The 72,089-nt window shown below is 32.2% G+C and overlaps 4 protein-coding genes across 9 annotated transcripts; 1 reads left to right on the forward strand and 3 right to left on the reverse strand.

Moving 5' to 3' along the window:
• The first annotated feature begins 18,331 nt into the window (after nt 1–18,331).
• Nucleotides 18,332–21,332, forward strand: LOC102667855 (protein MAIN-LIKE 1-like). Its single transcript, XM_041007215.1, has 6 exons — nt 18,332–18,341; nt 18,743–18,891; nt 19,146–19,192; nt 20,229–20,589; nt 20,703–21,095; nt 21,198–21,332. The coding sequence occupies exons 1-6, from the start codon at nt 18,332–18,334 to the stop codon at nt 21,330–21,332; spliced, it is 1,095 nt and encodes a 364-aa protein (XP_040863149.1).
• A 5,985-nt stretch (nt 21,333–27,317) lies between these two features.
• Nucleotides 27,318–42,123, reverse strand: LOC100785469 (uncharacterized). 6 transcript variants are annotated; one of them, XM_026124613.2, is made up of 9 exons: nt 41,942–42,123; nt 40,076–41,031; nt 38,027–38,162; nt 37,815–37,933; nt 36,169–36,374; nt 29,533–29,676; nt 28,991–29,208; nt 28,074–28,332; nt 27,318–27,831 (listed from the first exon to the last, which is right to left on the reverse strand). In XM_026124613.2, exons 3-9 carry the CDS (start codon nt 38,083–38,085, stop codon nt 27,703–27,705), a joined length of 1,134 nt encoding a protein of 377 aa, XP_025980398.1. In that variant the 5' UTR covers nt 38,086–38,162; nt 40,076–41,031; nt 41,942–42,123; the 3' UTR covers nt 27,318–27,702. The 6 variants fall into 6 exon arrangements, with proteins under 6 accessions (XP_025980398.1, XP_025980396.1, XP_006592489.1 ...); XM_026124611.2 differs by having other exon boundaries at nt 37,815–37,937; XM_006592426.4 differs by lacking the exon at nt 40,076–41,031.
• Nucleotides 39,572–41,012, reverse strand: LOC112997648 (protein WHAT'S THIS FACTOR 9, mitochondrial). The gene is made up of 2 exons (XM_026124670.1): nt 39,980–41,012; nt 39,572–39,654 (listed from the first exon to the last, which is right to left on the reverse strand). Exons 1-2 carry the CDS (start codon nt 41,010–41,012, stop codon nt 39,572–39,574), a joined length of 1,116 nt encoding a protein of 371 aa, XP_025980455.1.
• Nucleotides 42,124–55,318: 13,195 nt separating the features above from the next.
• LOC100779040 (dynein light chain 2, cytoplasmic) lies at nt 55,319–56,930 on the reverse strand. Its single transcript, XM_041007706.1, has 2 exons — nt 56,566–56,930; nt 55,319–55,760 (listed from the first exon to the last, which is right to left on the reverse strand). Exons 1-2 carry the CDS (start codon nt 56,701–56,703, stop codon nt 55,569–55,571), a joined length of 330 nt encoding a protein of 109 aa, XP_040863640.1. The 5' UTR covers nt 56,704–56,930; the 3' UTR covers nt 55,319–55,568.
• Between the last annotated feature and the right edge of the window lie 15,159 nt (nt 56,931–72,089).

Here is a 72,089-nt window from a genome sequence, read left to right on the forward strand (position 1 = left end):
GATTGGTTAAGAGACTGTGAGTCTCTTGTTGTAAAGCATCTGAACACAAGGGATGGGTTGTCCCTGTGTGGTTCAGACTTTGTAAAGGATTTTACAAAGATAGTGGAAATCTCAAGTGGGTTGCTTGAGTACTGGACGTAGGCACGGGTTGTGGCCGAACCAGTATAAAACTGTGTTTGCATTCTCTCTTCCCTTATCTTATTTATTTTGTTGCAATCAATTGTGTCTTGCATGTTTAAAGAACATTGTTAAATTGATTGTTGTTGCTTCTTCTGTATTCTAAGCCTATCCCTCTTAAGATTATTGAGGCCACAAGGTCCAACATAAAGCATCTGGTCTAAGGACAAAATAGAAAATATTTCAGACTGTGAAGGAGCAGTGGAGACAGTTTAAGTTTGATTTAACGTCGAAATGGGCACTTGCAGCCGACAACGACAGTATCGATGACACTATATGCGAAAACTACGACATTAGCAAGGAGAAGTGGGCCATATTATGTCAGAACTGCAAAGACCCTTATTGCCAGGTAACTTTGTGATTTTCATTGTTTAAAACTTTAAATTTACTTATTACTATCAATAATGATAATTTTCAATAATGTTTAATTTTTACAAGATGTGCGAAAAAAAGGCACAGGCCATCCAAAAACAAAACAGTGCCCTTCACGTGTTGTCTCGTGGGGGTTATGAATATCTAGAAAACAAGTTGATTGAGGAGAAAAAAAAGAAACAATTGGAGGAAGCTACTAAATCTAGAAGCATATACACTTTCATTGATCCTCCATCTCCCATCAAACAACACGTGAAGTGGAAGATGGCCCGCACCAAGAAAACCAGGCAAATGACTTCTGAGGTAGTTAAGGAAATTGCTGACAAAATTGTTAAGTCATTTCCAATTGCGAATTGTAATTATTTATGTTTATTGTTTGATTGAGTAAACAAATAAATGTGTTGGTTACTAGATTCCTTGGAGGAGCCGGCCTCACAGGGTTCCTTTGTCGCCTGTAGACGTCAGGATGTACTAATTGTTGCCATTGGGCGACTAGAACACCCTAGTCATGTACGTGCTCCCGAAAATGGTGTCACGATCAAGCAATACTTTGGACCGGCTCTAAGGACCTCCCGCACGTCTTCATCGATGGCTTCGGAAGACCTGGAGCAGTTGACGCAAAAATTCAGGGACATGTTGGAGGAGTCAATCACAGAAAAAGTGACTCGATAACTAATGTTGTCCTTCAACTAGATTTAGTCCTAGTTTCAATTGCAGATGCAATAACAGAGACTCATACTGCCTCCTGAGCCTGACGTTGGTCCTTCAACTGCTCATGTCAGTACAAAGGAGATTTGTGTTGATTCCTTAGGGAATGATCCAAACACGGGTGACTCAGAGAAATGCGGGTTATACGTCAAAGAAAATTCTCCCCACCTGGTTGCCCTAGGAAGACTTTATGAGGGATCCACAACCATTCACAACATCCCTCTACGCCATGATCAAGTCAAGGTTGTTTTTGAGGAAGTTAGAGATGTAGATGCTCTCATTCCTATACCCACTGAAGAGGTTCAGTTAGTGGGGCAGACACTTAACAACTTCATTGCTTGGCCAACACATCTTGTCAAGCATTTATCAGAACAAGTATTTCACTATCATTAAATGTTTATTTTAAATTAAATTGTTCGCTGTAATTAAATCATGTTAATTAGTTGTGTTGGATAAATAGGGAGCTGTGGGACCGGCGAAACCTTCAGATAGGCCGAATCATGATGTCGATGATCCCTTATATCTGATGACATTGATCATCCCACAGCTTTTTCTTAAGCCATTACAGGTTATGTGGGATGCTACCGTGTTTGGGGTGTTTAATGACAACTTCCCCTTGTACATAAAGTATGAAGATCTAACTGAAATAGCACACGGTGGTCAATGTCTTAGCATCTCTGTTATACAGTTGTGGATTCTGTAAGTCAGTTTACATTATTATTTATTACCTAACTTATTGTTTTAAATTCATACATAATTTACTTTATTTTAACAACAATAGGCATATGACTGAGACAAGTATGTGAGCGGGGAATGCCGATGTGTATGGATTTCTCGAGTCACAGTCCATACAAAAATCTGGGCAATCGCAATTTGAATCAGAAAGCTATATTAAGAACTGGATGCAGAATTCAAAGAGGGATATGTACATAGGAGCTTACTTGAATGGGTAAGTTAAACTGAACTAATGAATTTAAATAATGTATAATAGTATAAAAACTTATACTTTTCTCCACTACAGTGCACATTAGCAAATGGTCATCATTTTGTCTAAGGAAAATGTTATCATCTAGTTTTGTTCATTGCATAATAGGCCAAACAATTACCTCAAAGGAATAATTAACATATTAGTTGTATTTTTCAATGCATTTCCATTAGCATTGGTTGAGAACATCAATATTTTAATTGTACAATACGTATCTATGTTTGTATTCAACAGTACTTTGAAAGGACTTGATGATACTTCACAAAGTAAGTTCAAGGCTGCTGCTAGGTGGATTATTGTTAAAGTAAGTTATTTAAGTAAGTTATTTAAATAATGCTTGTAGTTATATTTTAATACTATGTAGACTAATTTGAACTTAACATTCAATATCTAAATTTCATAATGTCTTTAGTGTAATAGACAAAAAGGAAGCACTTAGTGTGGGTATTAGTCATGCACTGATGTCAACTATAATCTTAGGAAGTTTCAAGAATAATTGGGAAACGATAATTATTTAATTCAAACATATTTCATTTTGTTATGATTGGTATCTTATATTATTAACTTATGTTTTATTATATCATGCAGTATTTCAATGATGCTAGATCATTGGAACTAGAGAGATTGAAGGTGTTTCGCATCTAGTGGGCAAACTATTATTTGAAAGTTAACAATGAAACAATTAGTGTTTAAGTAATTTTAGAATTATAGTTTAGCTAATTTATATTTTTTACAATTCAATTAATGTTATATGCGGATTAAATATTCTTTTAATTCATAGTAAATATTTAATTTTTCTATGAAATTTTTGTCAAAATTTGTCTAAAAACAAACTAAAAATTATCTATGTTGTGGTTCTGCTTTTAAATTTACAGGATAATTTAGGATTATTAAAAAAACATACAGCGCATTAAAAAATATTCAAAAAACAACATCGGTTTTCAAAAATCAATGTTGTTTGTATATATTAACATCTATTTTTTCAAAAACTGATGTTAAGTTATACTAACAACATTGATTTTTACCAATAACCAATGTTGTTGGCTGACTACCAAGATGTTGTATGTATATATTAATATCGGTTTTATTAATATGAAGATATATGATTTTTTTAAAATTCTTACTATTTAACATCGGTTTTTATGTTAACATCAGTTTTGTAAAACTGATATTAACAATATTACTTTTAATATCAATTAATAACCGATGTTGAAAATCCTTAATAACTAATGTTAAAATCCTATTTTCTAATAGTATTCAAGGGTGTTTGTAGGTTGCATCCCCATGCTCCTCTTATTCAAGCTATCAAGTCTCTTGCAAGGACTACAAGAAAAATAGTGACATATTTACAACACAAATAATTTTAATCTTAAAAATTAAATATTAATATTATAAAATAAGAACTTAAATATGTATCTAAAAAAGTTTAGTATGAAATAAATATTTATGGACGCAAACAGGCTTGGCTTTGATAGACTTTAGTCCATCTTGGTTTCGAATTATAAAAATTTAATTTGGTTTGTTTCCTTGTTAGAAGTTAATTTTCAAGGTATGATATGTCCCGCTTGAAAACTAAACTTATTCTAAAAGTTAATTTTTAAGGTATGAACATAGGTCGTGACACGTTTTATTGAACCAAAATGTTGAGTCACATTTGTAGTTTGTTTTTAGATTTGGCCTTTCCCAAAAGGCTACTTACATGGTCCGTTCAATTTGAAGGCTCCATGCCGACGGCATAAAGATTTGTTGTTTTTCCAAATTTCCATTGTAGAAATTTTCTATTTAGAAATTGCATGTAAAATCTTGATGCATTAAAAGATTGATAGTAAAAAATTAAAAGAATGAAGAATATTCGATAAGCATGATTTAACTCGTTTAAATGACAAAAAAATGATGATGATCAATTATATTTTACTAATAAATTATATACTACTTAACATTGATAGGAAAAAACATATAAAATAATTTGATAATTAGAAGGATAAAGAATATTTGATAAGCTTGATTTTAATCTTTCAAATGAAATAAAAATGCTCTTGACAATAGATTATATATTTTTCAAAAGCTAGCAATATTTTATAAGGAAAAAAATATAAAAGATTGATAACGAAAAACTTAAGAATTTAAAGAATATTTTATATGCTTGATTTTAACCATGCATACGAGAGAGAAAAAAGATGATGATCAATCATATTTTTCTAATAAATTATATATTATTCCAATGTTAAGAATTGTTCTTTCGTGAGAGGACGATCTGTATTATTTATAAAATGAGTGATAATAAAAAAAACCTCTTGAAAATAACGTCATATTAAATCCTTAGCTTGCTTAAACTGATGCATTTTTTATTTTAAATAATTACTATATTAAAGAAATTATTACCTCATAAAAGTTACATGAATTACAGTTACAAATTTTAATTTTAATTGTAGATTATTTTTTAGAGGTAATTGTAGATAATTAAAAATATCATATTTGCATAATTTCGTAATCGAAAAACGAACATAAACCCGACAAAATAGGGGGAAGGGGGACACTTCTGCTTGTATGGTGCATTTAAAGTATTTTACTACCATAGAACCTTGTTTTATAGGATTATCAAGAGCTTTTACTTAAAAGGGGCAATTTCTTTGAGTAAAAAACAAAGAACTTTCGGTCTATGAAGGTACTAAAATTCAAAAGCTAATTTTATGATCCAAGTTTTTCTTGAGGAAGATGACAGAAAACTAACAATGCAAAACCACATTATATACATAGTGGCAAAACTATTTTTGCCTTTCTAAACACAGAAAATGGTCTAAATTCAAATTAAACTTGTTTATAAACTCCATTTTACACGATTGCATGTCGATTGGCACTATTGTAGAGTATAGAGTCGTATTCAATTTGAACTCTCTAACTCCTAAATTAATTAATTAAATTCCCTGATTGACAAATATTCCTCAAACCCATTTTATTTTCCTATGGAACAAAACCATAGGAGGCAAAAATTGATTCTAAGAAGAGGAGCACAGTCTTGAATTAAATAACAAAATAATAGTAACAAAATAAATTTAGTTGACAGCACATGAATAATGCATTATAACATACAATAAACACAAGGAAAAAATAAATTAGGGAAAGAAAGATATAGTCTGGGTTAAAGTACATAAACATTATCTTTAGAGAGAAAAAGTCTCACTGCACTGGTAGGAAAATTTGATTGCGCTCCTCTCCCAAGATATGACAACCTGTTGGTTTCGATCGTGTACAGCAAAAGGATCCCCGAACCTTCTGAACATCAATGCTCTTGCTCTCACAAAAATAACTTTTTTTATAGGAAAAGAAAGAGACAATTTTGGAGAAAGAAACTAGACGTTGCTCTGTATCTTTCTTAGAAAAGAGGAAAGAGATATACATAGGCATTTTTGCAACAACAACAAAATATGACCGTTGGAAATCAACCTACAGTTGTCACAACAAACGTAACAAACTAGTTGACTCATTACAACAAAATCTTAAGAAAATCTAAAATAAATATTTTATTTTATAAAATAGAATTAATATAATTAATATATATTTATAAATTTTAAATTAAAACACAAATATTTACCAACATTCCCCCACATAATTTAAAATTTTAAAATAAATTTTCTAAAAGATAATTTGTATAAAAACATAAGAGAAAGAGCATGTGATATTGTATTTCGGTATAAGGAACCTTCCGGGTTTGAGCCTTATACCTAGTGTTTATGAACTTCCATCCGAGAAAAATATAGTAACTTGATTGTCTTGAACTACATATTCTTTAACCGGACTTTAGTACACAACCCCTACAATATTGGCGTTCAATTAGGTTCTAATCAGTGGTAGCGCGTTACACGGCCTTGCGCTTGTATCTTGTTTCGTGAGTGTCACTTAGAGATTAGCCCATATCTCACAGTGGTGGCCCCATCACCACACTCACTAGGTGAATCCTCAAAGAGTGGGTTGTGACCCCCACCCCTACAATAATTGTCATCGGATTCATTAAGAAGTATTTTTTTTTCAAAAATACACATATATAAATACCTCAACCTTAATATTGTCACAATTTATAATACACCTTGTCATAGGAATGAGAAATGGAACAGCTCTGCCAAATTTCATTTTGGTGTACTTTAGTCAACAAACAATTTCGTTGTTACCCGTTAAACTCCATTCATGGGATCATCAATCACACGGAAACGAGTGTCCATTGTTGTAACTAAATAATGGGCTTTAGTCCCATTCCCCTAGACGACTCAAGTACTTGTTGACATGTCAACCTTTTTGTAAGCGGATCCGCAATATTATTTTCTGACCTGACAAAGTCAAGAGAAATGATACCATGAGAAATCAAATTTCTAATAGACTTATGTCTCACTCTTAAGTGTCTTCTTTTTTCATTAAAATTTTTGCTAGTAACTTTAGATATAGCAACTTGACTATCACAATGCATTAGAACTGGAGGTATAGGCTTATTCAACAATGAAAAATCACATAATATATATTCTAAGAAATTCAGTCTCATTAGTAGCAGTATTTAAAGCAATAATTTTTGCTTTCATGTGGAATAATAATTTGTCTAGTAAATTTTCATGATATTGCACAACCAATTAAAGCAAAGATATAACCACTCGTCAATTTTATTTCATCAAAATCAGAACTTTAATTTTGTATCACTAAACCCCTCAATTACTTTTCAATCTACCAACTGCATGTGCATTATCAGACAAGCCTAGAGAAGTTTGTCAAATGCAACAAAGAACCGATACTTTGAGAACATTTATGTGAAGAAATTCCTTTACTCAAAATTTTCTTTAACTTGATGGATGAGTCATAAGGAGTAAAAGCATGTTTCGCATCAAAATAATTGAACTTCTTCAATATCTTTTCAACATAATAAGATTGGGTAAAAGTCGTGCCATCATTTTTCTTTATAAGCTTAATTCCCAAAATCACATCTACTTGACCAAGGTCTTTTATGTCAAAGTTTCTAAACAATAAGGACTTCACATCATTTATAAAATGTATATTACTACCAAATACCAATATGTCATCCAGATACAAACATAAAATGACACATCCATTATCATCAAATTGTTTCACATACACACATTTATCACTATCATTAATTTGAAAATCATACAAAAGAATAACTTAATCAAACTTTTGTGTCAATGCTTTGGAGCTTGTTTCAAACCATGCAAAGTTTTAACAATTTATTTTTTAAGGAAAAAGATTTTCAAAGAAAGTGACATCTCTAGATTGCATAATAGTAACATTAGAAATTTCAGTCACTTCTGAATTAACAACTAAGAATTTATAAGTAGTATTATGTAAAAAATATCCAACAAAATACAATTAACATTTTTTTTCAATTTTCCTTTTCTTATTAATAAGGATGTTAACCTTTACTAGACTCCCCCACACTTTAAGATATTTCAGATTTGATTTTCTTTTTCTCCATATCTCATAAAGATTTTTTTAAAATAAAAATATATAAGATACCATATCAAGAAAATGACATACAAAATATAAAGTTTTACTCAAGTGTTCATTTTATTGTTTTGTGTGTTGTATTTTCACATGTTTATTATTATTATAGCAAGAAGCTACATATACAGAGGTAACCAGTCACTAACGTGTAACAACAAAATATTTACAACAATAACGTTAAGAAACAGAAAATAAAAATCGAACAAACTTCCTAACATTAAATATTTGTAACGTTCACAAAGGAAATTGACCAAGTAAAACATTGCTTCCTAACATATAGGAATGAAAATTAGTGGGATGCTTTTAGTTTTTCACATAAACTAATTCTAAAAGCATTTTATCTTTAAAACCATCATTAATAAAGAAAATATATTTTAATAATAAATTTCAAATTATAAGAAAATATTTTTCAACATTCTCACACTAATTTAAAAATTTTAAAAAATGAAATAACATAAAAAAAAGCATTTTTAATGGAGCATAAAGACTCAATGTATCCATTATACACATTTTGATAAAATCGGATGTTACCGCAGAAAAGACTATACAAGAACAAAGTATAAAACTTTTCTCTCTAAGACTATTAGAAAATAAAATAAAAATGAAAGAAAATAAATACGAAGAAGATGCACAATCTTGAATTAAATAACAAAATAACAGCAGCAAAATAAATTTAATTGACAGCACATGAATAATGCATTATAACATACAATAAGCACAAGGAAAAAATAAATTAGGGAAAGAAAGATATAGCTTGGGTTGAAGCGCGTAAACGCTATCCTTAGAAAGAAAACACCCCATTGCCCTGGTAGGAAAATTTGATTGTGCTCCTCTCCCAAGATATGACAACCCGTTGGTTCTAATCGTGTGCAGTGAAAGGATCCCTGAACCTTTTGAACACCAATGTTCTTGCTCTCACAAAAATAAGTTTTTCTATAGGAAAAGAAAGAGACAATTTTTTGGGAGAAAGAAACCAGACATTCCTCTATATCTCTTTTAGAAAAGAGAAAAGAGATATACATAGGCATTTTTGCAACAACAAGATATGACCGTTGGAAATCTACCTACAGTTGTCACAACAAACGTAACAAACTAGTTGACTCATTAAAACAAAATCTTAAGAAAATATAAAATAAATATTTTATTTTATAAAATAGAATTAATATAATTAATATATATTAATAAATTTTAAATTAAAACACAAATATTTACCAACACCAAATGCTTATTCTAGTTCCTTCTACAGGTCCTATGAGGGAGTCTAGCAATAACGGATTTTGGAAATATCCTAACAGAAAGATATATTCCAGCAAATAGAATATTCTAATTGTCCAATGCTAAGGTACCAGCTCAACATCCCTGGTCCAAGTTTGTTATGCAGTCCCTCCAGTATTGAGGATGTGTGCTATGCCTTTTGATCCTCAGGTGAGTGCTTGTCTCCCCTTGATCTGGTAGTAGTGGTTGGTCTGATAGCTTAGGCTGGTTCATAACATTCCGTGGCCCATAAAAAATACCTTGTCCTCAAATTAAGTGTTGGCTATAGGAAGATTGAACTTGGATCCCAAATTAGAATAGGTGTAGGAATGAGTGAATGTATATTAATGGCACGGAGGCAAAACCAGTTAGCAGCATTGCTGTGCAAGATGACGCTGCAGTAAGGGACCGTGTTGCAGTGGTCGTGGCGGTAGTGTTGGTGGACAATGCGAAACACCTCCGGCAAAACTACTTGCGTCACCACGTGTTTCGTCACCAGAGGGGGCAACATGGACGAGAACTCCAACGCCAATACGGGTCGTGATGACAACCAGACCGCTTGTGTCGCACCGTGTGTTATCAGCAGAGGGGCCATCGTTGACGACAACTCCGGCATACTCACATGGACAAGTTCCTCCGCGGCGTCGCTGGGAACTTCCTCGTCGTCGTGGTGTCTGTTGATCGATGAAGAAGATGGGATCGGGATATGCAGTTTCGGAAGAATGCCATCAAGTTTGGAGACTATGGAATCGAGAGTCACGATGGAATGGAGTTGAGCGGCAGCGAGGTCGGCAATGGCAGCTTCGAGACGGTCCAAGCACTCGAAGGAGAGTTCATTATCTGTCATTGGAGCTCAATGAAAGCACCAATTGTGATGAGCAAAAAATTTTGCTCTATGGTTCCTAGAATTCGAGGACTAGGAGACCTCCAGAATAGGGAGATTAAGGAGAGGAAATTTACTTATTGTTATTGCTTGCATTTCTATTACAATGATTGTCCATTTATAGGCACCAAATGCTTATTCTAGTTCCTTCTATAGGTCCTATGAGGAGGCTAGCAATAACGGATTCTGGAAATATCCTAACAGAAAGATATATTCCAGCAGATAGAATATTCTAATTGTCCAATGCTAAGGTGCCAGCTCAGCATTCCTGATCCAAGTTTGTTATGCAGTCCCTCCAGTATTGAGAACGTGTGTTGTGCCCTTTGATCCTCAGGTGAGTTTGTCTCCCCTTGGTCTGGTAGTATTGGCTGGTCTGATAGCTTGGGGTGGTTCATATAACACACAATCTGCAGATTCCAAGTTTGCACCTTTGGCGTACACAGAGAGAATGGTGCTCTAGGAGAAGGCGACCTTGAGGAGAAATTCACTAAGCACACAGCGTTGGAGAATAGCCCAATTTAATTCTAACATTTCACTAGATGCAATGGAATATTTTTAACTTTCTTTTTAAACGTATCAAATGGAATATATTGTTAATAATACCTTTTAATCATAAGTAATTATCTAATAAATGAGTTTGGCGATAGTAAAATATATTTTTTTTCTTCTTAAATGCATAAATGGAAGGTTACAAATACCTCTATAATCATAAGTAATTATCTAATAATGATTTTCCTTTTGATATGGTTAATGAATCATTCCAGAGGAAAATAGGAGAATTGGAGTGGAGATGACAAATGAGTAACTAATATGATGTGGCAATAGATACCATTTGACATGGTAGTGTATTATTCGGTAGCTGATATTTTATATATTATAAATAGATTAAAAAAAGTTTGATAAGTTATCTTAAATTATTTTTTCAAGGAATCGGTTAATGACAAAAATGAGAATTTATATTTTGGAACACTGATATGATCTATCTGTCTAATATGTTGCATGGCCTGCATAATAATTTTACAAGTCTCGCTCGTTAATTTTTGACATAGTATGTCAACAAAACAGACTACTGTACATGAGAATTAAAAAAAGAAAAAACAGAATAACCAAAATTCAGAAACAATTCTAATACAACTTATGACACAAACCAACAATCCCGAAAAATTGAGCTGCGCACTACTCCTCTAAACAGTTTCTCATTCAAACCCTCAATGTGAAATTTACGAGAAAAATATGTGAAAATCACATACAAAAAGAAACTAAGCACGAGGCGTCTCTTGTGTAATGAATAGCAGTGAGCACGAGGCAGAGAGAAAAAAAATTGAAAGTGAAAGTGAACTAAGCAGGGAATTAAAAACGCGCTGTATATTGTTTTAATTTTATTTTTAAAATTGTTTAAACGCTGAATATACAACGTCGTTTCAGAAAAGTGTTGTATATTTTGTAACTTTTATTTTTAAAAAATTTTATAAAGTAAATATAGCGCTGTTTATAAAAAAAAAGTATACTGTATATATTTCCACAAAAGTACGTACACGCTTATTTGAAAAAACGTTGTCATTAGGTCCCGTGTTTTTATATATAGTGATTAGCGCTATATAAGAGACACTATATATAAAGAATTTTGGCGTATTGTGGTCACGTTTTGGGGTAGCGTATGGAATGGAAGGTGATATCCCATATATTGGTGGTTTTGATCCCCCTATGTCTGACTATGGGAGCCATTAAGGGTAGTGACGCCCTATGAAGCATCGACACGGACATCGGACACGACACGGACATGGACACGTGGACACCTATAATATCCAAAAATATAAAACGTAGTACGGGTGTGTCAAACACTGACACGAACGCGTGTCGGACACCGAACACGACAAGGGGCTGAGGTGTCCGTGCTTCATAGGTGACCCCAGTCCTTGCACTTGAGACATTGGGTGAACGTTTAGCCATTTGCACCGTACCAAACTACATTGGAGGAGGTTCAAATAATGTTTCAACGCATGTCACAAGCCTAGTGACCACAGGCTAACAAGGCTGAATTTTATGTACAAAATTAGTCATTTCTTCTTATTGGTCATGACGACGTTCCTTCCCTCGGGCCTTCTAGATTTCATTCATGACCATGGGTTTTACAATATCACCCAATTGTTTCGAAAGTTGTTGCGTGATATCATGGACTCATCTCCAATTGATGACCCACAACTACTAGACGGGCGTGGCCATCTCTAGTACTGATGCCATGTTATTTGGAACTTCTCTCTCACTATCTACACAATTAATCTTCCATGATAAAATCCAGTTGATTGGTAGAAGCTCTTGTGGATACCATAGAGGTATTAACAACTATAAATGTGGGAGTTGTCAATGTAGTCTTAATATCAGCTTCAACAGTGGCGTGATGGCTGGAAGATCGCTGAGTGGGTAGTTCCATTTTTTGTTTTCCTAATCGTGATTACATACGCCAACGATGATCTGATGGAATAATTGGAAATCTCTATAATATGTAACTGGGGTCCAACTCGACATGTCAATTTTACATTGGTACAAAATTCCCTTAGTTATAGTGACGATCAAATATCAAACAATAATTTCTTTTAGGCGATTGAATGAAGAAAGAGACTTTATTTTTTGGTTGGGTTCCTAGACCAGTCCAAAGAACTTTTTACCAATCAATGGACTGAAGTTTTTACATTAGACTACTCCTACGTGAAATTACGGTAAAAGGTAAAAGAAATATTGATGTTTGTGTCAAGAGCCTCTTCAAAAGCTTGGTGTTTCCTTATTTTAGAATAACTATGATCTTTATTTGAAATTGAGTTGCATCATCAGTCTAATTCTAATAGAATTAAAAATGTTCATCCGTGGAAAGTGACATGAAGTTTTTCTTTTAATAGTTTATTGTAAACCCCTTAAGAATTATCCTTAGTTTAGAAAAATATATTTCAAATAATAAGGACTTCTTATACATATCAATTTCAAAAAAAAATATTTATCATAATGAATTGTAACATAATTTGACTCCCTTGAATGTTAACTATTACGTAAAATTAGGTAAGTGGAATGAACAAATAAAATCAAGTCATTTGGAACACTTATCTTTTCAAGATTGTTTTACAAATCAAGTCAGTTGAATTTTATAACAATTGTTTCAAAATTATTTTATTGTTAACTGAGATTTTAAAATTCATAAAATTGTCAATTATTAACAAAGATCAAGGTTACAATCATTTAAAATAAATGGTTTCTTGTTAATTAATAGTGAGTATTTTAAAATTTGAAAAAAAATAAATGGTTAGTTATGAACAAAGATCAATGCTACAATACTCCATTTTTATTTAAAAAAATGGTTTGTTGTTAACAGTTAGATTTTTTAAAATTGAAAGTTTAAATTAATCATGTATCAACATTAATTGTTATTTTGTTAAAGCTATACCTAAAAGCATTCAATAATTGTCAATAATTAACTGCACGATCAATTTTTTTCGTGTATTAATCTTTATCTTTATTTTTTCTTTTTATATATATAAAAGGAAGTAAGTGAGGGTATTATCGGAAATAAATTTTGTAGCTTATGTGGGCATTTTTTGAAATATTTTTCAGCCTTTGTGGGCATTTTTGAAAATATCTTGGCAGCCTTAAAAAATGAATTGCATTAAATGAGTTTCAAAAAATTGATATTAATTATTTGAATATGAATTAGATAAAAATATTGTCTTAAATATTATTCAATCATATTGTAGAAGGTATGTCATGATGGGGGATTTAGGTTAGTTGATTAAGCGGTGTAAGTTATTATAAATTTTCTAATATTTTCTTTGATTCCTACCGATTAAAAAAGATATTATAGAAGGTATATTAATTTTTTTATTCATCATAATTTTTTTGTTATAATTTTAACGGTTGAATTTTCATTTTATACATTATAATTTATGGTTATATATAATTAATACAATTAATTAATATCATTAATTAGTTAAAGATCATTTGCAAATAAAATTTTAATTTAATAGGAATTATCAATTTTAAAATAAATAAATAATTTAACGGTTATGAAAACATGTTTAAGATGTATTAAATTATTAAATTTGCTTAATTATTATTTAATCATACGTTAGTTTAAAATTTATTTTATTTTTTCAGTTACTTAGGTAACATTTATATGAGTTAAATGCAATTTTTATATTTTTAACTACTAATTATAATTAATATTTATATGATTTATTTAATACTTTAAATTATTAATAATAGAACATAACTATAATTTATCATTTTGTTCCTTTCGTTAAAGTATTTGTATAATGTTACCAAAAGACTTCTCTCAACAAAAAAAAATTACTAAAGGACTAACATTTTATTAACTATTTAAATTTTTAATTTTTAATAATTCTACTAGCGTAATTGGCTATTGATATATAAATTCAATAATTTTATTAATTACTAATTCATAAATGAATTCAATAATTTATATGAAATAATTTATAGCACATGACGTTACATAACCTTAAATATCTAACATAATATTTATTTAATTACTAATTAATTAAATAATTCAAAATTTTAAAAATATTTAAAATACATACTCTTTCAACATCTATAAATTAGCAAACTACAAACTCATTCAACATTCTCCTACCTACTATTCATTTAAATCAAATTTATTGTATGGTAAGAATTTCAGGTAACTAAGTAGACAATTATGTTATGAATACATTTGAAATTCATATTTCTTTTAAAATTTAGTTAATATTTTATTTTATCTATTATTGTCTTCCAACGTAATGGCTCCAAATATTTTCTTCATTATCACAATTGATCCTGAAAAAATTGAATGGAAACTACAAAAGCAAACTTGAGTACAACCAACCAAACGATATTAAAAATATTGAAATGATACTAGTCGAGATGAAAATGTTATTAGTCTTTATTAGTGTTATTTATATTTATCTCAGCTTATTGAAAAGAAAATAGTTAAATTTTTAATATTAATTATTTTTTATATTCAAACAATATGGAAGGATTCAACATTTGCCTAAAGTTGGACATAGGGGAAGGGAAGAAATGTAGCGCCACCGTCGGCCCTCAACAAAGAATAATGACTAGGGAGGAGAAAAAGGTTCAAGGAACAGAGGAAGGAGATAATATGATTAGGAGCAAAACAACATTGTCTAAAATTATTTAATTACTGAAAATTAATAAAAAGATTAATCTTAGTTGTTTAATATTTTATTAATAAATAATGGTGAAAAATTATTGGTCCATAATAAACTACATATTTAACCGGTCCACTCTAAATACTGTCATATTTTTGTTAGAACTTAAAAGTTAGAAATTAGTAATTTATTGTGGCTTTTAGCCCTATAATATGTTTAAGACATTTTAAAACGTAATAAAATAAATACTAATAAAAAAATGTCAGGTCATCACTTAATATCCAAAATAAATAGAAAGAATTAAAACACAGGACAACATAAAAGTTTGAGGATTAAAATCCATCACCCAAAAATTCAGGACAAAAATCATGAATTTAGAAAAGGTTAAAGACAAAAAAAAAAACATACTTTACAGTTTACACCTATAATAAATACTTTTCAGATAAATGTTTCTAAATACAAATCCTTTCGCTCAATAACCCACTTTCACACTCAATAAAATTCACAAACTCTAGTTCTAACACATACAGAAAGATTCTCCATTTCACATGCTTTTGGGCCTGTACTCAATCCCTTCAACAACAAGAAAGTGTGTAATATATGAGTTGGTAACCACGGGAGTTTTAGCATGTGGGTGTAATTGTTTTTTCAATTTTTTATATGGGATTATTTTTAAATTATTTCTAAAAATAGAGTAAGTCATAATAAATATTACGGTTAAAAGTTGTAATATCTTTTATGACTTTTTTATTTATTTTTTACTTCAAAATTGTAAAGTTTTTTTTAACGACTTTAATCTTTTTTTTCTTTACGTTTCATTAATTACTTGTATTTTCTTTTACTTTCAATTTTTGTTAAAAAAAATATAAATAATTTTATTTATTTATTTATTAAATAAATATTTTAAATTTTATTTTTTATTAATTTTATTTAATATGTCATATATTTTTTAATATTATTTTATTTAAAATATTTTAATAATTTTATATTATTTTTTAAATATATTTTGTATATTTAAAATTTAGATAATTTTTTAATAATATTATTAAATTTGATTTTTTTTTGTAAATGAAATAATTTATACATTTTTAAAGTTTATTAGTATCACTTTCATTTACTTGGAATGAAATAATCTAACTAAATCTTTTAGATTTAAAATTACTCACATTTACAGGGAGACAAATACTTGTGCAAACAAATTTGCCTCTTTGGGTGCTCTAACTTTGGGTTATACGTGGTGGGATAGTCCACCTATTTTCATTTCTCAGGAGCTACTTAGGTACAAACAATGGCTCCCCTCCTATAGGTTTTGCAAGCTTTGTCTTCCTTGGGTTTGGTTTAGCCACCCCAAGTGTTTTGTTCATCTTTTTTGGATCAATATATTCAGGTTGCATTGTTTTCAGCTCCCTCTTTGAAGGAGATATCAACAGGATGTCCTCTAGGGTGGCTATAATCTAATACATCTTTTATTATATATAAAAAAAACCGAAGAAAAATAAGTAATTTTAATATATTTGTCAGTTTACTGTTAGTTAATTATCTAAAGTTAAATGTTAGCGCAGGAATATCAGTATTAATGTGATACTTATATAGGTTATTGATAAGACACTAATGTAACAAAGTTTTAAATAAAGTGAAAAATAAAAAAGAATCTTATTAAAAGTTAAACTGATGACTTTTTATTTAAATACAAAGCGATAAAAAATTAAGAAACTTACTTTGTTTAATTAATTTTGTAAACACTATTTTATTACATGCATCATTAGTTAAGAATTATTAATTTTTTTCAAATTATAAAAATTTATAAATTAAAAATATTTAATATAGAAATTTTTTTAATTTTATTTTAAATCATTGTATATATTTTTATTTTGAATAGTTTACATATTTTTATTTTAATTATACCAATTTATAATTAAATTTCACAAATTCATATATAACTTATTTACATAAACTAATATATAGATTATTTATATATAAAAATAAATTTACATATTAATTTATGTAATTTTCATGATTTATATAATTGCTATTAAAAATATTATTTACTAAATAATTTTTATAGTTAAAACGAAAATATTAACATGTAAGTTTCCAAAAAAAATTAAATATTAAAGTTTATTAATTTATATAATTAGAATAAAATAATTTAAAAATTAAAAAATGAAATTATTTGCATAATTTACATATATTAATTGATACAATTATATTGATTTATATAATTAAAGTAAAAATAATATGCATATTAAAATCAATTTACGAAATAATTTATGCAAATAGTTCATTTATTAAATTATGAATTTTAATTATAAATTGCTAAAATAAAAATAAAAATATTTAAATTATTCAAAATAAAAACATATAAAAGGATATAAAATAAAATTAAAAAATTTATATATTAAATATTTTTAATTTATAATTTTTTATAATTCAAATAAATATATAATAACTCTTCACTGATGATAGGTCAGAATAATAACTAATTTTTGTAAAATCTTCACTATTTTATTCTCTTAAAGGAAATAAGGAAATATATAGTTAAATAAAATCACTAATTTAAATAATTAGAAAAACTATTAATTAAAAATTAGTAAGAACGATTAATTAAAAATAAATAGTCAAAATAATAAGTCAGAATAATAATTTAAAATAAATAATTAAAATATTTGTTCAAAATATTTATTTTAAAAAATAACTAAAATAAATATTGAAAATAATTATCTAAAATATTTTAAAAAATAAATAGTAGATAATTTATTCAAATAATTAGTGAAAAAAATAATTAAAATAAGTAGTCAAAATAATTCGTTTAGATAATTAATTAAATAAAATAAATAACTACTTTAAATAATTAATTAGTTTATGGTCTAACTTATTTTAGAGTTTAAAACTGATAAAATGACAGTAGAATAATTTTATATTGTAATTTAATCATAAATCATCATTAATATAACTTTTAAGATAATTTTATAAAAATTAACAAACTTATCATATATGACAATTATTTTACATTATAAGTATATAATTTTTTTCTCATAATTTTAATAATTAACAAATATAATGTTTTTGCTTGGTGATAGGACAAATGTTGGAACCAAAGACGTATCAGACATCTAACTTCTCAAAGATATTATCAATTTTGATGATAATAGAAATTATTATATTTTGATATCTAACAAAGTTATATAAGTATGCAAATATGTTTAGATGTCCATAAGCCAAAAGGTGCATATTCTATCTTAAACGATCTAAGAAAAAGGCTTTTATAAAAAAAAAATGGCATCCTGTGCTTATTTAATGAAAATGTCTGAAGGTTTTCGAAAGTAAAAGTGTCTAAAGAGTCCAAAAGAACAAAAGGTCCACAAGGCCAAAAAGCTTACAAAGCTCTGTGGGCTAAAATCAGCTCATGGGCTTTGAAATTTTAAGAAATTTATTTAGAGTGTTGCTAGGTGTATCTAGTATTTTTGCTGGTGCACCCAACCGTTGATGCAAAAATACATTTGTACCCCTAGTCTAATTTAAAAAAAAAAGCGGTTCATGTCTCTCTCCCTCCCTCCCGCATTACCTTCTTCTTCCTCGAGACCCCTGAGCATTTTTTCTTCCCTTGAGCATTTTTTCTTCTTCTTGTTGGATTCACCGTGTTCATCTCTCTCCCTCCCTCCCGTGTTGGCCTTCTTCTTCGTGGTTCTTCTTCCAAGTGGTTGCTGGTCTCAGAAAAGCTTCGTTTGCGTCGCGTTCACCCTGCAAGCTTCGTCTTCTTCCTCCGCGCCGGGAGTCCGTGTTCTGCGACTGCACTGCCGTTGGTGTTGAGTATTCCAGGCATTTTGAGGGTGGTGGTGTCCCTCTGCGCCGGCATTGCCGAGGTAAGCAGCTTTTCGTCTTCCATTGTCGGCATTGGTATTTGATCCATTAGCGTTGTTAGGTGATCCGTAGGTAGCAGTTTGTAAAATTGAAGATTACGGATCAACTTGATCCGTAATCTTCAATTTTAATTTTAAAATTGGGAAATATTTAAAAAATAGTGAGTTTTTTTTTAAATTTGTTGATTAAGTTTGAAATAGTTTGAAATTTGTTGATTAAGTTTATAATAGTTTGAAATTTGTTCTGAAATTTGCAGGTTACTCATCAAGTTGGTGGCTTGAGTTTCTTTCTCTTTAGGCGTTTGTTTGAAGTTTGAATGGTATGTAGTTGATATATTATAGAATTTTTTTTTCAACATTGTGTATTACTTTGGTAAAAGATTAAATAATACCTGTAATTTGGATCATTGTTATTATATTGTTGTCACAATTTGGTTTGTCAATTTAGCAAGAGCATTGGTAACTGTGATGTGGTATATTATTGTCAATTTGGATCATTGTATATTATTGTCAATTTAGCAAGAGCATTATATACTATTGTATATCATTGTATATTATGGTCAATTTGGTTTGTCAATTTAGCAGGAGCATTGTATATTATTGTCAATTTGGATCATTGTATATTATTGTCAATTTAGCCAGAGCATTGTATATTATTGTATATCATTGTATATTATTGTCAATTTGGTTTGTCAATTTAGCAAGAGCATTGTATATTATTGTTAATTTGGATCATTGTGTATTATATTGTTGAATATTAGCAATTTGGTTTGAAGTCTTGAAACTGTTATTTGTTGAAAAATACATATATTTTTATAATTTGATTTGCTTTCCCAGATGAAGATCAAATTTAATTAGTAGAATCTAGTTGACAAGAATAAAGGTCTTGAGTATTGACCGCTTAGTCATGTAGATGTTTTAATATTATGTCCAAGACCTACACTTCAAAGTTAAGCTGAAGGTTCAAGATTAGTCTTATATCTTCTATTATTACCAATGTCTTTTGTAGTGAAGCAACTTGATTGAGTAGCAAGTTAGGAAAATTGTTTTTGATCCAAAGATTAAAATTAGCTAACATGTAAGAATTTGTTAGACCTTTGTTTTGCAAGAAATTGTTTTTGATCCAAAAATTGAATGAAGCACTTATATGAAGCTCGATTTCAGTCAAAATGTTTGAGGCTAGGTGTCTTAGGTCAATTAAATCCTATGAAGCACTTATATGAAGCTCTTACATTCCTATCTTATGAAGTCCTAACAACTTTGCAAATAAATAATTGACTCAATGACAGGCATACAATCAATTAAATCCTGACAACTTGCATGACTCTTTTGCATATCAGGGTTAGGACCAGAGAATTAGGTCGTGCCTTAGGTCACGTTACTGGCAGAGGTGTGGGCAGAGGAGATCGTGATGATTCCGATGATGCTCCGCAGCGTCAACGGCCTACCGCATCCGCACGGAGGCAGCGAGCACCTGTGACTGCGGCGACAGAGGCTGACGGAGCTTCTATTGAGACTGATGTATTTCTGGATGACCCGATGGCATCAACTGATGTAGAGGACACTGGGGCAGACATTCATGCAAACATAGGCGCCCAGGCTGCTGAGAATGAGCATGAGGGATTTCCGGGTGGTCCGAGCGACCCATCCGTGCTAACCCAATATGCGGATCATGTTGTTTGCAGTGTATGGACGGGAGAGGTATTTATAATATTTATTTTTAGTTACTTGTTAATTATACTTTATGATTGAAATTTGTTTTCCTTTAAATGATGATTTAAACGAATTTTGTGTTCTTGTATACTTCAATTCAGGAGCGTCCTGAGTTGAAGTTATCCTCTCACGGGAGGAAGGTCCAAAGTTTAGGTAGGTCTGTCCCTGCCATTGAAGGCCTAGTTGCTGGGATAGGACTAAGTCCTCTAATCGCGTGTTTGGTAGACATTGGTGATCAGGGACTTTTGTCCTTGTTTGTCGAGCGATGGCACCAGGAGACGTCTAGTTTCCATCTCCCAGTGGGAGAGGTGACGATCACGCTGGATGACATCTCGTCTCTTCTGCATCTGCCCGTGGTTGGCGACTTGCACGCCTTTCAGCCCCTACACGTGGATGATGCGATTCAGATGCTAGTGGACTTATTGATGGTCTCTACAGAGGATGTCAGGGCTGAGACAGGGCAGTGTCGTGGACCCTACATACGCCTGCAATGGGTACGTGATATGTATCAGCGCCGATGCCAGGCAGGTCATTGGACAGCTGCGGCTCGCGCTTATTTTCTTCATCTTCTGGGTTGCACTCTTTTTGCTAACAAGAGTGCAACCCATGTTCATGTTGTGTTTTTGGAGGCCCTTCGTGATCTCAGTCAGACCGGGAGGTACGCCTGGGGAGTTGCTGCGTTGGTTCATATGTACGACCACCTGAACGATGCTTCTATCACCAACAGCTGACAGCTTGGCAGTTATATCACACTGCTATAGGTAAGAAACACGTTTTTCAACCAACAATGTTTTACTTTAAATTTTTTTAGACTTTTATTATTAATGTTTATGATTTTCATGTTAGCTTTGTAGTGTTGGATATTCGAGCACTTTCCCTCAGTCGTCGAGTCTACTGTTGATCCGGACTACTACGAGGATTCACCACGTGCCTGTAGGTGGATTGCTACGAAGAAGAACGTCAAGAACATACGTACACTAGCGTACAGGGAGTGCCTAGACCGACTCCAGATTTCGGATGTCTGTTGGATCCCATATGGGGAGCACCGATCGGTCCGGGACTTCCATTTGATTTCATGCTATTCCGGTCTCCTGCGCTGGGGCCCGTTGCTGTGTACTACTAACCAGAGAGGGTCATGCGACAGTTTGGATACACCCAGACCATTCCTGCTCCGCCTGTCGGTTCATGGGTGTCGTATGATGATATACACGACAGGTGGATGCACTATTCGGAGCATATGGTTGCAGCAGGTGAGGTGTGTGCTATGCCAGGTCAATGTGCCAGTGACTACATGGACTGGTTCTTCCGCATTTTGCATCCTTTCATGACACCAGGCCAGACATCAGATCCTCTGCCAGATCGTCATGGTCCGCAGCCTCCAGTCGTCCCTCCGGAGCCAAGAGCGCCATCAACATCTACTATGGACGAGCCTAGACATGCAGTGGTAAGTAATACTAATAATTTACGTCAATATTTTCATAATAAATTGTGTAATCTGTTTGTTTTGTACTTAACAGGAAATTTGCAGTGACATTGCTGAGAGGTTAGAGCGCCATCTGAGCCTTGGGGTGGTCACGCCAGGCTCATCCTCACATGACGTGATCCAAGAATGCATCAAGATGGCCAGGAGTGTGACACAGGATCAGCTAGTATATGTTAGGTCTTGACGCAGGCGGCGCACAGATCAGGCATAGTTTATTTACGTATTTTAGATTGAAATTCGATGTATATACAATTATTGTACTTGAACTTGATGTTGATTTTATTTATTTTCATTGAACTTGATGCACGGATCAGGCAGCTAGTATGTGTTGGTTTTATTTATTTCCATTGATAATGTTGGTTCAATTTCAACTCGCTGCCTATTAAATATGTTTTTTTAAATATGCAAGGGCTCAACAAAATAAATTAATAACAAATCAAACTAATAAAAAAGGGAAACTTAACTTAAAAACTTCAAAATTTTAAAAAAAAGTAACTTACGGATCAAGCTGATCCGTAAGTTACTTACGGATTAAAGAGACCAGGGGCATTTGTGCCATTTACAAACTTTGCTGGGTGTGTGACACCCTCTACCCCTCACATATATATTAATAAAGGAATAAAAATTCAAATATTAATTAAAAGTATTTTTAAAACATTTTTAATTACAAGTTTTTCAAATGGGTAAAAGGCTCACATTCACTTTCTTCTACATCATATTCAAACTTGTCCAAATAAATAATAAAGTCATCTCGACTCAAAGAAAGTCATATAAGTCTCATACAATTAATATAGAACCTATATCCTAATGTCACATCCTATCAGAGCGTGGTGTTCCCGTGTCCCCTAGCATGAGGTTCTTCATAGTCATCCACCTATTCATCTGCTCCCCCGAACACAAGTTCAAGATCATCACAGGATCCAAACACAACAACACACAGGGAGTGAGTTATCACATTCCTAGCTAATAGAGAAAGAAGACAATTAAATATATATATTATATAAATGAGATACCACTTGCTTAAACATAGCTCACGTAACTTCACCACTTCGTCATTCAAAATTCACTTTTCAATTATCAATCACATTACACAAGAATCCCACACTTCGATCAAGATATAATAACACATCAATTAGCAAGCATATGCAATAGTTATGCTAAGACTCAATTCTATATGCAATGTGGTACCATGTCAGTGAAAAACCACCCTGGGGCGCTTAGGAGTACATAACAAGACACACCACACAATGGGTTTGTCAGGTCACTCTCACTAAGTAAGATCATAGGGAGACCAGTCAGGGTCACGATGTTTTGCGAGAATGCTCCAACCATATGAGATCAGCATAGGCTTAAAGGAGCACTCAAACCCGGTGACCCCCAAGGCCTACACTCCGAAGAGTCCGTCAGGGCCTCTCCCTCCTGATTCAGGTCCAACCCCTAAAATAATTTTTTTTTTTTGCAGACACTGCTCATGAATTATACAATACCCACAACCTTACACTCGTATTTTAAACACGTTCAACACAATTGCGCTACGATTTAACACTGGTTCCTAAATAGGAAACCTACATTTTCTCTTTAACACTGCGCATCAACGCTTTTCTCAAGATAACGCTGGTCGGGTATTGTACAATTCATAGCTTACAACACAAGTAATTTCACATCAAGTTTTAACTACACACTTATCCACAACTAGAACTCATTCACAATTTCACATCTCATAGTGTCACAATCCACCATCACATGTTTACACGTATCTCACAAATTAACACATGTTCAACTTTACACTTATACTCAATCTCAATAACAATATTATAATCTCAAAGCAACATGCTATTCTACAATTCATCACATACTCACAATTTGAATTATCATTTCATATCCTCAATATAACAATTTATATAAAAGACTATCACAACATGAGAACTAAAACCCCTCAAATAATATTACACAATTATATCCAAATCATAGGTCCAAATATACAAATATCAAGAGCACAATTTATCAAGCAATTTTCATCAGGACATCAATATTTTATTTATAATCATAAAGGAAAAATTGCAATTTAACAAACATCCCAAAATAAAATCCCAATTTAATCCTCTAAGGATCCCTACACATGTTCTCACTAATCCTCAACTGTGAATAACTCATCCCTTACCTCTAAGCGGGCTCACGTGTCTTCAGCCAGCAATAGCCACATCTCTAGCAGTTCCCGGAAATTCTTTCAATTATTCATCCGACTGCTCCGATAGAATTCCCAAATGTCAGAGAGACGGAGAAGAGATTGAAACCTCCACTTGTACTGTCTTTATACGATTCCTTTTTCTCCCTCCACTAATATTATCTCGCAAATCCCAACGGTGAAAGTGTGCGGAATTGAATTTCGAACAACATATCCAAATTTCACAATAATCCAACGGTTAACGAAACTGGGATCATAGTTTTACCAAGACAGTTCTGGGTTTCTGCGGGAAAGAAAAAGACTACAATGCGAAGGGTTTTTCTCTCAGTTCAGACATGATATCGAAATTCCCAACGGTGAGAATGCTCGGAATTGTGTTGCGAACATGATACTCAAATTTCACGACGATCCAACGGTGAACGGGTTCGAGATCGTCATTTTTCTGAGACTGGTTTGGTGGGCTGCGGGAAAAAGAAAGGGTTTTGAGAGGAGAAGGGGAAAAACGAAAATGAGGCCAAAAGGAGGCAGCTGACTTAACATAACTATTTATACCTAGGGTACTCAGCCTATTATTTGCTCTATATTTATTTATTTATTTATTTATTACTAAAAAGCTTTTTAAATTTATTTACGAAAAATTGGGATGTTACCGGGTGCACCTAGCCACACTCATTTATTTATTGTTAAATGGTTAACCTAGCTTATAATTCCATAGACTAGCCCGCATCATTATGCTTGGATTAATCTATGTTGAATGATGCCTATAAAAAAAATCTATGATGAATGAAAAACTCGAATGCTTCCAGTTAATAAATTATTTTCATAGATTATTATATTAGACTGATTCAAAGCCTCTCCCTTTAGATTAGGAGGCATCAATGGCAGCATGTGTTATGTGTAGTATCACCGAAAGAAATCAATAAAACCTTAAGGGTCCATTTGATGGTCAGGATATGAGAGGATAAAATAGGATAGTTATCTTAGCATGTTATAATTTGTTGTTTGTAGCGCCAATGGGATACGTGGGTTTACAATAGTTGTAAGTGTGTTTACAATAGTTGTGCAACACAAATTATCATACAAAGAAAAAATGGTTTGTTATGGGTTAACACCTTTCCAATCTTGGCCCAACCCTATTTTTTGGAGGCTTGTGGGACTGGGTGGCTTTAGGTGGGGCAAATGGGACAATCTGTGTGTCAGGGGCTAAATTGATAGCTCTACCCACAAGGATGAGTCTTTTATGGGTTTTTTTTATATTGTAAATGTGTTCAAAATGAAAAGAGTGAGTACATTACTTCAATCAGAAGTGACTATGAAGGAAGGTTTGAAAATGAATATTTTCAAGAGTTTTGTATGGGGAGCGAAATTCTCCACAACTTGTCTACACTAAGAACATCTTAATAGAATAGTGTGGCACACAGAGAGAGAGAGAGAGAGAGAGAGAGAGGAAACAAGACATTGCAAGAAATGGTTAGAACTTTGTCAATTGAAAACTTTACTCCTAAACACTATTAGGCTAAAGTATTGAATACTACACCTTATTTACAAAACAAATATACATTAGACTTATCTTGAACAAGACTTATGAATTGTGGAAGGGACAAAAAATCAACATATCTTATTTCCACTCCTTTGGATGTGAGTATTCTAAGTGTGACAATGAATTATTGTTAGGCTATTCCAAAATGTCGAAGGCACATAGAGTCTATAACTCAAGAATCTTAGTTGTTGAAGAAGTCATCCATGTAAGGTTTAATGACAACAAACTCGATAAAGAATTGTCAAAGTTGGATAAGGGTTTTTGTAGATATGAAGTTGGACAGCAAGAAAGATGAAGTGTTCAATGCTTCACTAATTGAGATAGAAAAGAAAGAAGAACATAACCCGTTGGACAAAATCGGCATCATCCAAACGATCTAATCATAGGGGACGTCCAAGACAGAGTTAGGAAAAAGTCATCTTTCCAACATCAAGCTCACAATAACGCTCTTATATTCAAGGTGAAACCAAAGACAGCGGACAAAGCGCTAGTGGACAACAAATGGATCAAGGCCATGCAAGAAAAACTTGATCAGTTATAGAAGAATAGTGTTTAGAAGATTGTTCGTCCCACAAGACAAGTGTGTCATAGGAAAAAATTGGGTGTTCAAAGAAAAGAAAAACTAGATGAAGTAAATAAAATTGTGTGAAACAAAGCTAGGCATGTAGGTCAAGGTTACTCACAACAAAAATGTATCAATTTCACTGAAACTTTTGCTCTTATAATTGGACTAGAAGTCATTCCTATTCTACTATCAATTGTTGCACATAGTAAGATGAAGCCTTTTCTCTATGATCGCTTTGATCGAGACATGTTACCTGAAAGAACGTGAAAGAGCTCACATGCATTAAATAAAGAATCAGAACAGGAAATATGTTAAAGCTCTCAATCTCACAATGAATACTTTACAAGAGCTCTATATGATCTCTTTGCTCAGTACTCAAAGCCTTAAGTTAGAATTCTTAGTAGTTCTTGTGTTGTCTGTAATCATCAGTGTTGGGTTATTGTTAAGGACACTGGAACTATCCTTAAGAATTGTGCAAATATTTTTTCTTTCACCATATTTTTAGGGAGTTATTGTTTTCTTGGCAACTTCGCCCATGATTTATTGGATCGCCCAATTTCAAATTAATTTATTGATTCACCGTGTTTGCTCTTTGCAATGAGGTCGACGGAGGGAACTACTAGTCTATTCGTGAGGGAGAAATAGCAAAACAAGAAGACCTGGTAGGGTTGAGAAGAAGTCACGTGAGGGGATTTAGCAGCTTAATCTTAGGTATTGGTGTAGAATAAAATAGAAGGTACAGGTAAGAGTAAATTCTTAAACTTACTCTTGGAATAAGTGGTTTTATAATGGAAGTTCATGATTTATCAAAAAAATGAAAAACAATAATTATAACAATATGTTGTTAAGTAAAATATATTAATTTTTCAGTTGCCCATTCTGTTCCATTTTCACATGCTGATGAAAACAAGCAACCTTCATTGTAAGTTCACCAATGGATGGGTGGTTCAACCACGTTAACTGGTCTATAATATCAAATCCAACCAGATGGGTCATTTGGAAGCAATTCAGACTCATTAAATATCTTTTCAAACTGCACAAGAATGTACATACCACTGTACCATTTCAAAACAATAACATCACCTTCCACATGCTCTTGATATGGTGGAACGGGAAAACTGTGCCTTCTGAAAAGAATTCTCCCAAGTAGAAGAACAAATCAACTCATCTAAGGGTTCAGTTCCTGCCCTTCAGTTTGCAGCGGTCAGTACCATATCGCCAATCAAAAAAGGTTATGGCCGAGTTTTTTCTGTACTAACATGTGGAGCCGTTAATGCCACAAGCTACTGCTTATATATGATAAGTGAACCATTTCAGGATTAAAATTCTCAAAAGTCATATTTGGTTCTCCCACTTCCCAAAATGAGACATAACATGTCTGAAACCTCAAGAGATGAGGAATAAAAGTTCCAAGATTCGAGCATTAGACGTTTTCTTGATCCTTTAAAATGAACAACCTGCATCCCAAAAATAAACCAGGAACAAATGGCATGTTAAAACTAAAAGGATAGTATATCATTTTTATAAGATTTCCCAAATTCTAACTTCAAGCATTTAGCTGAGGATCAGAAAAATAATGTTGTTGCAAGTTTAAAATATCAGATTGAAGCTAAAGGGACAATATATTTATAAAGTTTCCAAAATTCTAACTTAAAGCATCCAGATGAGTATCAGACAGAAATACTGTTCTGCATTATACCTTAACATCCAATGGCATGCCATGAAATTGACCAGCACCCTCAGGCGGAGTCCAATTGTACAGAGAGCAAGGTAAGAACAATACTGAAGTACCCCCAATATCTTCAGAGAAAGCAGGTGCTTTGGCAAACCTGCTGGCGTCAAAATGAGGTTTTGACTTCACAACCCAAGCAAGAGCTAACTGATCACCCAGCATGCGGGAAGCATTTTTATATTTTGTGGTGTAAACTTTCAAGACCTCTTGCAGGAAAAGCTTTGCCCTGCATAGATTTTCAAATTAAATTAAAAAATTGTATCAAAAAATAAGAGGGAGAAATCAAGAAAATGGAAATTGAAAAACAAATTTTCAAATGTTCAGTAGAGAAACAGAATCCTGAAAAAAAAATGCCAATGGCAATGCAAGCTTACAGATGACAAAAGAAGCATATCAAAGGTATTTGCATGGTATCTATGTAGGATAGTGTTACACATCATGTAATTTGCAAGAACATTAATTCAAAATTCCTCACTGCTTCCCTCCAAGTATAACAATGTCAGTAGGGTTCAGAATGACACTAGAATGCAGGAATCAAAATAAAGTGTTTCTTTACTGTAAACATAACTAACATTTTCCGATTGCAGATTTAAATTGGATAGACAGTATAGAGTAAAACTTTTTTACACTAATAACAATGAAAATTAAATACCAAAAATAATTTGGTTTTCTTAGAAATCTTAAATGAGCCTGCCAAGCAATTAGCTGTGGACTTGCAGGTCAAGTATGTGATCTAAACAAAGGTAAGTCCTTATGATGCTTAACACTATGTAAAAGCAGCATAAAGACTAGTCAATTACACAATCATTCCACTATTTTTTATAGTAATCTCTATATGACATAATTGCAGTTAAACCAAAACTACAGAGCGTACAGATCATCACCTTAAAATTGCTTCCGGGGTACCCCTTACTGCAATGAATCCTGAATTCAAAGGTTGAGCCTTATTGTTCCTAAAGGTCAGAGCCACATGAAAATTAGGATGGTCATGGAAAATCTGCCCTAAATCATCAACCACTGCCATATCAGAATCAGTGAAGATGTAATGAGTGATATTCTTCGGCTTCTGAGAAAGATTCTGGAGCCTTGTTTCTAAAAAGGTCTGTAAAGAAGGAAAACATAAGGTTATTTAGTTTATAGAATTAAAATTTTAAAATTCTAAACCCCATCACCTATAATGATAAAAAAGCACCACTAGCTCAATACGTAAAAATAATCAGATAGTGACAAAGATAGAAAACTGGCAAGCATCTCTGATCTATTATGTTGCACATTATTGAGGAAAAAGGCAGCTAAGTATAAATTGATGGAAAGAGAACAGAAGAGCAGGAAAAACATTCAGCTAAATGTAGTCACTGATAAGTGATGAGAAATTATCCTTCACAAACAAAATGTTCTATCTACTATGGATGCAATGTGATCTTACAATATAAGACCTGATCCTTTGAAGCATCAACTTGTCTCGTGAATATTCACCTTCTATAGGATACAGAGATACCCCGTTTCGTTGCACTGAAAGGTCAGACACTGGATCTGTCAGAATAATCACTTTGCTCTGGCGCATTGCAACCTGCAAACATTAACCCCTATGTTGAATGAATGATGTCTGAGTGGTATTATTGTCAGAAAACGAGCTCTACGCCAAAATCAATGTGAATTGTTTGTAATATATAGGGCAATTGTACATCTAAAACAGACACACACAGCTCTATTTATATTTACACCATGTTGATACAAAAAGAAACAATCATAACAAAAGGATTAAAATCGAATCTCTAACTGTTAGTAACTCATCAACATGTGCCTTTTAGCACTCCCCCTCAAGCAAGAGCATGTGTTATGTGTCAAGCTTGTTACAAATTTATTCATCCTGAGATCTCCCCTGAGGGATTTAGTGAACAAGTTTGCCAATTGACCATCCTTAAGAGCCCAGTCTCTCCTCAGCTAACCATCTAACATCATCTCTTTCCCTAGTTAGACCCTCTTCCCCTTTTAGAAACATCCTTAACCCCCTAACTGACATCCACCTATCGAAGTAACTCAAGTAATAATAACAGTTATTAAATGTTATTTCACTGACTGACTGATTCAAGCTCCATTTAGGTATCTACCATATAATAGTAATTCAATTGATGGACAGAAGAAATATCAGACAACTGGGTGCAGTTTTATTGACTAATGGATTCTCTTTGGGTGTAGAATCAAATGGTTAATAATGTGTGACATTTAGAGAGAGATAGAGAACTGATAGAAATCATAATTGTGTTTTCATTATTGATTTGATGATTACAACAAAGGTCTATATATAGAGCAGAGTTCACAATGAGGCCTAACTCTGACTCTAACAATTACTAACTGATTCTGTTAGTAACTAACAGAATCACAACATACTAACTAACTAAGAAGAGACAGCTAATAGTAACCACAAACAGTTTTTACAACTAACTGAAAACTAACTGAATTTAAGACTTCTCTCTAACACTCCCCCCACAAGCTCAGCAGTACTAAGTACTCTGAGTTTGGAGTGGAAGTTGTAGAACAAATGCTTGCTGAGTGATTTGGTGAGTATGTCAGCAACTTGGAGTTGTGCAGGAATGTAGGAAACAACCAAAGACTTGTTCAGAACCTTTTCCCTCACAAAAAAAATGTCTAATTCCATGTGTTTCGTTCTGGAGTGAAGCACAGGGTTGTGACTAATAGCAACAGCACTTTGATTGTCACAATAGATAACTGGAGGAGGGATGGGAACTTTGAGCTCATGGAGAAGAGACTGGAGCCATAGAACTTCAGATGCAGCATGTGCTAGGCTCCTGTATTCGGCCTCTGCACTAGATTTAGCAACCAGAGTTTGCTTTTTAGACCACCAGGACACAAGATTAGGACCAAAAAAGATACAAGCACCTGAAGTGGACCTCCTATCATCAATATCAGAGGCCCAATCTGCATCACAGAAAGCATTAATGCTGAGAGGGGCACTGGTGGTGGCAGGCAGAAGGGTGAGACCATGATCAATGGAGCTCTTTAAGTATCTTAAGATCCTTTTGACTGCACTCCAATGAGAGACCAGTGGCTGAGCGAAAAACTGACACACCTTGCTGACTGAGTATCCAAGTTCAGGTCTGGTAATTGTAGCATACTGCAGGGCTCCTACAATGCTTCTGTACAGAGTGGGGTTGTCAAAGGGGTCAGCACCAGTTTTGGACAACTTAAGATTTGCAGGTAAAGGAGTGGAAATCCCTTTGCAGTCTTCCATGCCTGCTCTGTGAAGTATATCTCTAATGTATTTAGCTTGAGATAAATGAAGAGCACCAGATGGAGTAAGCTTGCATTCTATGCCCAGAAAGTACTCAAGAGTGTCAAGCTGCTTAAGAGAAAAGGTAGCATTCAACTTGTTCACAATGAGGTTAACAGCAGTGTTGGAGGAACCCGTGATGATTATATCATCTACATAAATGAGAATAAGCAGGCAGCAGCCATGTTTGTTGAATATGAGAAGAGAGGGATCACACTTGGATTGTTGAAAACCAAAGGAGATGAGAGTATTTGTCAAACTCTCATACCAAGCCCTTGGGGCTTGTTTTAAACCATATATTGCCTTGTGAAGTTTGCATACAAGAGTGGATTCACCCTGAATAAAGCCTTGTGGCTGTTGCATGTAGACATCTTCATGGAGTTGCCCATTAAGAAAGGCATTGTTGACATCAAGTTGAATAAGGGGCCATTTGGAAGTAAGAGCAATGGTGAGGACAGTTCTCACTGTGATTGGTTTCACCACTGGAGAGTAGGTGTCACTGTAATCTTGACCATATTTCTGGTTGAATTCTTTGGCGACCAAGCGTGCTTTATATTTGTTTATGGTACCATCCGGGTTCTCTTTGATCCTGAAAATCCATTTGCACCCGATGGCTCTTTTATGAGGAGGAAGAGGTACCAAGCTCCATGTTTTGTTAGCTTGAAGAGCTTGATACTCTTGTTGCATAGCTTCAGTCCAGTGGATAGATGAAAGAGCTTGCTGCACAGTGGTTGGTTCAGTGGTTGTTAGATTGATTGTGGGAAAGAGAGGAGGTTTGAGATGGTCAGTTTTGGATCTTGTAAGCATATGATGGGTGTTGGTTGTAGGTGAAGGAGAGGAAGTGGGAGTGGAGTTAGGATCAATGGTGGAGGAAGCTGTGGAGGGTAAGGTTGGAGTTGGAGAGGCAGAGGCACTGATGTATGGTGAAGATGTGTGGCTGGGAAAGGTAGTTGGTGTGTGAGGAGTAGGTGTGTGAGGAGTAGGTTGGTTGTTTGGTGTGAGATTGTTTGGTGTGTGAGGAGTTTGTTGGGGAATATGGTTGACAACTCCAAGGGGAGCTGCTGATGTGACTGTTTGGTTAGGAGAGCAGGTGGTAGGTGGAGTGATTTGATAAGGGAAGTGCTTCTCATTAAACAACACATCCTTGGAGATATAGATGCGGCCAGACTTATTGTCAAGACACTTGTAACCCCTGTGAGAAGTAGAATAGCCCAGAAAGATGCATTCTTTTGACCTGTATTGGAACTTAGGATTGTTGTGAGGGGTTAGAAGAGGATAACAAGCACAACCAAAGGCTCTAAGGAAGTTATAATCAGGAACATTATTGAATAGAACTTTGAGGGGAATGCAATGATTATGAGATGCAGGGAGTCTGTTTATGATGTACACAGCAGTATGAAAAGCATGGTCCCAGTAATGATAAGGGAGAGAGGAGTGGGAGAGAGGAGAGGCCCATCTCCACAATGTGCCTATGCTTTCTTTCGACCACACCATTCTGATGGTGGGTGTGAGGGCAGATAATGCGATGAATGATTCCTAACTGACTGAGATATGATGTAAAACTTCTGAATTCACCCCCCAGTCAGATTGAATGGCTTTTATCTTAGTGTTAAGCTGTAATTCAGCTAATGCTTTGAATTGTTTGAAAATAGTAAGTGTTTCTGATTTGTCATGAAGAAAATAGACCCAAATATATTTGCTAAAAGCATCAATGAATGAGATGTAGTATTTGTAGCCCATAGAGGACTGCATGGGGGCTGGACCCCATAAATCACAATAAATTAACTCAAGAGGAGAATTATAAGTGCTTTGAGACAGTTGGGAAGGCAATCTGTGTGACTTGCCCAGACAACAAGAGATACAAAAATCAGTTTTGTTTTTATTGAATGTAGGCATATTACATGATTTCAAGACATTATTCATAGTGTCTAGATTTGTATGGCCTAGCCTGGGATGCCATTGAAAATACAAGTCATTGTGACTAGTTACAATAGAATGAACAGAATGGTGTCTAGAAGAAAGACTAGAAGTAGTTGATGACTGAGAGTGAATGGGATAAAGTCCAGCCTTGTCCAATTTTCCTTGAAGCAAGATTTGATCATTGTCCTGAGATTTCATGACAAAGTGAGATGGATGAAATTGAATGTATGCATTATTATCAGATGCAAATTTTGAAACACTGATCAGATTTTTGTTGATGCTAGGAACATGCAAAACATTATTTAAATGCAATGTATGATGAGGATGAGAAGGTGAAGGAAAAGCATAAGAGGAAATTCCAGTGACACGCAAACCTTGACCATTGCCAAGGAATATGTGCTCAAGGTGAGAAGGAGGAGGAGCAGAGCCTGGAGGAGGTTGCATGAGAGTAACATGCTGAGTAGCAGCTGTGTCAAGATTGTTGTTCATGGTAGGGTGCATGGCATAACCAGTGAAATTGGTCTGAGGTGCATATCCAGTGAAGTTGGCCTGAGGTGCTGCTTACTGCCACTGAGGGTTACTTTGAGCCCAATTGTTGTTATTTGGTGTAGTGTTCCTTACATACTGATAAGGGTTGCCATGAACATAAGGTTGATTGCTTCCATAAGCAGCATTAAACCTGTGATAACATAGGAAGCATCATGGCCTGTGCGATGACAGACTTGACATTGAATGGTGGAACGACCCCCACGACCACCACGATTGCCACGGCCATTTCTTCCTCCACGGCCTCTAGATTGATTGTTCTTGAAATTGTTGTTTTGAGAGTCGTAATTGCCTGAATTTGAGTTCCCAGTTGTCCAATTGGCTTGAGGAGCAATCTGGGTTTCTGTCGCAGAATTAGGGTTCACAGAATTGGGGGTTTTTGAATTTGGCTGAGATTGAGTAAAATTGAGGGATGCAGCTTCTTCAGTGATACGCGCCTTGTCCAATCGCTGCTCATGAGCCAGAAGAAGGGCCCTAATTTCCTCTAAATCGAACCATTCGATCTTTGAGTTGATTAGGGTTACGAGACTTTCAAATTCATTAGGAAGACCTTCAAGAATCACATCACGTTGATCTTGAAGGGAAACAGACTCACCAATTGATGTCAACGAATCTGAAATGTGTTTGATTTTTGCCAAGAATTCAGAAATTGAAGATGATCCTTTCTTCGTGGTGCGTAGCTGAGTTCGCAATTGTCGCGCCTGAGCCTTGGTTTTCGATTGAAAGGATTGATGGATATTTTCCCCAGAGTTGGAAGGTGTGCTTGCAACCAATGACAGAAGGAAGAATGGCAGGGGAAAGAGATGATTGCAGCCATGCTAAGAGGAGCTGGTCCTGTAATTCCCAGTTGCTGAAAGCTGGGTTTTCAATATTGGCAAGGCGATCGTGTTCCGAAGCGTATTGAGGAGGTATCTCAGGAGTGACACAGAAACGATGAAGGCGATGAGCCCTTAGGACTGGTTCAATCTGTTGCAGCCATACAAGATAGTTTGTTGCATCTAATTTGACAGAAACCTTGTAGTTGAAAGAAGATAGAGGTGTGATTGTTGAGTTGGGTGTCGCCAAGATTGGTGGTGTACGAGGTGTGTGAGGTTGGGAATCCATTGAAGAAGGGAAGATTCAGAGGAAAGAGGAAAGAGGAAAGAAATGGAGGATCTTGCCACGCTTGTGGAAGGATCAGAAGGCTCTTGATACCATGTGACATTTAGAGAGAGATAGAGAACTGATAGAAATCATAATTGTGTTTTCATTATTGATTTGATGATTACAACAAAGGTCTATATATAGAGCAGAGTTCACAATGAGGCCTAACTCTGACTCTAACAATTACTAACTGATTCTGTTAGTAACTAACAGAATCACAACATACTAACTAACTAAGAAGAGACAGCTAATAGTAACCACAAACAGTTTTTACAATTAACTGAAAACTAACTGAATTTAAGACTTCTCTCTAACATAATGGTATAGTGCAATTTAGGCAACTTACACTTCAGATGTCACCTTTCTAACCTACACTGATATATATTCTCAGTAATTTTAGAAGGAGAAAATTTTCAACTTGCAGATATCACCGAGCAAGTTTTCTTAAAAACATGAAAATGTTTCAGACAAAGTCAATGCTATATTTTAACAAATTTAGTGAGATTTAACAAGTCATGGCTGCTTTTCTATCATAGACATAATTAAATTTCAAATAATATAAACTTCATGCTATGGTCTACATCCTTATGTTATATTCTCTTTTTCCCAATGATGGTGAATGATGCAAATTGAGTGCTGTTTCTACTTTGTATACATACAGTACCAAAGGTATTTTTACTATTAAATCACTCAAGCTATCCTTGTTTGCCTAACAGTTGAAATTTGTCATTAGCCAAATGTTGATAAGGATGTATGACATTTGGGTGCATGTGGCAGAACAACTAGAGCCAAGGTAGGAAAAGGTGAAAAACTCATGAAGACAAGAATATTCTACTATTTCAAGTTGATAAACTCCAAAAGTATAAAATCATAGACAAAGACACGCACTTAACTATGTCTGCAAAGCAAAGAAACAATATAAACAATAAGAGTGCTAGCAACATATCCTCTAACACAGTCTAATTTTGGTTAAAATTTATTAGAAACTACAAAATCCTGAGGAGAGCTCATTAAATAAATGGGACCCACAAAATTGTGATTTCCAATAAATTTGAACCAATGGTAAAAAGTGTGTTGCTAGCATTTCTCATACACAATAATCAGAGGCAATAATATGCTCTTTTCAGTAAGACAAACCTACAACTTTTATTTAGCATTTACCTGAATGAAGTTAATGAAGACATTCAACAAAGCCATGGACCTGCCAAACTTATTATATGAAGCATTGCCAACAATTGTATTTAATGATTTATCGTCTACATCATTGAGAGAAGAATTATAAATGGTAAAGACAGTGACAAATGTGATACTTCCATCTACACCTGATCTGCTGTTAGAAGAATGGATCCTATTAAGTGATTTTGTCCCTGTGAATTGAGAATTTGTAAATGTATTATAAGAATCAATTGAAAAAAAATGAACATGAAAATTATGAGGAAATGCAAAACCTCATGAAAATTATGGAAACAAAAGAATCCTCACATACACCATTACTGAGGGGATAAACATACATGAAATAGTGAGAGGAAACTGCAAACATACACAAATAAATACCTCCAAAATAAAATTAAAGGCAGATTAAGGTAATCCTACAAACTTATACAGTTATGCCAAAACGCTTTGGGCAAATAATCTATATTAGAAGTCCAATGTGAAGCATAAAAATAACTTACACATTAATAACACCCAATTCATGACATGCCACATTGTAAAATATTAGTGTTGGGTGTAAAAATTTTCATTTTGTTAAACTAAGTTCAGAAGCAAGTCAGTATCAAATAATAAAAGGAAAATAACCCAAATAGAGAATCATTTCAGACAATCTCTAATAACATGCACATAACATAAGCAACTCTGTAATTAACGATTTTTATAAAAATAATTGAATGCAACCAATAATAATCCATTCCCAACTTCAAAATTCAGTGACAATTAAAATCAAAATGACAACATACCAGAGGCAATGGTGCTTTAAAACATACCCCCTCTAGTTCTTTTTATAAGGCATCTTTAAATGAATTACACAGACCAATAGTACTTCAAGTTCATCCATGTGCTTGATTTTTTAAAAAAGAAAAACATGTCAATTTTACCCTTATCAATGAACTTAATATCACTATCAACATTTTAATTTTGAAAATTTGCTCCTTCCCTTGCTGATTTTTAATGTATGGTTCCACCATCTCCATTTATTAAAGGCAAATAGGAAAAACAAATTCTTCATAATTCATAGAATCATAGAAATTGTAAACTGCCTTACAATAAGGACCACCAAAACCTTCTAGTTGTTGCTTTATGAAAAGGACCATAGGGAGTAAATTGATGTTAACTATTAGCTCTACTAGGGTTTGAGGAAATTACCATAAATATGCAGTCTTAGATCTTTCTGCTGTAAACATTCTTCATCAGTACATTGAATAATACGGAATTTTTTTCCTTGATTAGATAAACAAAATTAAATAAAATATATAAGATTGACTAGTCTCTAGCATCTTATATTATGTGTAAGATGATATCTAATACAAGGTTTTCAAGAGAAAAAAAAAACTTTTTACTAAAAAAAACTAATATCTATTAACATTTGTGAATGCTAAATGACCTAACTCTGGAATACAAATTTCCCAATGTTACTAACATACTTGAAGGAAGTTACCGTCTTGTCAAATATAAGTGAGTGGTGAGTTTATGTCAGTAGCGTTATTTGATACAACAAAAGATTCTGAGACAACCCTATATCATTCTGAGCGAAAATGTTTCAAGAATCAGGAAAATAATTCAAATAACTTTTAAAGAGAGACAAAAAGAACCTTGGCATTGCAAACGATTTGACAAGCCTTGTCCAGCAGCAGGACCAAGAACCAGATGATCCAATTTCTTGTTTAGTTGCTTGCGGGGTTCCTCCATTTTTGAGTTTGTGTGCAATTCCCTGACTGATAAAAACAACTAAGTTAACTTGTTATGCCCCAATCAAACACAGAAATATATAGTTATATACTTACAAAAAAAGGGGATTACTCACCAGAAAACAAATGAGTAAGGAGGAAAATCAAAGGAAGACCAAAAACAAAACGATGCCATCCACTGAATATTTTCATGTCTGATACACGTTCACTTGAATACAAACGCCGAGCAAAAAAGAGGAAGAAACTAATGTCCTGCAAGCACATGCGCATCAGCTACACAGACAATACAGAAGGAACTTAGAACAGTGCTTTAGCAACAGGAAAATCATATATGGATAAACAAAAGATGAAAGAAATGAAGCAAAAAATTTTATTCACAGATTATATAGTTAAGCCACCAAAAAAAAATTATACAACTTAAAAATTGTGAGAATACTGCAAATTCCAGACAAATTACAAAAACAAGACTTATATTAGATCTAACAGTGAGTAGTTATAATTTAGCTCCAACATAAATACACTAGCCCAGTCCAGCCCGGCCCATTGACCATCACAGATCACACACCAGCCTTAAACAGACAACATCAGGCTGGTTGATGAGTTGATGATTAATCTTAAGTCCCAAGCAACTCCAAAACGACTGGCTGGTTGATTATATGATTAATAGTGTAATACGATTTCTTTTTTAGCTTAATTATTTGTTTTGCAATATGAAGCAACAAAGAATTCACCCTTAGCTAGTTTAAACTGGCAATCTTATCCTCCTATGATAACACAAGAAGAAATGAATAGTAATCGAACTCTCAAAAGTTGCACAAGATAACTTCTTTTTTTCACCAAACAAAAGTTATCTTAAGTTCCAACAGTAGTCAATGCCTACACCTACAATATTTACTTCCTTTGTTATTTTCTTACTATTTTAGCATTCAGAGTAGTAAATCCTGTATACTGATGACTCCAACAACACCGTAGTAGTTTAGCAGCTCAAGAGGCACCAACCTCACCAAAGATAGTAAATGCAAATAATCTTTAACAAAAAGTACTCAAAAGCCGAAACTTATAACATAACCATCATTAACCTGGATCATAACTAATAAAACATCAATAACATAGGCAGGAGGAGCATGAACCTTGCCAACCAGGGGATGGAGAAGCTTCCAAAAACAAAGCAATTCCAACTAAGCTTCCAACAGAAACTGTGATGACTTGACTGGAGTTGGAAAATATCTACTATTTGGTGGCTGTAAGTTAGCTGTTTGTAATTAGAATTTAATTTCTATATTTTCTTATTTGTTTTCCGGTTTTCTAAATTTCTAAAATTAGCTGAGGATTTCCTTGAGCAAATCATAAATATTTTCTTCCCTTTCATGACTTGTAAAAGTAACTGGCTTCCAGATTTCACCAAGCAATGGGTGGATGGAAGAATAAAGATGTGGCAACAACCCATCTCTTTGTGCAATAAAACATGAGGAATTAACCACGGCATGCTTCAGATGTATGGATAGGTAAGGAGACAAATAAGTCCCTCAATCAGCCATGCATGATCAAAATTCAGCATGTCAAAACAGAGATTTTATCCCTGTGAAAAATTGTATCCCCAACAGCCACAATTTGATCCACAATCAACCACCATTGTGGCTGCAACTCACATAACACTTTAGCTAACCAAGGAATGGAAGATGCCCATTCCACTCTGCTGCAATTGTCTGACTGATAACTCCAGTAGCATTAGCGCCACTGCCAACTAATACACATTTATAAGACATTGCATAATAAAAAAAATGCATTTATATTATGGAAATTAAGTTCATACATTAGCAATTTAGCACTTGAACCAGCAACCAGTATTTTTTTGAAGTATACATTTTAACAATCGATATTTTGAAAATCAGGCTTGATTGATGTGCGAGATAGTTTGAATGGAAACTACAAGTATAGCTAAGCTTCAACATCATGATCATCTATCAAATCACTGATCAGCTAGTTAACCTCATGATCATCCACCAAATCAGCTTGTTTATGGTGCTTCTATGTTTTGTTCATAAGATTAATGTACCAATATCTCATACCCACCAATGGATGATTCTTGACCAAAAAATCCTTTCTATAAGCCTCTCTAAGTACAACAGTCTGAGTCCTAATCTTATTGGAAATGTAAAATATACCAGGATGATGAACCAAAGCCTTCTTAAATCTCAAGGCCAACCCCAAACACTCTCCAAAACATAGTAAATTGTCTCTCTCTGTCTTCTTTGACACAAAAAGAGAAAGCAACTCATGCAAAATTGCCACTGTCCACTTCTCTGCTTGGTCACTATTTGAGTCAAGATGAAAAGCATCTTCATATGGAGAAACATAAGGCAACTTTTGCCAATTCTCAACCCAAGTCTTCACCCTCTTCTCTAAATCAAAACCTTTTGGCAAAAATATGGGAAATGCAATATCATGCCTTCTTTTATCTCCACTATAGCCCAAGCTAATTGCCCTCTTTTCTATCTCAGACACAGAAAGCTCTTTTTTCCACGATACAAGCTCTAAAGCAAGTAATTCTTTTCCAGATGATGGATCTTCCACAACACAAACATCAAAATAATCAGGGTATTCAGCCAAAAGGGTTGTCACATAATCGTGAGGAAGTCCCATATCCCATTTTAGCTTCTCAATCACATAAAGAGGCAATTTTGACATGCCAGCAAGCATTAGAAGCCTCGCGAGCCTCTGAACAGTGTCTTCACGATTAATGGGAGAGTTATGAACAGCCATTTCTTCTTTGTGGAGGGACAAGGCTAGAGGAGTGAGCTTGACAACTGGAGGAAGACCAGGACCAGGTTGGAATTGTGAGAAAACACAATGATATTTGTCAACGAATTTGGTAGTTGTAGTGGGAAGGTTGAGGGAAGCTTTTAGTTGAGAAGCAGTATAGATGGAGAGGGATTTGGAAGGAGATGAAATGATTTGGTTCCTGAGGGAAATTGTCTGTTTGAGATCTTTCTCTTTCAGGACTGCATTATCAAGATATGGGTCTTGGACCCATTTCACCTTCACATTCACAAAAGTCCTAATATGGTTGAACAGGTGTGGATGTTTGCAGGAAAGAGCCATGAACAACCAGCTCACTACCCTGTAAAGTGGAAACACTCTGTCATTGGGTACAAATTCTTCTATAGACCTACACACTCTAACTTGTGTAGACTAAGCTAATACATTATTGAGTAATAAAAATATTCTGTATAAATTAAACACTCTAAGACTATTTTATTACATCTAAAAATAATTATGTGTTAGACTCTCAGTCTTTTAGTGGCTTAGTCCCTACTCTGCACAGTAGACTAAATCTAGAATTTCTTATCATAAGGTAGGTAATGACAACAGGTGAGAGGAATAAGATTTCTTGTCATAATTAGATTGATATTCCTAATATTTAAGTCTTTGTTGGATTAAGTCACATCTCACAATTAAAATACACCAAAACACAAATGAAAATCCAACTAAAATTATTCTTCTAAATTCTGATGCGGATAAGAACACAATATCTGTTCAATTCCAGAAAGAAGAAAAAATTTGGAGCTGGGAATATAAATTAATATCAACTATTGCTTAGTTCAATGAAAATCAAGTTGTGATAAATTATCAGCAATAACTACGCAGCCCAGGCCACAAGAACACTATCCAATCATCCCCAATTATCAGCAATGCCTATAAATTTTTTTCAGCATTACACGCAGTAAGCATCCAAACATTATTTTAATTTGTTTCCCAAACTTCTCATAAATAAAACATCAAAACCATCGATGTTATATATGGCATTCAGCAGTTCTGTGCGTCAACAAACTATAATTTCCAATTAAAATAAAAACTATCCGAAAAGAAAAGAAGGATTTGAGAAATTTTCCACGAAATCATTGATAGAACACTAAGGAAAGTAACTTCGAGTAATTCGAGGGTAAAATGAAGACAACACAAAAAATGAATGCATTGAACGGAGAAGTGAAGAATGGAACAGATCTCAAATAAATGAAGGTGAAAAGTACCTGAATGAGAGAGAGATATCAGAGCATCGAAGCAGTGGAAGAAGAAGAAAAGGATGATGTGTAACGAGAGTATTGCTTCCTTTCCTATTCAGAGTTCAATCTCTAAAACGGCAGAGAAAGATTGTCGCTATCGCCTCTATGGAACTTGCTCGTATGATGCGACTGTGCGTTTTGCAATTTGCACCGCTCTGAAGAGTGTAAAAAGGAAGCTACTATTTACACTCCTCTTATAACTAATACACTTCCTTTGTAGTATTTTTTTGGATAAATATCAATTTTGTCCTTGAAAGTATGAAGCCATCACAAATTAGTCTCTGAAAAAATAAAAATTCAAATTTAATTCTTGAATATATAAAAGTTGCAACGAATTGGTGCTTTCATTAAATGAGATCATTTTGTAATTAAGTTATAATATCTAAAAACCAATTTGAGAATAAATTATATTTTTCAGGATAATCTAATAATAAATTACAAACTTTAGGAATTAATTTGTTATTAAATCATCCATAGGACTAATCTTTTTTCTCTTTTTTGCACATTTGGAGAGTAAATTAAAATTTTTTATCTTTTAAGAATTAATTTATCATATATCATACTTTCAAAGACAAAAATAAATATTTATCTTCTTTTTTTCAGACTATCCTCTTGACAAGTAATTTTGCACTTCCCTTATTATAATTGGTTTGGTTTCTTCAATGAAACAGCGAACAACACTCTTCTGCCACCATGTTGTTGGCGCCAGCACATAATCGAACGCCTATGGGATTGAAGCCATGGGAGAAAGAGATGACCAACTTTATAATGTTATCTTATTCATTAACGAATATGTGATACAATGATAAGGTAACTTCACGCGTTAGATATCTATAATTTATAATTATATGTAATCTATAACTGTATATAAAGGGAATAGAATGTTTTGGTATGTATGTTTTATTCATAATTAAGTTATTATTTTATTTTTATAATTACTTCCACAAATCACTCACTAATTTTTATTATCTTTCTTTTTATTAAAAAAAAAAACATGAAAAAAACAATTAGACACGAACATCTGTTTTTTCCTAGTTATATTGGTGTACTTATTTAGACGTTTTTGTTTCTTGACTGTTTGAGTGTTAAAATAAAATGTGTAATAGTTAAAGGATAATTTGGGAGAAAATTTCTACACAAAAATTCACTGACTGTCGTGCATGAAAAGTTAATAAGACCGTAACTGCACACTCTCTTGGTGCGCGCTTCACGATTTTTCCATCTGCAAACGGAATAACTGGCACAATTATCCACTCTCTTTCAATCGTGCAATTCAGTTTTTTCCTTCCCTTGAACGTAGGTCCAACACAACTTCTCATTCATTCAGCCTTCTGGCTTCACTCTTCTCTCTTCTCCTACTTATCCTATGTTTCTCATATGACTGCACATGAAGTGAATTCTTTTTCTTTCAAGAATTCTTCTTTCTTGCTCCATTCACGTTTCTAATTCGTTTTGATTCTTCAGAGGTTGATAATATATTAATTGCCACTTTGCCGAAGCTAATGATATCGGATAAAAATTCCAAGGAAAATAGAAATGTGCTGAACAACATTTCAATGGGGAAACACAATATTGTGCAACGTTGGAGGGAAGCACTTCATGAATCGCGTGGCTGATGAAATTCCAGGTGATTTCACACTTACTGCTTTCTCATTTTTTTTTTTCATGAAGTACTCAACATTTCTAAATAATTAGTTATTTTCTTTTAAACATTTTCTCATCTTCAACTAATTACATTACATTTCTATTTTTTTTTTCAGCCTTTCGTGTTCACTTCTACTGTCATAGCATTTTATTTCTTTTTTCTCTATTTTGGTGACAAATTGGACAGACACTGGATAAAATATATTATTTATCTTTTTTTCTTTCAAGTTTGATCATCCACTTTTTAACATCTATTATTTTAGATGAAGTAATTGTTTTGAATTCTAAACAATAAATTAACAATTATTAGCTTATACAATATAAAATCCATTTCTCCATTTAATCTTCCCATGTTAAAGGATATATATTATATTCTCATTTTGATTTATAGATATCGCTTTCACATGAAGCATTTAAACCAAATTTGATGGAAGGCTTTGGGGTGTGAAGTTGAGTCATCATCTTCTTCTGTTGAGGAATTGCTACCGCAGGTTTTCTATGTTAATTAAATTTTGTCTTCCATATCTTTTCAACATTTTAAAAATTAAGAATCAATATGAGAGAGCATTAAAGTAAGATAGTTTATTATCATCAACCTTCTCTGCATAATAGGAAAACCGTTGGAGTTGAACACTATGTAAAACAGTAGTATTGCACATTATTAATTGTAAGTTGTAACCTTCTGCCTTTCAATTGGAATACATTATGTCTATTGTGGCCAAAAACAAGATGCTCACTGTAACCAAAAAAAAATAAATAATTGGATAGTCTGTCATGACAATATTTTTTGTTTATGTACAAAGATAAAATGAGGATATATTTTTAGTGTACACATCTAACAAATGTACAAGTTTATGTGTACAAAGTGAAGAACAAAAAGTGTCATTCTTAATCCACCTCCTTTATGGTCCCTGAAGTACTATTTCTACAATCATGATTCTAATATTCAAAGAATTTGGGTTGACAAGTTATACTAGAAAAATTGGGAAAAAGATGTATGTAATAAACAAGAAGCATGAATAAGAAAGGTTAAAAAAATACATATTGGTTCTAATGTTCAAATAGTTGGATTGAAACACAAAATGAGAAAGTTTGAGAAAAAAAAATTGCTACAAGCAAGATGAAGCATGAATCAAAGATTAAAAAAATATTAATGCAATTACACCTCCAAGAAGCATATGCCAACAAATCCTTATTTTTTAAGAGATATTTTTATATAATTATTCCATTTGTGATATTAATTTGAATATTGTGTTTACATACCACAATTCAATTAAAAATTAGACTAAATTACACTCATATTCCTTGTATTTTTCTCAAATTGAATCTAATATTCCTTCTTTTTTACATTACTTTTACGCTAATATCAATTGAAATTATGTAAGTAGAAAAAATTGTCATAACATTTTTGTTACCGTTACACCCCTCCTATGTTTTTTCTCAAATTGCACCTGTTACCACTGATTTTTTTTACATTACTTTTACCCTCTTCTATTAACGTGTTAACGTTAATTGAAATATGTGTGACTAGACGAAATAACTAATTAACAATTGATCTTGTGAATGGATCTTTCTTATGGCAATAACAATTTTTCCTTTACTATTTGATTTGATTCTTACTTCACTGTTGCTAACACTTGAAAAAAATACAACTCTTGATTTAGACATTATATCAAACATCTAGTCATAAAAAAATAAACATTTTAAGTAAAGGAGTTAAAAACACAAAAGAAGGAGCAAAATACTAAAATTTGAAGCAAATGACCATATTCAATCAATACATTCAACAAAAACAAAGCAACCAAATCACCCAACATGCAACAAAAAAATTGAACTGAAAAATAGAATGAAGGGTGTTAACTGGGTTCCGTCCAACAAAAAGTTGAGTTCACATCCAATTAGAGAGTGTGTTAAAATATTTTTAGGTTGAAAATAATATCATGTCTTTATGAAGTTAAAAGGAAGAAAATGTGAATATTTTAGACATAAATTTTTATTAAAAGTCGAATTTGAAAAAAAAAACACAGGAGATACGAGTGCAATTTACTCTAAAAACTATTGTAAGTATAATTTTAAAATATTTATTATAAAAGTTAATAATTTTATGGTTTAATTAAGTTTTTCATACATAGAATATAAATCGTTTTCAGATTACTACTAACATTCTTTTTTTTTCAACCTGAAAAAATTTTCAGTTTCATTTTACTACTTGTCAGTTAGTTGCCTTCCGTCAAGTGATGACGTAAGAGACAGAGTGTCATGTCATCATGCCTTGTCACGGACACCTCATTGTCACGTCATCAATTTCAATGATGTCTCAGTGATTAGATGTTATGATATGGTGTTATGTTTGTCACGTCATCACTTAACAAAAGAGAATTAGTGAAATGAAACTGAAATTTTTGTTCAGGTAGATATTTGATAAAAAATGAATTTTTAGGTAACAATATGAAAACGACTAATTTTTCCCGGTGTGAAAAACTTATTTAAGTCAATTTGAAAAATCATTTTTTAGTTAACAAATGATAAGGAGGAGAAATAAATAATTTAATTTCAGATAAAATGATAAATGTTAAATTTTATTATTTTATTAAAAATAAAAATGATAAGCATAAATTTAAGTTATGTTTAAAAGAAAATCTTATAAGTCAATAAGAAAAATTCATTTCTCAAACATTTTTATTTGATCAAATATTTATGAACTTGTCAAAAAACTAAAAATTAATTAAAATAATTTGATGAACATATATGTAATTTATTTTTATATAGACTTAAGAAACTTTATCGTAATTATTTTTTAAGATAATTCCTCATTCAAAATAAGAAATACATTAAATTAATAAGATGTTTTTATTGGCAGGAATAAAAAAATATTATTTAAAATTTACAATAACTCACCTATCAATTTATCATGTTTAATTAACTGAGAACTCAACAAGATCAAATGATTATATATATACTTTGGATCCAGAGAACAATGAAGGAAGAGTAAGGGAAGACATAACATGTTATATGTGTATCTTGATCATAGATCGTAAAACACCAATTATATATGATTTAAATCATTTTTTCATGTCATATATTAAATAAGTTTTTCATACCTGAAAAATAGGTCGTTTTCAAATTACTACCTAGAAATTCATTTTTTGTCAAACACCTACTTGAAGAAATTTTCAAACGTGATAAACGAAGTGTCACATTATCACATATCACATCATCACTTAACAAAAATGTAGGTAGTAAAATAAAATTGAAAAAAATTTCATATACTTAATTGAGAAAAATGAATGTTAGGTAGTAATATGAAAATAGTTTATATTGTAGGTATGAAAACTTAATTAAGCCTAATTTTATTATACAAATGTGAGTCTTTGATTAGATGACAACTATATTCACATTAAATTCTTTTATTTATATTATTTAAAGCATTTAATTAAACTTTGAACATGACAGCGCTTTGTATGTTTAAAAATTATTCATTTAACTTCCCAATAGACACAATGATTTTTTTGGGAGATAGAAAAAATACAAAAAACAATGCTATTTAATTCAAGAAAAATCAAATTAAAAGAAAAACAAAATAATGGTTTTTTTTTAAAAAAACTAATATTATCTCTTTTCTATCTTAATTATATTTAATTAAAATTTAAAAACTTTCGCTTCCCTCCCGTGTTCTTTACTTTGAACCTAACACAATTAATTCTATTTGGATTAATGGACCTTTTCTAATGACCATACATAACAAAATAATAAATTGTCGTGAACATTTTCTTATAACACGGAGCCTTCAATTGGCATGCCTTGAAATGAAAGAAAAATGAAAAGTGACCACACTAAAATTAAATTAAAATTAAAATTAATTATTTAATGAAAATTAATGTATACGTTAATGCATTATAAGATAAAATTGTTGTAATGTATCAAGAAGTATAAAAAAATTGAGTATAGATTAACATGTACTCAAAAATAAAATATTAAACTAAAATTAAAGTGTCTTTCGCAATTCTTTTTTATGTTAATATATTTTTTTTTTTTTGAGATTGGTCAAATTCTTATATGAAAGTAAATATATTATATATGTGAGTCTTTCTTCTCTCAACATTATGTGGGTTTATCATAATTTATGTTCTTCAAGCAAAGGACTTAAGGCTAATTCTAAGTCTACTTCATAATAATGTGCTCCAATGTGCAAAAAAATCTAAAGTTTACTAAGTCCAATTGATTTATTAGATTCACACTCTTGTTAAATCTTTATTCATTGTTCATCATAATGAATCTTTATTAATACTTGAGTTGAATTTTAGTTTCTACAAATGCACTCATGCATTGAGTCCATTTGCTCCCCCCTTAAGGATTTCATAATCCTTAGTCACACCAATAATTTTCAAAGTCATCATACAAGCACACACCAATTAAGGTTTCCAGCACACCATTTGCCCAAGGATCACAAGTCCTTCAGGTCTCCAATAAAGTCAATAAAATTCAATAATATGAATTAAAGTGAAAGGAATTCATACTTAAATATATTCAACTCTCAACAAATAGATACTTAGTAAAAGTAAATTCTCTTAACATAACATTAAAAACTTATTTATGCATCTCAATATTCTTATACACTAAGGAAATTTCCATTGAACTCCATTTGAAAGTCATTCATACATATTCTCCAAGGTTTCATGCTTAAGCCTGGCTCGCCCTATGCTTAAGCTTGGCCATGCTTAAGCTTGAAATCCAATAGCTCATTTGTCCTTGTAAGTCATCTCATTTAAACCTGGCCCAACGTACACCTAAGCTTGGTCACACTTAAGTCTGGCTCAACCTATGTTTAAGCTTAGTTTTAGCTACACTTAAGCTTGAAAACCAATATCTCATTTTTCCCTGTAGCTCATCGCGCTTAAGCATAAGCAACTCTTCGCTTAAGCACTAGTACCTCATAGAGCTTCAAAAAAAGAGTTTTTTACTTTCAATGGCTTCCAAATCAACCCAAATGGAATCTCAAACCTATCAAACATGTTTATACATGTTTAAAGAAGCCTACTATACAATGGGTTTGTTAGATGATGATAAATAGTACTTTGATGCCATTGTAGAGACAAGTAATTGGGGTTCAAAATATTATTTGCTAAAGTTGTTTGCAACTTTAGTATTCTCCAATCAGTTATCTAAACTAGAATATGTGTGGAACAATATGTAGCAATACTTGACAGACAAGACAACTTTTGCAGTTTCCAAATAATTTTATTTAACCATCCAAAAACTGAATTTTAAGATATTCCATTCCAACAATATTAGCTTATCAAATAAGGATACAATTATGGTATAGGAATAACACATTTTACATATAGGAAATATATTATACAACAATTTTTTAGTTATATAACTAACTTTTTAATGCATCATAGTAATTTTTTAGTTTTATACAAGGCAATTTTTGTCTTAGTCAAATTATGCATCTTGTCCTTTTTTTATCTTAAGAGGTCATTTTAATACCATATAAATTGATTTTAATTTCTTCAATTCTATCAGATCTGGAATTATCGCTAGAAGAGCTGAAGAATTTTGCCTTGTCAAATATTGACATAATTCTGCAAAGTAATAATTGTAGTTTGCTAGATTTTCCAAATATGCCTAAACATGACACTTTCTTTGTCAATGAAAGAGGAAGTAGACTTATATTTGATGAGTAGAATTATGATTGTGAGTGTCTGGCAGAACAACATATTCAATTGTTGCCAAGCATGACTATTGAACAGAAGAAAATATATGATACCATAACTAAGAGAGTAAATGACAACAAACCATTATTTTTTTATCTATGGTCATGGAGGAACTAGAAAGACATATTTGGAGGGCATTGTCAACAAATTTTTGCTCTAAAGGAGATATAGTGTTAACAACTGCTTCTAGCAATATTGTTGCTTTACTTATTCCTGAAGGAAGAACCATGCATTCAAGATTTGCAATTCCTATCAATGTTGATGAGGACTCAACTTGCAATATCAAGAAAGGAGGCCAATTAGATGAGTTAATTGCAAAGACTAAGCTAATCATATGGGATGAGGCTCCCCAATGACCCATAAACATTGGTCTAAAGCTGTAAATAGAACATTTCATGATATACTTCAATTGGAAGACACCTTGCTAGAGTGTTTCTGCCACATTTTTTTTCTCGTGGTCAACTATATGTTGCTATATTAAGCGTCACATCAAAAAAAGGATTGAAGATTTTGGTAAAAGATAGTGAAGATAATGATACTCATATTGCTTCTAATGTGGTTTACAAAGAAGTTTGTCACAATATCTAAGGATATGTAATTAAATTCTTAAATTAATAATATATATGCAACCTCATATTGAATTGATAGTATTTTAGAGATACCTATCTCAACACTGATAGTGTTTATATTATGTCAACAATGACATCTCTTTGCATTGATATTTTATCTTATATTTAAGCACTAATAGTGTTTTAAGAACTTTAAGCATGTTAAATATTGATATGGTTTGGTTTTATCATTCATGCTTTACCTTTATTATAAAGTTTACTCCTATTGGAACCATACTTCAACTTTAGGTAGCTTACGCTCTTCTATTATAATTTTTTTTTTATAATTGTAATAAGATTGTCATAGTTGTTCATAGATATAAGGATGTTAGACGGAGGATTAATGGTTAAATGAAGTATACTTTGCAAGGATACATCTTACATTCAACAGCAATTATGTTTACACATTTTTCACAGGGTTGTTGCAGTTATCTAAAAGTTCACAATTTGTTTGTAACAATTCATTCGAATTATGTTTCTTTCCCGTCTAAAATTACTCCTCTCTAAACAATGGATAAAACTATTACTTGGGGCAATCTTTTAATGTTTTATTCACTTTGCCTATAACTTTAGCAACTAAAGAAAAAATATTGAACTAATAACATGTATTTAACAACTACAGACATTGATTAAGTGACTAAACAGTGAGAAATGCATCTATACTAAGGAGAAATGTTTTATTCATTCTACCTTTCTAGACTTTATAAGTCTTAAAAAAATCTTATTACCTACACATTAATAAAAAAAACTATATAATTTAAATCTTTATTGACTATAATTTATTGTTTCTCATTTATAATTTAAATATGATTTATAATTATCTATTTATATTTTATTACCACATACCCCACATAATAAATAAATTAATTAATTAAATACCTTGTGCATCCTACGGTTACAAATACTAGTTCCTCTTAAAAGAATGAGTAAGATTGGAAACAAGTGGTGAGATGACAATGCAGTCACAAGAACTATCACCAACCAAAAAAGAACAACCAAGAAAGCAATAACATTCAATGTCTTGTGGTGTATCATGAAAAATTTCTCTTTCTTTTTCGGGTTCATTGCTATGATGTGATGATTCCAATTTCCGAAGAACACGAACATGTGTCTAATATCTTTGCCAATTCGTTGAAGAGATTTATTAACTTCTTGTTCGCTAGAAAAAAGGTTGAATTCGAGAAAATGAAATGTCACATGTGTATACAATGCATAGTTTCAATAAAGAAATAGAGGTTAAAAATAGTGAAGGAAAATCACAAAAAAAAAAATTAATGTTCTTGAATCTTATAGTTATCCCTTGTTTTCCATTAAACATACAAGATTATTTGTTACTTGCAAAATAAATAACATGTGTTGATCAATATCACAATAGAAAAATAATTAGCGGGACACCAATGCGATTGCACAAGTTGAATTGATTTTTGCACATTTTCTAAAATGACCCATGAATATACTAATAGGTTTATATATATTATTAATTTAATGTACACTCATTAGTTTGATATATACAAATCCTTTTGAGATATATATATATATATATATATATATATATATATATATATATATATATATTATATATATATATATATATATATTGAATTGAAAGTTTCTCCAATAGATCACCTATGCAAAATTTATATGAATCTAAAATTACTTGTTAACTCGTTCATGTAGATTAAAATCGACATAATATAAAATTTCAAATATGCTAAATAGGGTTATTTAATTACTCTTTTATTGTTGTTCAATTTTGACAAAATTTGACACAGACGTCTTAGTATATGTAGGTATAATTCAATAGTTGGACCAATAAAATCACATTTTATATCAATTACAAAATGATGTATAGTTGTTAAAGTTATACCGATGTAATTTGGTCTCATCTTTTATATATATATATATATATATATATATATATATATATATATATATATATATATATATATATATATATATTATATATATATATATCCTTAATTTGAAATTTAAGCACAATTAAGATTTTTTTCTCTCTCCAATAATATATTTTGCAGATAATTTCTATTTATTCTATAATTATTAGTATCTTAATTGTAATTTCTATTTAAAAATATAAAGATTTATAATAAAATTGAATAATAAAATAATTTTTGACACTAAACATGTGGATTACCAGACTTGGATAAAGATGATAATGAGTTAGGATATGACAAGGTGAGTATGAGCAACGGTCCTCCATATCGATTGGTATTTATATAGGTGTATTAAAAATAAATTAGAGCAATTTTCACACACACACACCTAAAGGTATTCAAATAATTCTAAAGTATGGCATCTATCTTATAACTTGTCCATGTCCCATTAGTAAGTGGATATCCATTTAAGTTAAAAATAATTCTAAAGTATGATATATGTCTTACTACTTGTTTTTGTCTCGTTAACAAGTGAATATTCATTTAATTAAAAAAATCTAAATTAATTATTTTTAATAGAATTATATTTTAAATAAAAATTGTATTGATAATATTAAATAATTATTTTTGTCTAAAATGATTGACAGCCAAAATAACGTAATACTTATAAAAAGAATATCGTATCCATATTACAATTTTTAAGACTTTTTGTTAAGTAAACTTTAAATTCAAAATTATTATATCAATAAAAAAAATTAGGTTAAATTACTCACGATTCGTACCTTTTAGTCCTTATAATTTACATTTTAATTCTCTTTTAATCTCTATAATTTAAAAATGGTCTTTTTAGTCCTGATGGTTTGTATTTTAATTCTCCTTTAGTTCTTATAATTTGAAAGTGATTTTTTATTCCTATAATTTGTATTTTAATTACTTTTAGTCCTTACTAAAAAAATATATAAAAATAATTACTACAAATAGTTATAAATTCTCAACTATTTTTTATTACAAATTATCTTCGATAAATTAATTACAAATTACTTGTTAATATTTTAGTAGTTAATTGTAATTGATAATATTTGTCATATTTTGATGGTAAGGACAAAAATAGAATTAAAATATAAAATATAGGAACTAAAAAGAAATTAAAATATAAAATATAAGAACTAAAAAAATCATTTTCAAACTAAAAGACTAAAAGAGAATTAAAAGGTAAATTATATGGACTAAAAAAATCACTTTAAAACTATAAAAACTAAAAGATACAAATAATGAAACATAGAGACCAAATGAATAATCAAACCAAAAATTTAAAATTATTAAAGTAATCATTTTTATAAAATAATAGATAATAGTTTTTTTTTCTTGGGTTAGAGATCACCCTATCCTCCAACAACCAATTGGGTAAGAGACCAATCTTAATTACAATGTGCGGCTACCACCTACCACTGAAAATTGAACTCCTGAGTTTTCCTATTCCTCAACATATGAACGGAAGGATAGTAAATAATAGATTTAACAATTCAATTGAATTTCAAAGTTTTAACTATAAGGATTTTTCTTTTTTATTAGATAATGGAAAATTTTTTTAAAAAAAACTGCAGATGTTTTTAAATTAGATAATGAATAATTATATCCTAATTTTTATTCAGGAAACTTTAAGTCTAAAATTATTAATTACTAACCTATTTCCATAATAAAATAATTATTTTTGTGTAAAATAATGATTGATCAAAATAAATAGTTACTTTTAAAAAAGTGTATATATATATGTGTGCAATATTTAAATATAAAGTCCTCTATTTGAAGAAAAAAACTACGAAAATATATCATCCATTGTTGAAAAGAAAAATTAATAGTTAGAGAATACAAAAAAGGCGGGAAAATTTTTCAATCATATCATGTGATACATGTGTTGTGTGAATAGTAACTGTGGAAAAATTTTAATATATAGTAAAACTTTTAATACATAATAATAGATAGATAGTAATAGAATAGAAGTAATGGATGATTTTGAGTATTGACATGCATGAGCACTTACCTTGTTGATAACTTGATATGGTTTATGCAGTGAAAGATTCTCGATCTTTTCTTTTTTAGAACGTGTTTGTGTGTGACTATTCAAGTGAATTAAAATGGACTAGTTTATATATAATCTAAATCATAGTTGTAAAATTCAATTTAATTTGACTGATTAAATTGGTTCAAGTGGGATTTGATGGTTTAATTGAGTCAGTTTCATTATTGGATCAATCACACAATTAATTTGGAATGACCCAACAAAACCTGATCGGTTAGGTCACCCAATCTCAGTTAGACTAGTCCGACCCGGTTGGTTTAAAAAAAAACTATCTCTACAACGCCATTTTGATATCTTGTTATTATTAATAGTTATTTTAGATTTTGGTGTATGAAAGAATTTCTCTTACACAAATAATACTAATTATATACTTATATATAATTTTATTTTTTTAATATATATCGGATCAAACCGAATCAATTATTGACTCCCTGATTGAACCATTAATCTTCTAACTCACTATTTCGCCTGGATCAATGATCAGATCAGGTTTCACAATTATGATCCAAATACAAGCTTAGACAGCCTAATTATTCAAGCCAACCCTATAGAAAGTACCTTATTCTTTCTTTTGCCTTGGGAGGAAACTTCATTTGAACCATATTTAAATCAACAAAAATAATTTGTCTAACATTTTTTAATAATTTTTTTAATACTCCGTTCCATTCATAATTTAACAATAGTTTTCTGCTAATTATTTATATCATCGTGATATCACTTTATTTCACAACCAAGTCGTTAGAGTTAAAATCACATCCAACTCAATATGTGCATTTTATCATATAAACCAAGTTAGATTCAAATTCTTATAAAACCTAATATACATATTATCACCTCTATCTTGATATTAAATTATTACAAATAGATTCTTAAATAAATTTCTAAGTGTCAAACTTTTATGCAGGCCAACTAAGCCTTTGAAAAAAACGCTATCTATTTTTAACCAAGAAGCTTATCCTATTCCCGCCTATAATTTGGACTGAGCTCATCAATATTAAAAGTCAACTTATGAAATAAAAATTATCCATATATATTATTTTCCTCATATCACTTGTGATTATTACATCTCTACTTCCCAAACTTTAGAGGAACATCCCAATAATAAATGAAACGAAGATTATGCCAAATCAGTGAAGGATTTCTGAGGAAATTATTAAAAGGGGTTATTATTATTAATATTATTGAAAATTTGATTTTTTTTTCCTGAGTCCGTACTTAGCCGATCGACTTTATCTGTGGAACAAGATTATTATTGTTGTATTTGGATTTTGAACTTCTATGAGGACAAATGAAAATAGTTTTGACAAATAAGATGAATTACCTAATTATATTAAATATTTTGTTAAAGATAAATTAGACAAATGATTTAATCTTTAAAATTCAGGCAGTAGACAAATCGATAGAGATATAAAATAACAATATATTTGTCTAATAAAAAATTAGGGTAAGTTTTAATTATAGTCCGGGTTACTATATATACATATAATAATCCCCAAGAGCAAGCTGATATATATATGGATGATTTGTAGACCTCTGTCAATTTTGCTTTTCTCTCAAACCTTTCATTTCTTTCTACATTATCAATATTACATGGAATGAACAAAAATATATATAGAAGAGTCTAAAGAGAGGGAAAATTAGGCAATGAATTTATGCTTTGGCTGCCTCTAGTGTTGAGAACCGATTTTCATGTGCCTCTGGAGCAGCTGAGCCCCTGAACAGCAAAATGGCCAAGTTGCCTAAGCAGAAATAGATGAAACAGCCACAACAGTGAGTCACAAACGAACCAAAATCCGTGCCTACAATGCACTGCCAACCAGGTCCATGCATCCTATCAAATTCCTGAAGTAACAATACACAGAAAATTACCATAGTTGATTAAATTAATTAAGAAACCTATTTTTGTGACTAGTGTCAGCCAAGGAAACAAAAAGAATTTAATTAGTTAGAATACTCTTATTCATATTGTTATCTAATCGTGTAATCGTCATGATAAAATTGTTGATTTTTCTATAAAAAAAAAGAGTCAGATTTAGTATGATTTCTAGTTAATTAACGATGTAAAAAGTTTCAGATGGTAAATTGGTAATGTATCAAAATTAAACTCAAACATAAATAAGAAGTGTATAATAATAACAAAAATTATCATATCAAAAATCAAAATCATAATAAATTTTCATGTTTATTTCTAATAAATTTTTGTTTTGTATTGGATTTCTAATAAAAAATATTTTTTTTATCTTTGACATTTTTTTAAGTTCTTAATAAATTAGAAAATTTTATTTATAATTAGTTGGGACTAAAACAAAATTTGTTAATTTATGAGGGAATAAATACAAAATTTTCTAATTTATCAGAAATTAAAATAAAATATTAAAAATAAAAAATAAAATTATTTTTTTATTAGAGACTCAACACAAAATAAAAAATAATTAGAAAAAATATAAAAATTAAGTATTTATTTAAAATAAAAACATATTTAAGCTTCCTAAATAATAGTATTAGTCGATAAAATTTATTAGGGCCGGCTTAACTGTGAGAAAATTTAGTTAGTTTGCACAACTACAAATTTTGTTATCCCGGGATGTACACACAAAAAAAAAAAAAATAGTATAGTATTTGTTAGCAAGATTTTTTTAAAATTTACCTTCTTTATAAATCGGGCAATCTCAATGGCTTCAGTGACATCAAAGAAATCGAGTGCTTTGGATGCTAAATCTGTAGCATCCTGCTGCATGGTCTGAAGCATGTCAGTCTCACCAATCACAGCCTTGCCTTCTAGCATGATGATGAACTTTAAAAAAAAATTACCACAACAAACAACAAAATTGGAAAACAAAATAAGTAGGAAGACAATGGTGCTTAAAATCAAGCACACGTCAATATAAAGCAAAAGGGGTTGCTTAAAAGGTTGTAAAGTGCAGATTAAAGGGTAATGGAAGGAGGCATAATATAGAGTCAGATGAAAAGGTGTAGTGTTAGTTGGTCAGCCACGTATGGATTGCCTTTGTGGCTACTAGAAAAGCTATGCATTTAGCCCATTTCACTATATGATAAGCATGGGCCCAGTTTTGCATCGTATTTTAACTACATGTGCATATGGATCGAGTTTGTCTCTACTATCCATGGCACACCATGGATCACTACTGTGAAATAAACAACATTTGTTAGCCCAAATGTAAATCACGATAGATAAATTTTCATAAGTATTTAAATCATGATAGATACAATTCCATAAGTTTTTTTTGTGCTATTTTTTAATCAGAATTAGAATTTTATCTTACTAATATTCATAATAATTTTTTAAAAAAATTAAATTGATTATTAAAGTGAATTTAATTGGAAAATATTTAAAAATTTATCTTTGAAATTTGTCCAAGTTATTATCTATTGTTGATGAGCCTAGATAATGATGGACACGTGTTGAGTACTTTGTGGCCTTGACAGTTGATTCGCCACGTGTGATTATCAAGGTGGAGTCGATGGTGTTGTAATTGTCAAGTTCTAATTATGGTTAGTTTGATTTTAAACATTTTGGCCTATGTATATGGCAGAAAATCCACTCCATTGCAAAGACTTTGGAGAAGTCAATTTTTCAGAATCAGAATCACACAATCTCTGTTCAGTTTTCAGAGAAGATATTGCATTTTGACTGTTACAAAAAAGTTAAGCTAGGATGGCTATTGTTATCCAAGTTCAATTTGGGTGTGAAGCTTTTCATTGTTTTTTTTAAAAAAAAGTCGAATCAGAGTCACACAATCTTAGTTCATTTTTAAGAGAAGATATTGCATTTTGACTGTTACAAAAAAGTTAAGGATGGCTATAGTTATCCAAGTTCAATTTGGGTGTGAAGCTTTTCATTTTTTTTTTTTTAAAAAAATGAATCAGAATCACACAATCTTAGTTCATTTTTAAGAGAAGATATTGCATTTTGACTGTTACAAAAAAGTTAAGGATGGCTATAGTTATCCAAGTTCAATTTGGGTTTGAAGCTTTTCATTTTTTTAAAATTTCTTTTAATATAAGATGTCAATTAGTGATAGCAATGAATATAACTTTTTATACGTAGATATACACAATGTGTGTTTGCCGAAAAAAAAAAAATACAATGTGTGCATGGGCACTTTTATTTTTTGGTTAGTGTTTTTTATTATTTTTTTATGACAAATGTTAATTTGTTAATTTTTATTAGTAAGAAAATCAAACACTTAATATTTTTCTTCTTTTTTTTCTTAATCACTCAACCAACATTATATTTATAGTATTTTTTATTATTACTATCATAGTTAAGATAGATTTAGCTCTCTAATAAAATTTTAAAGTATCTTTATAAAGTTTGGTCATTTGAATTGTTTAAGGAATTAATCTTTAAAAATCTTAATTATACTTAAAAATTATTATTTATTATTTCTGTCAATGAATATGTTAGTAAAAATTGAATTCATGACTTTCTCATAAGCTTAATATGTTATTAATCGCATGCTTATTGAGTGATGAGTGAAATCTTAATGAACTTGTTAGTGGGTTTTTTTTTTTCAGGTCTATTTGATAGAAAATTGTTAAGTGAAACAATGGAACAATTAAAGGTAAGCTTAACAGTTAGAGCCAGCCTAGCAATTTGTTCCAATTGTATATTTTGAAAACAATGTACATTTGTAACACTTAGGACCACACATAAGATTCCGTGCCTAGATTATTCATAGAATGATGGAAATTTGGGTCACTTGTTTACCAAAGAAACTTGGCTGGAGTTTAGTTAAGGTTCTTACTAGGTAAACAGAAACAAACAAATTAAGTGAGAAGCCTCAGCTAACAATCACCACAAAATAGTTAATGGCAAGCGGTAGTCTGATGAATAATGCTAGTGTGAGCCACAGCCAAGTCGGCATATTCATCTCCAACTGGACCAGGTCACGAATATTCATTCTTGGTTGTGCGTTTTTATGCCTTTATATATATATATATACTTTCTCTATTTTAAAATAATTATCGTTTGAGTATTGTACTATTGTATAAGAAATAGAAGAAGTTATTCTTCGCTTAAAACTTGGGAAAAAAATATAAGATCAAATTACCCTTTTTCTGAAATATATGCATTCTCCATATTTCATTTCTTAAAAAGAAGATAATAACTTAATTTTATAATTATCAAAACAAAATGTTAATAAAAAGGTATGCTCAAGATTAATCTAGTAACAGAAAATCAAACACACACTTGGCACATGTATGATCATAGGATCACGTTTTCTAACACACATCTTCAACACATCATCTCTAATTGGTCAATATTTATTGAAAATTATAAAATCAAAAGTAAGAATAATTAAATATAGGATAAATAGTTATTTTCATCCCTAAATATATAGAACACGGACAAATTCATCCTCGAAAGATGAAAATTCAAATTTTAGTCCCGAAAGTGAAAAAGTGCGATAAATCTATCCACTCATTAACTTTCATCTATTATCATTAATGAAAGAGCCTATATGACACATTCAGAGACAAAATTGTTAACGGTGTACACATTCAGGGAGAAAAATAACCATTTATCCAAAATATAATATAATCTTCATCTTTCTCCTTTTTTAATCATTACAAGCATAATATTACAATAAACACTTAAAAAAGTAAGAAAGTAAACATAAGTTAGAACAAAAATAATAATAAACATAATACTGATTAATAAGCATAATCTAACTATTACTCTAAATTTCCATTGTGACAACATTAGGTAGTAACAAAATAAAGTCGAGTCTCATTTTTTTTGTAAGAATTAACTTAATGATTATGTATTTTTGTCTGAGTCTCATATTTTAGGTAAGATATTGTCACATTAGAAATTTCAAACCAATAGATATATTATACTTATTAATCAATATTATGCTTATTATTATGTTTATTTTAACTTATGTTTGCTTTCTTATTTCTTAAGTGCTTTATTGTAATGTTATACTTGTAATGATTAAAAAGGGGAAAAGATGAAGATCAAATTATATTTTAGGTAAATAGTCATTTTCGTTCCTAAATGTGTAAAACACTAACAAATTTATCCCTGAATGTGCTATATAGATTCTTTCATTAATAGTAATGGACAGAAGTTAACGAATAGATAAATTTGTTGCATTTTTTTTTTTAATTTTGAGGACTAAAATTTGAAATTTTATCTTTTGAGAACGAATTTATTAACGCTGAATACATTTAAGAACAAAAATAACTATTTACCCTTGAGACCCATAAAATTTGGTCATTTTGCGGTGACATTTGCGACCGCGTCCCAAAGGGAACAACTGTGGTTGGGCCTGTGAGCTTTATGTTTGGGGTGCAGCGGTGTTCTCAAGTATGGAAGGTGTAGTGAGAGAGGTCAACGGCAATAAGCATGGAAGATTGAGAAAGAAGGGTAGCGAGAGTTTCTAAGAATGAAAGATGGAGAAAGAGAAGGGTAAATCTGAGAAAGAAAAAATCTTGGCCACTTACTTGAAAAACTAACAAATCCAACAGACTACATTTTTTCCAACAATGGGAGACCTAGGTCTCCCTCATTAGCCTTTGCCTATATTCATATCTTTGCTTTTCAATTTTCTTGTGTATGTTTGGTGTTTGGATTTTGGACACACTTCCAATAAGGACGCACAATGATAGCCACATGACACAAGACAATAGCAGGCCCAGGAGAACCATAAGGAAGCCAACCCATTACAAGGAATTTGTGTGAATTACACAAGCTTCTCTTGCTGACTAGATGATAGGATAATTCAGTTACATAATTCTATTGACAGAATTTGTTAGTGATAACAAGCTAATTCTGTTATCTCCACTATGAGTTTGTTTATAGCATAACTGGCCAGCTATTGGTTTTCAGCCTTTGTTATCAATATTATGTCTATAAATACCATAATTGGAAATAAAATCAGCAAGGAGAAATTACCCATTAGCTTGTAGTGTTAGTAGATAATATAGTCCAAACAATTTTGGTTCGACCTGGCCTGTCGATGGCGACACCATGTCAGAGCATACCACGCGCCAAACTTCCCTCGAATGCCTTGAGGAGGTAGTACACAAACTCACCTAACACCAAGCCACATTATCCCAGAACCATCAAACACTTACCCAAGCCAATGTTGACCTCAACCTCAAACTCAATTTCGTTCTAGATCGTTTGGTCACCCTTACCTCCACCCCACCACCCCCAAAACCACCACCATCACCCGCGCCCATTTCCACCCCTAGACCACACATGAAACTTGAAGTTTCGTGTTTCGATGGCCAAGATCCTCTTGGTTGGATATCCAAAATCACACAATTCTTCGACTACCAAGGTATTCCCGATACGGAGCGCCTTAGAATCGCGTTGCTCTATATGGAGGGACTCGGGTTTCAGTGGATGTCGAGGAATGGGTTCCTTACATCGTGGACCGCCATGCTTTAAGCCTTAGAGTCACGATTTACTCTGTCGTACTACGATGCCCCGCACAACGCCCTCTTCAAACTGCAGTAGTGGGGCATCGTGAATGATTATTTGATGGAGTTTGAGCGCCTCACAAATCGAGTCGTCAGACTCACTCCGTTGTTCCTGTTGAGTTGTTTCGTATCAGGCCTCACCTATGAACTTCGTCGTGAGGTGTAGGCTTTGCAGTCGATGTGCTTGCCTCAGGCCGTGGCTCTGGCCAAACTTCAAGAGGACAAGTTGCTTGACCGCCACCATAGCCACCGCCCTTCTCACCATTATACACCACAACCCAGCCCACCAAACCCCTCCCCTGCTCCCTCGTCACCCAAACTCCATTTTCGCTGATTATCCCCTAAAGAGATAACCATCAAGAGAGCAAGGGTCTCTATTATTATTGCGACGATAAGTGGTCTACGGGGCATCACTGCTATCCCCGTATCCACTTCCTCATCACGGACGAGGATGTTGATCTTCCTATGTCGCCAGACGCCCTCAAAACCCCAATTCCCTCAATGGTTTCTTTACCACCTTTGCAATTAGATGATTCCCCTCCTTTATTAAGCTTGAACGCGATGTCAGGAATGTCAGCCCCTGAAACATTTCACGCCTATGGCACCATCCACCACCACAAGCTCACCATTCTTGTTGGTGGCAGTACGCACAATTTTGCGCAATTGCGCATTCCCAAGTTTCTCGGTCTTCCGTCCACACCAATAGACCCTTTACTAGTCATGGTTGGTAATGGAGGCATCATGTAGTGCTGGCTCCGCTATCCTTAAGTCTCCATTGCCATTCGAGGACATCAATTCACCATATACCTTTTTGGTTTACCCTTGAGTGGCGCTGACATAGTATTAGGCGCCCAATGGCTTAAGGATTTGGGCCCAGTGACTACTGACTACACCTCCCTTTCTATGTTCTTCACTCATTTGGGTTGACCTATTCACCTGGTTGCAAACATTCCCCTCAGGCCACCCACTGCTTCAGTCCACCAGCTTAAACGCATGATGCACACCCAGGCCGTTTCGACCCTCTTCCATATAGCACCACCCACCTCACCTTCCCAAACAACTTCACCTTTCTTAGTTCTCGAATCCTTCCCCCACTTTCAGAACTCACCACCCTTCTTGCCAAGTTTCATAAATTATTTAGCGAATCATCCCAACTTCCACCTGTTCGTCCCATCTCCCACCACATACACCTTTCTTCGACTCCAAACCCATCACAGTTAAACCATATCGGTATCCCCATAGCCAAAAGATAGAACTCGAGAAATAGGTTCAATCTATGCTTGATTCTGGTCTCATCAAGCTCAACCATAGCCCCTTCTCCTCATTGGTGCTTTTAGTAAAGAAAAAGGACGGTAGCTGGCGTTGTTGCATTGATTATTGGGATCTCAATGCTATTACCATCAAACACCGATTTCCTATGCCCGCCATTGATGAACTCCTCGACGAGCTTGGAGCTGCGTCGTGTTTTTCTAAACTGGATTTGCGCAAGGGCTTTCATCAAATACACATGGCAGAGGAAGACATTCATAAGACAACTTTTTGGACTCACCAAGGCCATTACGAATATTGCATAATGCCTTTTGGGCTCTGTAACGCACCGACGACATTTCAGGCCACCATGAACGAACTACTCAAGCCATTTCTTTGCAAGTTCATCGCAGTCTTTTTCGATGATATATTAGTATACAGCCCTTCTTGGGCCCTTCATCTCCAACACTTGGAAGTTGTCTTCTCTATGTTATCCCAAGGGTCATTCCATCTGCATGAGTCCAAATGCATGTTTGCCAAAACCAAACTCCAATACTTAGGCCATATTGTTTTGGCGGAGGGCGTGGCCCCTGACCCATCCAAAATCAGTGCCATGTTGGAATGGCCCACACCTACCAACACCACTAACCTTAGGGGGTTCCTTGGCCTAACATGTTTTTATAGGCGCTTCATACGCGGGTACGCGACCATGGCAACACCACTGACGACTCTTCTTCCCAAAGACCACTTCATCTAGAGTGACGAAGTTCAGTGTGCCTTCGACAACTTGAAGCAAGTCATAACACCCACACTAGTTCTCACCCCCCTGATTTCACCATTCCGTTTTTCCTAGAGACAGATGCCTCCGGTTTCACAATGGGAGCAATCCTTTCCTAGAAAGCTCATCCATTGCTTTCTTCAGCAAAAAAATTTGCCCCAGGCTCCAACGCTCATCTACATATGTCTGGGAATTTCATGTTATCACCACAGCAGTCCGCAAATGGTGGCATTACCTTTTGGGACACCCCTTCATCATCCTCACGGATCACCAGAGCCTGAAGGAGCTCATGACCCAGGTCATTCAGACCTTGGAACAACAACAATACTTAGCAAAGCTATTGGACTATGATTACATTATCCAATATCGTTTCAGTTTCGGTAATGTGGCTGCCGACGCCCTCTCGTGGATCGTTCCACAAGGCCAATGCTTAATTCTTTCCATTCCCAACCTCGACTGTTTGGAAGACATTAAGCTTTTTAATCTCCAATCCTTGGTCTACCGTGACTTACTACACAAGATTCGTCAGCAGCTAGAATCTCACTCTGACTACTCAGTCCATTCCCTTGCTTTTGGCAGAATTCAACTCTACCCCACTGGGAAGCCATATGGGTACAGCTAAGACCCTTTGTCGACTTCCGGATAACTTCTTCTGGGATGGTATGCGTCGCGATGTCGACCACCAAGTCTCATAGTGCCATACTTGTCAACAAATGAAGTACGAGAGTAAGAAACCAACCGACCTTCTTCAATCGCTACCCACACCCTTGTGTTTATGGGAGGACTTATCATTGGACTTCATTACTGGACTGCTGCCATCCTAGGGATTCACGATCATCCTGGTCGTAGTCGATAGATACTCTAAAGGCACCCATCTCGGTGCTTTTTCGCCAAAGCACTCTGCCCACAAAGTTGCCAGTCTCTTCCTCGACATTGTCTGCAAATTACATGGCTTTTCTCGTAGTTTAGTGTCCGATAGAGACCCAATTTTTGTCAGTTCCTTCTACCGTGAATTGACTCTTCCTCATCATTGTTTGCATATTTTTTTCACTCAAAAAATGGATATTGGATGAAGTAGATGGGTGGAGGACAATGCAACTTGTATGCGTAAACAGAAAAATTAAATAAAAGGTTAATTCAACATGGATGACAATCAAATTTCACTCTTTTATCTACTATACAATTCAACATTGTTTTATAACATCAAAGAATGATTTATTGCTTGTTATAACCAAGGACGATTAGAAGATTAGAAATCTTTGGAAATGATTGAATAATGATTTTGGAAAGTCTATAGCATACAAACAAAAATTAATGTAGGAAATTCTATTTAATATTAATTCCAGCGGTGCTGTGAGTATGTATTTTTATTACACTAAATTTATTATGTTATAACATTTTATTTTTATTATGCATTAACATTTACATTGATTTTAGTTTAATATGAGAGAAAAATAAATTATTTAATAAATAATAATAAATAAAAAAGTACAAATAAGTGAAAATAAATTAAGATACATGTCAAATGTATTAATAAAATAAACTATTACAATATATTAGACATACCATTTTATCCAAAACATAAAACAAGAGAAACACACGGAATCATACACTAAATAAACAATTTCAAAAGGTGATCCACCTTTCACTAAGTCTAGATTCCTCTTTTTAAACAATAGATTAACCTTATAACTCTTCTCTTTCTATATGATTTTATATCATTCATTTCAACTCGACACACCACACGGAACTTCTTGGGTGAAATTGTAATATCCCATTTTTCATAAAATATATTAAAATGATTTTTTAATTAAAAATAAATAGATTTTTATAAAAATTGTGAGGTTTTTATAATTAAATAAATAAGGAGAAATTACTTTATTAAAATAATGGTTTGAAGGAAAATAAAAAAATATTTGATTTATTCATTTGATAGGAAATAAAATAGAGTATCTATTTATAAAATAATAAATAAAGAAAAAATAGAGTAAATAATAAATTGGGAATACTCTAGCTAGGAATAGAGTCTGACGATAGTCTCTACACTTCATTTTGATCTCAATTTCGTTTTCTCTTCTTCTCCTAAAATCCCCTCTTTTTCCGTATACACTCAAACTTATCTCAGTATAATGATGATCTCAAATTCGTTAACCGTTGGATCCTTGTGAAATTTTAAAACTAGATTAAGAACTCATTTCCTAACATTCTCACTGTTGAAATCTGCAAATAAATGTCAAAGATGAGAGAAATTTGTTTCGCATCGTAACTTTCTCTTTTCCTGCAGAAACTCAAAACATGTACCAATAAAACTATGATTTCGGACTCGTTAACCGTTGAATTATTGTGAAATTTGGACACCACCTTTGGAATCCATTTTCACACATCTCCACTATTAGGATTTTCGAGATAATGTCCACAGAGAGATAAATGTCCCTCACATGTTGACATTAAAATGGAGGCCACAATTTCTTCTCCTTCTCTCTAACGCTTGAAAACTCTAACAGAGCAAACAGAGGAAAAGCTTGAGAAATCTTAGGAAACTGCTAGAGAGACCGCTATCATTACCGGACTACACAGTGATCCCGCTTAGAGGTAAGAGATGAGTTTAACGCAATTGATGTTAGAATGAACATGTGTAGGAATTCTTAGGAGAACAAATTGGAGTTTATTTTTGGATATTTATTGTATTATAATTCTTTTTGTATGATTATGTGAAATTGTGTGAGGGATTTTACTCCCCGTGTTCTGAGAAACATTTTTGTATAATTTGCTTGTGTTTTGGATAAGATTAATGTGATAAATAATTATATTGGGATCATGAAATTGTGATTGAAATTTTGTACAAGTGATAAATTGAATGTGATGAATTGTGGGATAACATGTTACTTTGAGATTATAATATTATTATTGAGATTGAGTATAAATGCAAAGTTGAACATGCGCTAATTTGTGAGATACACGTAATCATCTGATGATGGATTATGACATTATGAAATGTTAAATTGTGGACATGAGATTTGGTTGTGAATAAATATGTGATTAACACTTGATGTGACAATACTTGTGTTGTGAGCTATGAATTATAGAATAACTCGATCAGTGTTTATTTTGAGAAAAGTGTTTGTGTAGTGTTAAAAGGAAAGTGTAGGATTCCTAATAAGAAACCAGTGTTAAATTATAGCGCAATGTGTTGAACGCGTTTGAAACACGAGTGTGAGGTTGTGAATATTGTATAACTCATGAGTAGTGTCTGCGTATAAAAATTGTTTTAGGGGTTGTACCTGAATCAGGAAGGTGAGACCCTAATGAATTCTTCGGAGTCTAGACCTTGGGGTAAAGAGACTCGATTTGAGTGTTCCTTTAAGCCTATGTTGATCCCATATGGTTGGAGCATTCTCGCAAAACAGAGTGACCCTGACTGGTCACCTTGTGATTTTACTTAGTGAGAGTGACCTACATGCCCATTGTGTGATGTATCTTGTTATGTACTCCTAAGTGCCACAGGGTGGTTTTCACTTACATGGTATCACATTGTATATAGGCTTGAGTCTTAGTATAATTTTTAATGTTTGCTAATTGTTTATTATGAAATTGATGAGTGTTATTACATCTTGACCCGAGTATGTGATTCATGTGTGATGTGATTGGTAATTGAAAAATGAATTTTAAATAACAAAGTGGTGAAGTGACGTGAGTTGTATTAAGTTGAGTTATATTACAAATACTTTTATAATTTATTTGGATTGACATTGGGGATTAGTTTTTATTTTAATTGCATGATGGTACTTTATTTTACCTCACCCATCTAACAAAATTGCTTTTGTAAACTTTGACAGTCTTGCTCCAAGCCGAATATGTATTTTTATAAGTTTTATTTGACAATATTAAAGCGAATGTGAGTCTTTTACTCTTTTGAAATGTTTTTATTTAAATATTTTTAAAAACTATTAATTAATTTCGCATTTTTATTTCTTTTATTATTAGTACATATATGTATAGGGTAAAGAGTATCACATTTAACGATCATAAAAGAATATTAAACTTCAATTTTCAATTTTTTACAATCCATCTCTTTAGGATGAATAAATTTAAAAATCAAAGTTATATCCCCAAATTTTCGTAATTCCACCTCTTTGTGTTAACAAACGACAAGTATAAAACAAAATAATTTGTGTGTATTACTTATAATTGGTGCAATTCTTCCACTCCAAATTACACAACTAAAAGCTTAAAAAAATGTTTCTCAAAATTTTTCATCTTGAGAGGTGACAAAAAAGAAAGGATGTTGTTGACCAGTTGGACACCACTAATTAAAACCCTTCGTCCATTCTTTCATTGTGCTCACCTAAAACAAATCCGTGAATGATTTTTATTTCCCAAGAAACTGGTTTTGTTAATCTCATCCTGCATTGCATATATAAAACAATAATATCAAAATGGCAAATTATTTAAAAAAAGCCAATTTATGACATAAAATTAAACAAAATTATGATATTTTTGATTCTACATTAAAATTACAAAAAAAGTATCAAAATAGTAAGCATCACAAAACTAAGAGAAAATGGATTGAAATAAAACTAACTTGATTGAAAGAGAATCTAGAGAGTTCAAACTCTCTTAATGTCTTCATCTCTATCATATGATACTAAATGATAGTTATTAATATATTCAACACAATCTAAAACTTTTTATAAAAACATGAAGCATTACACAATATGAGACATTAAAAAAAAATAGAAATGAAGAAAAGGAAAAGTTAATTAAAAGTGAGAGAGACGAGATTGAGTAAAAATAGTAAAGGAATCAAAACAGCAAAAATTATTATCGATCAACCACCACTTTTCGATAGTGTTTTAACATCAAAGTAGCTAAAGCTTTTGTGGGTGTCATTTAAAAACAAATAAAAAAAATACAAAACATATAAAAGTCAAGTTAAATTTTCTAATGTATAATTATATGACCTAGAAGCATATGTTTAAGGACATGCTTAGTTTGAGAAAACAAAATGAAAAAAGTGTTGCCTTTTTTTCTTCCTATTTTCTATATCTTTTGAAAAATTGTATTTAAATTTTTTTGTTTAATTATAATTTTCTAGATAGGGTAGTAAAAAAGGCTTAAATTATAAAAGAAAAACATTAATTGACGGTAAGAATAATAAAAGAGACTGACAACAAAAATCAAAGGAGATCTTGAAGGAGTGCCTTTTAAAACAAGCATAAGCATTAAGGAGAAGTAGAACCACGAAGAACTACAACATGTTACATGTTAATTACTCAATTACCACTTAGACTTATAATCACCCATATTAACCTTATAAGACATCAACATGGTTGATACCTAGAGATAGAAAAAACACATAACACGGACGTAAAAAAATAATATTTTAATAATAAATTTTAACATTTTCTCCAAAGAGAGAGAGAGAGAGAGAATTTTAAAAAAAAAACAAGGGAGTTTATGCTAGTGAGAAAAATAAACCAAGAAAAAAAAACAAAAACTTATTAGAACACTTAGCATTAGGCAGGGAATATTTTTTCCTGCATAAATTGATATAAAATAAAGAAATGTTTCATACAATAACTAACCAGAAATGAAAAACAATTGAATGTTCTAAAATCACATTGATTAACATAAAAAAAATTAAAAATTGGAGTTTTAAAATTAACAAATATCTAAAATTAACAAATATTCAATTTTAAAACTTGTATTTGGTAGATTTAAAAATTCAAAATGACGGAGTCAATATTGAAAAGAGAATAATTAGAGATTAAAAAAGAGATTAACATGAATCAAAAATTAAAAAGATTTGCAAATATGATAGTGTTAAAAAGGATTGTAACAATAGTAATCTTGAAAGCATGTTTGAGAACTGATTAATAAAAAAAAGAAGCAAGATTGACATTTATAAGGGTCGTATGAAGCTACAAACCAGTTCAGTTAAGATGTGGTTACAATTACCATATGCCAATTTCAATTTTTGAACGTTTCTACAAGCATAACAGTAATTTGGAAAGTAATTAATACAGTGATATACCTCAAAAGCAATTGTGTCTGTCACTAAAGAAAATGAATATGAGATACAAAAGCTTGCAGGGCATAACTCTAAAAACTCCAATCCACGAAGCTTTCTCAGTCTCACCAATTTGTGTCTAACCACATCAATAAAAAAGTTGTTATCTTCTTTTCAAAACTGTAGAAATATTTGAAAAGTATAAGGTATGATTGTATGGAAATTAAAGAGAGAAAGAGAGAAACAAAAAATAACATACTCGCTGACATTGCAATGTTTTATGTTAAACAGATAAAGCTTCTTCTTGTGCCATTCGCTCGCACTCAATGTTTTCATTTTCGTTATTGAGAGTAACTGGTACAATAGGAAGAAAGAGAAGAAGCTAATTAAATGCAAAAAATAAAAATAAAAATCAGAAAATGGATGAATAAAAATCGGAGGAATGTGCAGTTACATGTAACAGTTAAAGCCTAAAAGATATCCCATGTTGTTTTGAAGATTAATGGGAAATGGAAAAAAAGTAATGGGAGCCGTTTTGTACAGTATGAAGGAGGAAAAAAAAAGCCATGGTAGAAACAATAAACAAAAATTAAAAAAAAAAGAAGTCATGAGACCCACAGTACAGAGTATGCCATTACAATTGTTTTTGAAGTATTTAAAGGATAAAATAATCTTTAAAAATGAAAACCAAAATGTAGTTAATGCAAATAGTATTTGCTTTATCTATTGTTATAAATTATAAATTACCTCCACTTTGAGCATCAATTTGTTCTAATTTTAATCTAAATCGTTCTTGATCATAAGATTATTGTAAATAGGATATCAATAATTCGGATAGATTAATATATATGTGATAATATTTATTGGATAAATATTAATAGATCTCATTTATTAATTTGCATATATATATATGAGTCACATGTTGATGTGATCATTGAACTGACTCAATTGAAATTTTCTAATGGTTAAAATTTATCATAAACTGTCAATAGAAAATTCTCAAGAAGAGGTATAATAGTTTTCTTTGACCTGAGATTGTCATAGTAATTAACAGGTTATTTGTTGTATTTTGATTCCAGACACCTAATGCTTTAGAGCACTTATTGAATGGATATTGGATATGATTAAATACCTATAGAATTAATGATTAATCAAGAAAGAATCCATCAACTATTGGTAATGAGTTTGAGCTCTATGAATAAAATTATACCCTGGCCAGGAAAATTAAATGAAAGAGGAAATGAGTTTCTTAAGTGATTATGTGTTAACTCAAAAGGATTTGACAGTAATACCATACTCTAGAGTTAACCGAGAGTTGTAAAGATGGAAGAAATTATTACACTACTCTTCTAATGGTTCTTGAAAGTAAAATGTTATACTTCATGTTATCCAGGCGTTAAGGAGTGTTGTTAGATGCCTACCTTTTCATTTGATTAATATATTATCGGCTTAGTATTGAACCTAAGGGGTTACACACAAACTAGTGTTCTAATCTCTGTTAAAAAAATTATTTTAATATTTAATGATTAATTAAATTAGAAAATTTAATATGATCAAATGATTAATTGATTTCAAAAGGTGGAATATTATTATATTTTTGCTAGCACTAAAAATATAAATAATGTGAAAGATTTGATGAAAGTAGAGAAATAAAAATGTATGATTTTGTATTTGGAATTTGGAATTTGGATTGAAAAGGCGGCCAGATATAAGTTTGACTTGGTCAATTTTTACTTCAATTTTAATTGTTAAATGGTTAGCAATAAAAGGTAACAAGAAATAATATAGCTTAAAAAAAGGACATTGTCATTAATGATTTTGATTTGATCAGAAATTTGGTATACTTAGCGTGCTATAAACAGAGTCTTGGAGTGCACGTAGAAAGGATCTCAAATATCACTTCTCTATTCTTATTTTTCCACTTGTCAAAGTTGTTGATGAATAGAGATCAGTCTCGGTTTGGATACACATGGAGTCTTCACACTATTTTGAATAATTTTTTTTACTTCAAGACCTCATCAAGAAATACATTTTTTTAATATGTCATCTGTTTATAATATAATTTAAATATAAAATAGATCTTTTTATTTCATAATGTGTGCTAATAAACACCTTTTTTTTTCTTTCAATAGCTTTAGCGAAAACATGCAACGGCAAGGTACATTCTTCACCGCAAAACTTGCGTTGTTAACCTTCACATCGGGTGCGTCTAGAACGAATGTGGCAAAACTCGTGCGCCGTCGCGGCTTGAAAACACGACCGTCGACTGAAGGTGAAGCGGTGGCGGTGCCACAACGGATGGAGAAACGGTGGGGTGAGCATGCATGTAGAGAGCTTCAAAGAAAGAAAGGGAACAATTTTTTCATTGTTGATTTCCCGATTTGTCCACTCCCTGTTTTCTTTCTATTTTTCTTTTTAATAAATAAAATATTATGAAACTGATAAAAAAAATTATAAAATTAACCACGTCAACAATTGTTAAGTAATTGTCGCTATTGTACTACTGTCGAAATATCGACACCCTACTAAAAAACAACAACAATACCAGTGTAGTGCGAAAGAGTTTCGCTCACACTTCAATACTGCTTCCATGCTTCTTTCAACTTTCACGATCCTGCTACAACTTGAACAAAGCCGATTGGTGGTTGACTTAAGAAGATGGCCCAAAACGAAGTTC

Source organism: Glycine max, chromosome 12 (genome assembly GCF_000004515.6).
Source record: "Glycine max cultivar Williams 82 chromosome 12, Glycine_max_v4.0, whole genome shotgun sequence".
In the NCBI taxonomy this organism is placed as follows: domain Eukaryota; kingdom Viridiplantae; phylum Streptophyta; class Magnoliopsida; order Fabales; family Fabaceae; genus Glycine; species Glycine max.

Coding starts and splice junctions, on each gene's coding strand:
- LOC102667855 (XM_041007215.1), top strand. Junction 18,892..19,145: donor TCTGCGCCGGCATTGCCGAG/GTAAGCAGCTTT, acceptor TGAAATTTGCAG/GTTACTCATCAAGTTGGTGG. Junction 21,096..21,197: donor CCTACATACGCCTGCAATGG/GTACGTGATATG, acceptor TTTGCTAACAAG/AGTGCAACCCATGTTCATGT.
- LOC100785469 (XM_006592422.4), bottom strand. CDS start 38,180: ATGCGCATGTGCTTGCAGGACATTAGTTTCTTCCTCTTTTTTGCTCGG. Junction 29,677..36,168: donor TCTTCATTAACTTCATTCAG/GTAAATGCTAAA, acceptor TAATGTTTGCAG/GTTGCAATGCGCCAGAGCAA. Junction 27,832..28,073: donor GCATGCCATTGGATGTTAAG/GTATAATGCAGA, acceptor TTTGGGATGCAG/GTTGTTCATTTTAAAGGATC.
- LOC112997648 (XM_026124670.1), bottom strand. CDS start 41,012: ATGGCTCTTTCCTGCAAACATCCACACCTGTTCAACCATATTAGGACT. Junction 39,655..39,979: donor CAAGAATCATCCATTGGTGG/GTATGAGATATT, acceptor AATGTGTATTAG/TTGGCAGTGGCGCTAATGCT.
- LOC100779040 (XM_041007706.1), bottom strand. CDS start 56,703: ATGCTAGAAGGCAAGGCTGTGATTGGTGAGACTGACATGCTTCAGACC. Junction 55,761..56,565: donor TTGCCCGATTTATAAAGAAG/GTAAATTTTAAA, acceptor TTGTTACTTCAG/GAATTTGATAGGATGCATGG.